The sequence below is a fragment of the Brachypodium distachyon genome, chromosome 3 (genome assembly GCF_000005505.3).
Source record: "Brachypodium distachyon strain Bd21 chromosome 3, Brachypodium_distachyon_v3.0, whole genome shotgun sequence".
NCBI lineage: Eukaryota > Viridiplantae > Streptophyta > Magnoliopsida > Poales > Poaceae > Brachypodium > Brachypodium distachyon.
Window position 1 is genome coordinate 57,557,005 of NC_016133.3, and position 67,551 is coordinate 57,624,555.

The 67,551-nt window shown below is 51.8% G+C and overlaps 5 protein-coding genes and 1 long non-coding RNA gene across 6 annotated transcripts; 3 read left to right on the forward strand and 3 right to left on the reverse strand.

Annotated features, from left to right (window-relative positions):
• Positions 1-31,050: 31,050 nt before the first annotated feature.
• LOC100839824 (universal stress protein PHOS32) lies at positions 31,051-33,056 on the forward strand. Its single transcript, XM_003570539.4, has 4 exons — positions 31,051-31,540; positions 31,671-31,774; positions 31,892-32,010; positions 32,628-33,056. The coding sequence occupies exons 1-4, from the start codon at positions 31,345-31,347 to the stop codon at positions 32,701-32,703; spliced, it is 495 nt and encodes a 164-aa protein (XP_003570587.1). The 5' UTR covers positions 31,051-31,344; the 3' UTR covers positions 32,704-33,056.
• Positions 33,057-33,086: 30 nt separating this feature from the next.
• LOC100840123 (peptidyl-prolyl cis-trans isomerase FKBP12) lies at positions 33,087-36,054 on the forward strand. The gene is made up of 6 exons (XM_003570540.4): positions 33,087-33,378; positions 33,865-34,038; positions 34,396-34,429; positions 34,647-34,708; positions 35,350-35,402; positions 35,790-36,054. Exons 1-6 carry the CDS (start codon positions 33,201-33,203, stop codon positions 35,889-35,891), a joined length of 603 nt encoding a protein of 200 aa, XP_003570588.2. The 5' UTR covers positions 33,087-33,200; the 3' UTR covers positions 35,892-36,054.
• A 5,788-nt stretch (positions 36,055-41,842) lies between these two features.
• Positions 41,843-51,607, reverse strand: LOC100836262. Its single transcript, XM_003573018.4, has 23 exons — positions 51,409-51,607; positions 51,150-51,226; positions 50,369-51,037; positions 49,599-49,780; positions 49,419-49,493; positions 49,206-49,340; positions 48,170-48,288; positions 47,693-47,989; positions 47,533-47,620; positions 47,251-47,356; positions 47,003-47,113; positions 46,396-46,559; positions 45,988-46,108; positions 45,646-45,870; positions 45,376-45,566; positions 45,019-45,186; positions 44,833-44,938; positions 43,970-44,107; positions 43,708-43,872; positions 43,426-43,629; positions 42,795-42,989; positions 42,616-42,687; positions 41,843-42,518 (listed from the first exon to the last, which is right to left on the reverse strand). The coding sequence occupies exons 2-23, from the start codon at positions 51,198-51,200 to the stop codon at positions 42,366-42,368; spliced, it is 3,735 nt and encodes a 1,244-aa protein (XP_003573066.1). The 5' UTR covers positions 51,201-51,226; positions 51,409-51,607; the 3' UTR covers positions 41,843-42,365.
• Positions 51,608-54,130: 2,523 nt separating this feature from the next.
• On the forward strand, positions 54,131-57,329 carry LOC100840428 (chaperone protein DnaJ). The gene is made up of 5 exons (XM_003570541.4): positions 54,131-54,471; positions 55,469-55,546; positions 55,819-55,894; positions 56,669-56,742; positions 56,839-57,329. The coding sequence occupies exons 1-5, from the start codon at positions 54,373-54,375 to the stop codon at positions 56,908-56,910; spliced, it is 399 nt and encodes a 132-aa protein (XP_003570589.1). The 5' UTR covers positions 54,131-54,372; the 3' UTR covers positions 56,911-57,329.
• Positions 57,330-57,516: 187 nt separating this feature from the next.
• On the reverse strand, positions 57,517-59,692 carry LOC100836567 (protein CURVATURE THYLAKOID 1A, chloroplastic). The gene is made up of 5 exons (XM_003573019.4): positions 59,472-59,692; positions 59,121-59,353; positions 58,091-58,195; positions 57,931-58,002; positions 57,517-57,761 (listed from the first exon to the last, which is right to left on the reverse strand). The coding sequence occupies exons 1-5, from the start codon at positions 59,575-59,577 to the stop codon at positions 57,705-57,707; spliced, it is 573 nt and encodes a 190-aa protein (XP_003573067.1). The 5' UTR covers positions 59,578-59,692; the 3' UTR covers positions 57,517-57,704.
• Positions 59,693-62,018: 2,326 nt separating this feature from the next.
• On the reverse strand, positions 62,019-64,570 carry LOC112271432. The gene is made up of 2 exons (XR_002964364.1): positions 63,063-64,570; positions 62,019-62,973 (listed from the first exon to the last, which is right to left on the reverse strand). It is a non-coding gene; the product is annotated as an uncharacterized LOC112271432 (long non-coding RNA).
• Between the last annotated feature and the right edge of the window lie 2,981 nt (positions 64,571-67,551).

Sequence of the window (67,551 nt, forward strand, 5' to 3'; positions counted from 1 at the left end):
GGGGAGCTCGGGCAGCTCCTCCTCGGTGTGCTGGCATACATGCAGGAATACTAGCCTTGTAGTTAGGGGTCTAAGGCCTAAAAACTAGCTCTGGGCAGCCACTCCTTGTCCTGACGAACCCTGCGCGCTGGGCGCCTGCCACGCGCCTACGTGGCGCCGCAGTCCTGCTTACTCGGCCCCACCCTCACATCGGAAACCTGCGGCCGGGAGCGCCCCCGAAGCCCCGCTAGCCCTGTCGGGCTGGTAGCTTGTCGGGCGACTGGTATATTGCCGCCCGGGGTGTGACCCTCTCGGGAAGCAGGCAAGGCGACCCGCGCGTCGTGCAGCGGTGGCACCCCGGGTGCCACCGGTGCGACAGTAGCCCCCGGGCGTGGGCCGGCAACGCCTGTTCCCGGGCGGGCTCCTCCCTGGTCGGTTGCCGGGCTACGCCCTTAACCGACGCGTGGGTCCTGAGCCGCCTCGGGCCCCCGTCTCCCCGCCGTCCCAAGGACTCCGCCGTTACGGGCGGAGTAGTAGGTGCGAGATTTCTGCCATAACCTCCCTCTTAATCATGGGAAGTTAAGGCCACTCTTCGCATTATTCCTTTGATTAGTAATTATCCCAGCGCACTCGTAGGGTACGGATGCGACCGTTACCAAGCAGCGGGGTGCTATTAAGCCCAATTGTTGCGCCGAGGGGCGAACACTTAGCCCCCCAGCCTTTCTCCTCTGTCTTCCAATTCCCTGCGCTTTCGAGCCTTGCTAGCTTCCACCCACGCTTCCCATGGCGCCCCCCACCACCAGGAAGGGAAAGGAAGGGAAGGCCCCAAAGAAACCGGCGGCAAGCAAGAGCGAGGCGGCCGCCAAAGCCGCCGCGGACAAAGAGCAGAAGAAGCGGGCGATGAGGGCCGCGCTCGCTTTCTACCGGCCCGGCTACAACGGCGAGGCGCTGGCCAAGATCCGGCACGCCGTTGCCTCCGGGTTCAACGAGCATGGGGAGACCCTAATCTTCCCCGCCGGTGCCGACCACCAGGACAATGACTTTCGGGTGTTCGGGCGCTTCATCCTCGCAGGATTAGTGCCGCCGTTCTCCCTGTTCCTCCATGCGCTCATGGAGTCATACCAATTGCGGGTGGCGCAGCTCCACCCCTCCTCCCTCTATCTCCTTGCCACCTTCCAATTCCTCTTTGAAGCGTTTGTCGGGGTAATGCCATCGGTGGCGCTGTTCCGGCATTACTTCTACCCCCGCATCGATAACGCGAATGCGATGTCGTCGGGGGTGGTGTTCCGCGCCCGCGACCGGATGAAGTCCGAGTTCATCGTCCGGTCGGAAAAGAAAATTGAGAAAGAATGGCGGGGCGACTGGTGCTGGGTTCGGGTGGAAGACCCCGAGGAATTCATCTACTCGCCCACCGAGCTGCCGCAACCCAACAGCGGCTGGCGCCCCATCGTGGAGAAGATCAAGGCCTTGCGGCTAGCGGGGCTCACCGACGTTGACGTGGTGCGTACCTTCATCAGCCGGTGCGTCGCGCCGCTCCAACTGCGCTCTCGCCCCGCGTGGATGTACACGGGGTCCGGGGACAGGACACGCCTCCATCACGAAGGCGTGGACCAGGAACCTCTCCAAGTGTGGGTGAAGGGGATCTCCGGCGAGGATATCCCCGCCACGGGTTTTCCGCCGGGGGTCATCTCCCTCCACGCCGGCGTTCCGGGGTTGACCGACATTATTGCCTCCTTCCCGCCCTGCAACGAGTGGGGGCTGATGGACGATTCCCCCACTCGGACCCCGCGCCTCCTCCGCCTGTACCTCGCGGGAAGTAGGTGCTTGAAGAGAGCGGGAGCGAGTCGGAGGTCAGCTGGCCCTCCCTTCGTTCCACGGATGACGAGGTGGGCCAGCCTGCCGCGACCCGGGAAGTCGTCCCCGTGGACGACGAGGGGGAGGATGAGGAGGACGTCGCGCCCCTGATCGTGCGCAGATCGAGGGCGCCCGCAGCGGCAGCGACCACCTCCGTAGCGGCCGCCGGCGCCGCAGTGGGGGCCTCTTCTGCAGCGGTCACCGTCGCCGCGGCGGCGGCTCCCTCGGTGGCTCCTATGGCGCCCCGGGTTGTGGCGACCCCACGGGCGCCCACGGCGCCGCCTTCACGGGGGCTCTTCCGGGGCTTCACGCTCCAACTCAACCCCTCGAAGACCGGCTCGCCGGCTGGCGCCAGAAAGAGGGGGAGGGCTGATTCACCCCCTGCCGTGCCGGGCAAGAGGGCGCGCATGCAGGTCGGCAGTAGCACCGATCCGGCTGACGCAGGGGCCAGCGGCACCGCTAATGCGTCTGCTGCCGACCCGACCCCGATGGAGGTGGCGCCGGCAACAGGTACCGCATCATGCCCTGCTCCTTTGCTTTCGTCCCCTTCGCTAGCGGACCCGCCACCATACGGTCCTCTCTGCCCGCAGGCGACGTCCAGCCCGCGGCAGGCGTCCCGGCAACGGCGGCCGGAACGGAGGGGGAGGAAGAGCCTCCTGCAAGCCCGGCAGCCCCGCTAGGTACTCGTCCAGAACCTCCCGCGCCCGCCTCTGGGCAACCTTGCTAACACTGTGGATTCTAACCCTTCAACCTGCTGCAGGCCCGACTGTGCCCGTGCGCGGGAGCGGGTGATGTGGTGATCGACCTGGACCCCGTCGCTGGGGTCGCTGGGACGGCGGAACAGGAGGTAGCTCCCGTGCCAAGCCCCACCACGCCGACCGCAGCAGCGGCGGCAACTGCTGCCATCCCCGAAGCGGTGCTCGGCCACGCGCCAGCAGCCACAGAGGCTGCCGAGGCGGGCTCTCCGGCCAGCCAGCAGGAGGCGGCTCCTGCCAGGGGCGCGGCAACCCATCATTCCCGCAGCCCTTCGGCGCAGGAGCGGGGGAGGCTGCGGTGGAGGAGCAGCAGAACACTCCGCCGCAGGTGGACGACCCCCCGCCCAGCCATACGGTGGCGGCGGGGGCTTCATCGTCGTCGGCCGCCAACTTCAGCACCGACCTCGGCACCCTTGCCGGGGTGGCTTGGAATCCCATCACTTGGGATCCGAGCATCTTCGACCGGGGGCACCGGTTCCTTGACGCCATCAAGGACCAGCAGCTGGCCTTCGTCACCTCCTTCTACCAGGTGAGGGAGCACCACGAGATCGCCAAGGGCCAGCTCAGCGAGGGGCGACTGGCCGTGAAGAAGGAGCGGCAGGAACTCTCGCGGCTGCGGGAGGAGACGCGCCTCGCCAGGGAGGAGGCGTGCCTTGCCCGGGAAGCCTTGGAGGAGGCCGCCACACCGGTCGTCCTCGAAGAGGAGCTCTACCGGCGACTGGAGGCTCAGCGCACCAAGCTCCAGGAAATCCTGGATTCGCTGGTGGCAGCTCAGGCGGAAGCCAAGAAGGAGCACGCGGAGGTGCTCGCCGTGGCTCAGGCTCGGATCGATGAGAAGAGCGACCTGATCAGCAACTACCTCGGTGAGATCCAGGGCCTGCGCATCGAGCTGGAGGTGCAGATCAAGGCCACCAAAAGTGCGGTGACCGCGGCAGCTCGGCATGAGATCCAGCTCAACGCCGCCAAGGACAAGGTGGCCCGGCTCGAGACCGAGCTGGCCGCTGTACGGGAGGAGCTCACCAAGTCCGGTGAGGACAATGCGGCCAAGGCCGCGGAGCTTGCGTCGCAGGCGGGCCTCCTCCGCAAGGCCAAGAAGGCCACGCTCAACGCCCGGCTCCACCACAGCACGCTGATCGGGCAGCGGCAGCTGGAGACCGAGAAGCTGCTCAAGATCGCCCAAGCGCTGCGCGACCTGCTGCCTCGGTTCGAGCTGCGGGCCGCAGAGGTGGACGGCATGGACGTCTCCACGCTGATCCCATTCTTCTCCAACCTGGTGGGGAAGTTTTCGGCGCTCGATGTGTGGATCGCCAAGTTCTGCTCCAAGGAGATCGCCAACTGCGCCCGGGAGGTTGCCGGGACGATCCTTCCGAGGGTGCACCTCCGACACCCGGAGTTCCCCTTCGTGACGCTGCTGGACGCTTGGTCGGACAGCGAGGACGCCCCCACCCACTGCCAAGCAGTGAGCGGGTTCGTCGACGAAGTTGTCGAACAGATGCAGCGGAAGCCGAACCCCGAGCCGTCCCCGGAGCCCCTGGCGGAAGATGCCGGCAACTAGCCGCCGCCGCCCCCTGCTCGCCCTTGCCATTTCCTTGTGTTATCTTCTTTTGTTTTCGTTCACTGCAAGTGTGGCGCTTGGCGCCGTTTTAACAATTACTGTCTTATTAGTCTATGTAATCGTTTGCTACTTTTGTTAATCCAGTTCTTTAGTTCTGCTTGATCCTTGTTCCTTGTTCCCGAGGTTGCCTCGAGGGGTGGATCCCTTCGCCCTTGTGTGTTGTGCTTTGTGTTGCCGGGGACTCGCGCGCCACACACTTAACCGGACCAGGGACCCGGGACGGACCCACAGTGCTTAACCGAGCCACTCCGCTTGCGGGATAACTACTCCCGGGCATGCCCTCTCGGGACGGACCCGGAAGCCGCACGGGGAGCGCACTCCCCCCGCAAGCGTCCTTCTAACACCCCGGCCACATGCAGGTTTCGGGACCACACTTAGCAAGGCAGCATTCAGTTACGTTTAGTTTTCAGAGAGTCTACCATTCATGTTCAAGCACTTAGCTTTTCGTTCGGTCCCGTGCTCGGTGTGCTTGCCGGAGGGGTGCGCCTGGAACGCTGCCCTTGAGAGAGCCTATTTGAGGGATGCGGCAGGAACGCTGTGGCAGGATCGCCGCCGGTGACAAGCGCTGATGACGATGCTACCGCCGCATCTCCGCAGCAACCCTCGCTTTCGGAAGAGCCCTTGCCTTCGGAGGAACCTATTCCGAGGGGTGCGGTAGGGACGCCGTGACATCCTCGCCACCACCGACAGACGCGGGTGGCGAAGACATCACGGCGTGCGCGCGGCAGCCCTCGCTGCTTGGGAAGATACCCTCGGGAGGGATGCGGCATGGACACTACGGCAGTGCACCCACCGGCGCCAAGCGCTGGAGGAATGCACCACCATAGTGTCTCCGCGGCAACCCTCGCTCCTTGCAGAGATACCCCCTGGAGGGATGCGGCAGGGGCACTATGGCAGTGCACCCGTCGGCGCTGAGTGCTGATGGCATGCACCCCCACAGTGTCTCCGCGGCAATCCTCGCCCCGGAGCCGCTCGCTGTAGGAGGTGTGGCAAGGACACGGCGGCAGTGCACCCGCCGGCACTGAGCGCTGGTGGGATGCACCGCCATCGTGCCTCTACAGCATCCCTCAGCATGAGCTCGGTGGAAGGATGCGACAAGGACGCGATGGCAGTGCACCCGCCGGCGGCGCGCGCTGGAGGAATGTACCACCATCGCGCCTCTGCGGCACCGCTCGCCTTCGCACCTCTTCCTTGGCTTCGCTCTGAGCTGTTCCATGGCCGGGACGCCCCCTTTATAGGCGCGGGGGAGGGGCTTGCCACCGCGCACGCCGAATCACTGCGGCTCACGCGGCTCCCCGCCCCTTGATGTGCGGTACGGTCTTCGCCACTCTGCATGCCAAGTTGCTGTGGCACACGTGGCGGCTTCCTCCTGAATCAGGGGCCTCGAAGTGCGGCGAGTCCCTTGTGATGCGGTCACTCCACACCACAAGGCGCCGCTACACGCAGCATTACAGTGCGCAAGATTTCACCTTTACCCTGCACATTAGATTCTTACCAAGCCCGATATGCTGCAATTTTTTTTCGAAATTCACGAAAACACAGAGCAGTATGGATAACTCTCCTGCCTCCCAGGCCCCGAGCACAGAAGGGTCGATGCCAAACTTGGATGTGAGCACTTTTATTTCCCAGACGCAGCGACTGCGTGATGCACGTTGCGGGAAGCCCGGCAACTGCATGCCCCGTGCCGAAGTGATCCGGCAACGGGTTAACGTTTTCAAGGCTCCGTCAGCCCCCTGCTCACAACCAAGTATGGAAAGAGACTTCTGTGCACCTAGATCAGGAGACAGAAGGGGGAAGAACATGCAAATGAACGAGGCAACTTGAAATTCGAGAAAAAGCACTTATCTTTATTCGCAGTAACTAGTGGTTTACACACGGGGGTTGCCCGGCTAATCTAGTTCGAGAGGTATGCATCGGCGGCATCACCTGAGGGTCGGGCTCCGCCGCTTCACGGGTAGAACTTGCGCAAGTGCTCAATATTCCAGCTATTTTGCACCGGCAAGCCTTCTTCGGTTTCGAGCTGGACAGCCCCTGGCTTGGTCACCTGCACTACCCGGAAGGGGTCCTCCCATTTCGGAGTCAACTTGTTCCCGGCCTGCGTCCCTTGTATTCGGCACGGGACAAGGTCTCCGTTCTCGAGCCCCCGGGGACGGACTCGCCTGTCGTGATAACGACGGAGTCCCTGCTGGTAGCGCGCGGTTCACACAGCAGCCCGGCATCGAAGCTCTTCGGTGAAGTTCAGATCATCAACCCTTTGCTCGTGTTGGCTGGAGTTGCCGTACGCGCGTACCCGGGAAGATCCGTGCTTGAGCTCAAGGGGCAGCACCGCTTCTGCCCCGTAGACAAGTGCGAAAGGAGTCTCACCCGTTGCCCGACTAGGTGTGCTCCTGATCGACCACAGCACGGGCTGGAGCTCCTCGATTCAGTGCTTCCCGTGGCCTTTGAGCTTGTCAAAGGTTCTTGTCTTGAGCTCCCGCAGCACCTCTGCGTTGGCCCTCTCCGCCTGCCCGTTGCTCCTCGAATGAGCAACAGACGCGAAGTGAATCTTGGTGCCCATGCCCTCGCAGTAGGCTTGGAACACCGTGCTCGTGAATTGTGTGTCGTTGTTGGTGATGATGCCGTTAGGCACACCAAACTAGCACACAATGCCCTTGAAAAACTTGATGGCCGCCTGGGCAGTCACCTTTCGAACTGGCTCCACTTCCACCCACTTAGAGAACTTGTCGATGGCCACGAGCAAATACTCGTAGCCGCCAACTACTCTCGGTAGCTTGCCGACGATATCCAGCCCCTAGGCCGCGTATGGCCACGAGGACAGGATGACCTGCAGGGCCTGCGCCGGCTGGTTGCTCTTCTTCGCATGAAATTGGCACGCCTCATACGTCTTCACCAGCTGCTCCGCGTTGGCCAGGGCCGTGGGCCAGTAGAAACCGTGCCGAAACGCCTTGCCGGCCAGCGCCCAGGAGGCCACATGGTGGGAGCATGTGCCTCGATGTATCTCCTCCAACAGTGCGCGCCCTTCGTCTTGGGGCACGCAGAGGAGCTTGGCTCCATTCGCACGCCTGCGGTAGAGGTTCCCGTCTACCACGGTGTACATTTTGGCTTGCCAGGCCACTCGTTCCGCGGCGATGTCGTCTTCTGGGAGGGCCTCTCCCTTCAGGTAACGGGCGATTTCCACCGCCCAGGGAGGGGTCTCCCTACCAACGTATGCCGCTACGTCAGCGCCATGGACCTCCGCTGTTGCGGGGTTTCCTTCGGTTGTCGAAGGGGCTTCCCCGACGACCAGCTTGTGGGCGACTGAAGGCGCCGCCTGCTTGTGGCAGAACACCCCCGCCGGAGGCTTCCGGCATTCTGCTGCCATCTTGGACAGCTCGTCAGCCGCGAAGTTGTCCTTCCACTTGACATGCTAGAATCGCAAACCCTTCAACTTGCGTTCTAGCTTGCGGACTTCCTCCACGTACGGTGCCATCTGCGGGCAGTTGTAGTCCTTGTTGACCTGGTTGATCACGAGCTGAGAGTCCCTGCGAACGACTAGGCGCTTGATGTCTAGGGCGATTGCTGCCCATAACCCGGCGAGCAAACCCTCGTACTCTGCCGTGTTGTTAGTGGAGTTCGGGAAATCGAGTTGGATAGCAAACCTCAATTGATCCCCCACGGTGACTCGATGAAGACCCCAGCGCCGGCTCCATAGAGGCTGAACGGGCCGTCGAAGTACAGGATCCAGTGGCCTTCGTCCAGCTTGCCTGGCAGGCTAGTCTCCGGCTCCTCCTCTTCTACACCCGTCGACGTCCACTCCGCGACAAAGTCCACCAGGGCCGCACTCTTGATGCTCTTGGAGTTGATGAACTGTAGATCAAACTCCGACAGCTCCATACTCCACTCGGCTACCCTCCTGGTGGCTTCACGGTTGGTGAGGGCTCGCTCAAGGCAAAATCCTGACACCACCGTGAAGCGGTGCACCTGGAAGTAGTGGCGCAGCTTGCGGGACGCGAGCAGAATCCCCAGCAGGAGCTTCTGCGCCTGTGGGTACCTCGTACGGGCGTCGCGCAACACCGTGCTGACGAAGTACACCGGGTGCTGCACGAGCCGCTTGCGCGGTGCTGACGCTTCTAGCTCGGGGGTGGTCCCTAGGTCTGAGGCGGTTGCTGGGGGCCGTTCAGCCCCCTGCCCCTCAGCCTCAGTCCCCGGAATGTCTTCCTCCCTCTCGGCAACCAGCAGCGAGCTGGCCACCTGGTCAGTCGCCGCTAGGTAGAGTAGCAGTGGCTCGCCTGGCTTGAGGGCGACGAGGACAGGCGGCGACTTCAGGTATGGCTTGAGATCCTGGAACGCCGCCTCAGCCTCGGGGATCCAATCAATCGGACCCTTCTTCTTCATCACCTTGAAGAAAGGCAGGGCGCGTTTGCCCAACCTTGAGATGGAGCGGCCCAGCGCGGCAACGCAGCCGTTGAGGCCCTGGACATCCTTCACCTTGCGGGGAGCCTCCATTTTTTTGATAGCTTCTATCTTCTGTGGTTGGCTTATATCTCCCTGTGTGAAACCAAGAAACCCAGAAGCTGGCCCGAGTCTACACCGAAGGTGCACTTCTCAGGGTTCAACTTGAGTTTGATCCTGCGGAGGTTATCAAACGTCTCCCGCAAGTCATCAATCAGCGAGTCCCCGCGCCTTGACTTGATGACGATATCATCCATGTAGGCCTCCACGTTGCGGCCTAGCTGGGGTCCCAAACACTCGCGCAGCGCGCGCTGGAATGTTGAGCCCGCGTTCTTCAACCCGAAAGGCATGCATGCATAACAATAGCAGCCAACCGGGGTGATGAACACCGTTTTCTCCTCGTCTTCGACTGCCATCTTAATTTGATGGTAGCCGGAAAAAGCATCCAAAAAGCTCAGCAAGTCACACCCAGCAGTTGAATCAACTATTTGATCGACACGGGGTACAGAGAAAGGATCCTTGGGACATGCACGGTTAAGATCAGTAAAATCTACACACATGCGAAGCTTATTTCCCGCCTTGGGTACTACTACAGGGTTAGCTAACCAAGTGGGTTACAGAACTTCCCTGACAGCCCCCGCAGCCTTGAGCTTGTCCACCTCCTGCTTGATGAAGTCTTTGCGCCCTGTGCTTGCGGGCGGATCTTCTACTTGATGGGGCGGGCGTCCGGGTGCACCGCGTGTCGATGCTCAATCACCTCCCTAGGGACTCCGGGAAGGTCCGACGGCTCCCAAGCGAACACGTCGGCATTCTCCCGGAGGAAAGTGATGAGGGCGCTTTCCTATTCGGTAGTAAGGTTCGCACCGACGGTGACGGTGCGCTCCTTGTTGCCGGCTTGGAGGGGCAGCTTCTTCACCTTGGCGGCCTCCTCCCTGGGCTTCTGGCCCTTGCCAGGGAACGAGCTCGAGCCGGCGCTTCCCCCGGCAAGCTCTTGCAGGGTAGCGCCGGCCTTCTTAGTTGCCGGGCCGTCGCTCGGCGAGCCTTTCTAGTTGCCAGGCCATCGCCCGGCGACCCTTCACCTCCGGCAACGTCGTCGTCACCGGCGTCGGCTGCGGCGGCGGCCCTAACGACCTCGGCAACGCACTCGGCCGCGTCCTTGAGGTCGCACCTGATGGAGAGGACTCCGTACACGGACGACATCTTCATCACGCTGTAGGCGCCATGACTCGCCGCCATGAACTTGATCAGCGCCGGCCGACCAAGGATCCCGTTGTAGGGCAACGGGGTGTGCGCGATGTCGAACACGATGTGCTCGGTCCTGAACGCTTCCCGGGACCCGAAGTTCACCGGCAGCGTAATGCACCCCAAGGGGCGCACGATCCCGGGGTTTACTCCCCGGAACGGGTCAGTGGGCTTCAGCTGCTCCACCGGCAACTGAAGTTTCTCCACCAACCTGGCGGACAGGAGGTTCAGCCCCGCTCCGTTGTCCACCAGCACCTTGGTCACCATCATGTTGTTGATGATCGGTGAAACCACGAAGGGTATGACCCCTGAACCCAGCTGCCGCACTGGGTGATCGTCGGAGCTGAAGGTGAACGGGACGTGCGACCACTTCAGCGGCTGCTGCGGCTCTGCATCCGGCAACAGCACACACACCTCCCGGGTGAGGCGCTTTACCGCAGCGTGCGACGAGAGAGCATAAGCTCCCCCATGGATGCAAGCGACGCCACGGGGCTCTTGGAAGCCCGGCTCGTCACCCCCAGTGCAGTCGGACTCGCGCTGCTCCTCTGCACGAGCCCTGTCCCGTCCCCGGGGAGGGCGCTCCTTGCCAGCGCAGGCCTGGCCGCGTCCCCCCTGGGCTTCCTCCCTGCCGGCGCCACCACCGGCAGGCTTCCGCCCCGCTCTTGGGTCGTCCGGGCAATCTCAGGAGAGATGCCCGATGTCGCCGTAGTTGAAGCAGGCGCCGGCCGCTCGGCGCTTCTCATGGCGCTGCTTGCTCCGCTGCTTGATACCCTGCAGGATGCGGCAGTCCTGCGCGTCGTGGGTAGAGTTGGCGTGTGTAACATCCCAAAAATTTCAAACTTTTACATATGCATTGCATCCATAAGCATCATGCCACAATTGCATGTTTGAATTTCAACTTGAACCTTAGGGTTTACACCCATTTGAACTTTGGATCTTCAAACCAATAGATTCTGTGTATAAATGGGGTTTAATGGATATATAAGCTATCCCATAATTTTTGGATAATTATTTGGAGTTGAAAAAGTATTTTATTTAAATAGATATATAGCCTAGAGGCATTTATAGGGCAAATGTATTTTTATATATTTTATTTTGAGGGGAAACTACTCCCAAAAGATGTATCATGGTAGAACATGATTTTACAAATTTTCTGGAATTTATTTGGACCAATTTGGAGTTCAAAATCAAAAGATATCAAAGGAATAAGGAAAAACAGAAAAAGAAAAGGGTAAAAGAAAAAAAAGAAGGAGCAAACGGACCGGCCCGGCCTAATTGGGCCGAACCGGCCCAACTCCCTCGCGCGCGCCGCAGCCCAGCCGGCCCAGCCGCTCACCCGCGCCGCGCCCGCACCCGCTGACAGGTGGGGCCCACCTATCAGAGGCTTCTTCCCCGGAAGGAAAGCCCCCGCGTCCGCCGCGCGCCTTCCTTCTTCGCCGCCGCGCGCTCACCGCCGGATTCCCCTCGCTCCGTCCCTTAATCCTCGAGCCCGAGCGTGTCCATAAATAGCCCATGCCCTCCTCTCTTCTTCCCCCTTGTTTCCCCAGCCAATCGTGCCGCCAGGCCGCCACGATTCTTCGCCGGAAAACCTTCGGCCACCGCCGTTTCCCGCGCCTCTCCGACGAGCCACGAGGTTAGAGCCTACCCATCTCGTCCTTTCTTCTTCCCCACGTCCATGCGCTCATTTTGACACGCTTCGTGCTTCGTTTGGTGCTCTGCAGCCTCCGGACGCCGCCCGCTCGTCCTCGCCGGAGTCCGGTGACCGCGCCGCCGTCTTCGCGCGTCCTAGGCAAGCCCTCCGCCCTCCCGAAGTCGCGCCGTGCCGCGCCGCGCCTCCCCGTGAACTCCCCGCGTCGCCAGCCTCGCCGGAGCACCCCGCGCCGCCATCCCCTCCGTCTCCGGTGACCGCCGCCGCCGCCCGGTAAAAACCCTATCCCCTCGTCCATCCGATCTTTGATCAACGGTGTAGATTAGATCGTTCTTATTCCTTAAACGAACCGGTACCGACGAATAAGAACACGCCACGTGGCACCCGAGTTATAAAATAAAAATGTAATTTTAATTCCCCGGATTTAATGAATGGCACTTTTGCAGAAAAGCCCCTGTAACTTCAAATGATCATAACTTTAAATCTATTTGGCCAAATTTAATGATCCACACCTTTTTGGAATCCTTAGGAAGTTTAGAATCTTTTGGCACTGTACAAATTCAAATTTTAATTTTTGAATCACATTCAAATCACAGAATAGGGTTTTATGCCTTTTAAATCATAACTATTTATTTAGGAGTCCTTTTTGCATGAAACCAGTGTCCAAAATTTTGTTTTATTGTCCTCTGTCCAATGGGATAGAAAAATAAATATTTTGAACTAAAATGTTTTGCAGATGCAAATAAAACCTCATTTTATGGTTTAAACCCTAACCTTTGTTACTAGTTTAAAACCCTAATTGCATGTGCTTAAATTATTTATGCTTAGAATCAGTAGATCACCCAAATAAAATAAACCAAGCTCATGTCACATGTTTTGCATTGCATCATGGCATACATATTCTTTTGTTTGTATGGTGTGTTTATGTATGTGTATGTTTGCTTGATTGTATAGTTTTCTCGGAGAGCGAACTGTGTGACTGTGAAGAGTGTCTGAATACCAACTACTATCAAGGCAAGTTCACTTTGACCATCATCCCATTATTTTATTATGCACTAGATTTTATTAATTGCATTGTTAGGATTATTATTGTATTTATGCTAGCTATGATCTGTCCTAGTAGTATAAGATACCTTTGCCATGTCCACACCACCAATCGCCATCGTAGTAGTAAAATGCTATGCTATGATAATATACATGGGTGGTGTTATTACAATGTGATACTATTGAATTACATATATAGTTTTCCTAGTGTATGGCAAAACAAGTAATTCAATGAACCGTCCTGGGTGGGCTACTTTGAGTATTCGGATGTCGTGACGTCAGGTCCATTTCTATGGGTCCCTCTGAGTCGAGTCTCCGTGGATTCGGAGATGGATCGTCCATGGACGTCTCTCCCGTGGATTCGGGGAGTGCCTGCGTCACAATGTGGGATGCCACCCGGGATAACCAGAGACTGGACTAGTTTCCTGTTTAGTAGCTTCTAGTACAACCACATGGTAATATGGGCTCTGCCTGGATGGAGTAAGAAATGTTTACCTAGATCCGAGGGATTGTACTGAGGTAGTTGTGTAGGTGGGAGTGCAGGTCTCTCAGGTGGTTTGGGTGAACATGTTTTGAAAATTCTTGAAGTCGATGCCGTTGCTACTCCACCCGGAGGACAGCAAGGGATTAACACGTCGAATTCTTGTGGGTAAAGTGTACCCCCTCTCGAGAGTCTCAAACTAAGTACTTAGCCGTGTCCCCGGTTACGGACAATTATGAGCAACTAGATATTGGAGTTGTAAGGAAGGTCTCACTCATTCCAATTTCCTAATAAAATGAATGGTTTGAACTGGGTAGGAGCATTGATGTTTCTACTACATGTGCCTAGGTTAATAGGAGCATGGGTGTTTCTACCCCGTGTCCAATAGAATTCAAAACTATTTGTCTAAAAATGATAGGATTCGAATAATGATACTTTTATGCAAAATAGCCAGACCCCACTTAGCCAAATAATGCATGTACATGGTAGGTCCCCTTATAACTTGTAACATCCCAAATTTTTCAAATTCGGATGTTCGCACCTTTACATTTCTTATGCATATCACCTTGATCATATCTTAAAATATTGGTGTTTGTTATGATGCATTATTGAAAGTGTTTGAAATGGTGTTTTGGAACGTGATAGGTTGTTAGAAATTGATTCGAGATTTTTCTAGAGTCTAAAAATGCATTCTAGGATTTTTTATTTGGATTTATTTAAAGCTTAGAAACATTAAAACTATTTTTACAAATTTATTTTTGAGTGAGAATAATTTTACTGGACTCTAAATGAAATATATTATTTTACAGAATTTTTGGGAATTTTTCTGAAGCCATTTGATATTTTAAATGATTTAAATGGAATTTCGGGTGAATTATAGATCCTAAAAAGTATTTTATAATCTTTTTCTTTTATTCTTTTTCTCTGCAAATACGCTTTCTCCGTAGGAAAACGTATTCTCGGGGGAATACGCTTTCAATTTGCGGAAAACGTATTCTCGGGAGAATACGCTTTCAGTCTCTCTCTCTCTCTCTGACAGGTGGGGCCCACCTGTCATCCCTCACCTCCGCCGTCTCCAACCGCCGCCGGCGCCGCGCACGCCCGCGCCCCCGCCGCCGCCCGCGCCCACCTGCCCGCGCCCGGCCGCGCCCCCGCTGCTCGCCGCGCACGCCTGCGCCCGCACGCGCCGGCCGCTCTCCCGCGCGCGCCCGCCCGCGCCCGCACCTGGCCACGCCCGCGCTCGCCAACCGCCGCGCGCACGACCTCGCGCACGCCCGCGCCCAAACCACCGACGCCCACGACCTCCAACCCCGACCGCCTCCCCACGCGCCCTGGACCCCCTTTAAAGCGCCCCGCACCTCTCGCGCACGCCCTCGCCCGCCCGCGCTCCCAGCCTGCCCACGCACCTCAAACTCCGGCCAAAACCGCCGCCGCCGCCGCCCAACTCCGGCGAGCAATCGCCGGAGATTCGCCGGACGATTCGCGAATCCGCTTGCACCGTTGGACTCCCCGCGACGCCGTGAATCGCCCCCAACCCTTCTTCTTCCTTCCCGCGCTTCGATTCTTCGATTCCGTTCAACTCCGGGAAGATTTGGGTATGAACTTGTTGAAGTTCACTGCAGCTGTTTGTTCTTCGGTTAGCTCTGTTTAGGCATCATTTCCTATCATAAAAATGATCATTATGTGCTCTAGATTTCACCATTTTATAGAGTGAATGTTCCTCTACAAATTCTCTGTAGACGTTAGCCGTAGATGGTTCATCTAGTGCTTTGCATCGTCGTCGCAAAATGGTATTCTAATCAGTTTCTCTGCCGCGGCAGAAAGTTGCGGCATCATTCTTAGGGGGTAGCCTTATTCGCAGTAGTTCTCGTTGTTGCCCGCAGCATCATTTTAGTTGTTTCTTTTTGTAGATTGAACTTTAGGAACACCCCTTCACAGCCATTTTCTAGTTGGACCATTTCAACTTCACCTTCACTAGCAGCACGACAGTAGAAGTTCATATCCTATTATGTTCTGTTTTAGAGTAGCCACATTCACCTGTTCATAGCTACTGCCTCATATCTCCATAGTTAGTGAAACCAGTGCCATTTGAAATAGTAGATCATATTCTTGAATTTCTTTGTTTATTTCTCTGTCATTGGAATAGCTTAGCACCAGTAGATTTTCAGTAGAAGTTAGTATTCTTTGTCTGTCAGAATCTGACTAGCCACCTTTGCAAGCCAGTAACTTCTAATCTGTTTATCCAATTAACCTGAAACCTGTTGCGTTAGTTAGTACAACCTTAGAACTATACTGTAGCGTAGGTTTCATGTCATGTTCTGTACTTTAGCACCTATTACTTGTCAATCCTAGTTGCTAACTGTTAACAGTAGCATATTTCTGAATTTTCAGACTTGGCCACACTAGCCTTAACCTTAGGCTTTAGGACTTGAATTGTTAATACTATGGTATTACTTAGATGACGGTATTACTTAGATGACGTTTAGGTTCTGTTTTGTATGCTTGTGATACATCCTTTATCCGAAGTTCATTTGGAGTTATATTTGGATTTTGAGAGATGTTTGGAACTATGCATTTATTGTCGTTTCGTTCTACGTGTTAGATTATTCGGATTGTGATTGCGAAGAGTGCCAGGGAGTTGACGACCGCAACAACTTCTCTGATCCAGGCAAGTTACACTTATTGACCATGTAGAACCTATATTGTTGCTTATGCTATTTTGTTTACAACATCATAGGGATGCATGTTAGAGTTATTTCTTTATGAAGTATTTATCAAATGCGTTTTCAACATGTTTAGTTATTCCTAGTAGATTGCTTATAGGATTTATCGCCATGCCACCAAATACCATAGGTTATGTATATACATTTTTCCAAAGCATGCTATACTATTATAACGGGACGGGACCCAAACTATATTGCAAAGTATTAAGTGCTCTTTATGAGCGTGTATGTTTTTGGAAAAATGTTTTCGAAATAAAACCAAAATGTTTTACCTGGATGGAGTGGTATGATGGAGGCCAGTTGGCTGTCGGCAAGTGTTGTAGCCCCGTAACGGGTACACGCTCAGGAGAAGGTGGGGACCGCTGTCCAGAAATCTAAGAGTTCAAACCTTCTCATGTACCCAAAGGCTTCATGTGCAACCACTTGCTATTATGGGCTCTGGCTTGGTCGACTAACTAGCAGGAAACCCTTACCTGGGTATCGCCATCCGGAGAGGAGCCAATGTGCTCATATGGGGCGGGCGGTGCCAGAATTAGGTATCAGAGGGTTTCTAGTGAAAGACTTCGTCACAATCTTTACCTGTTGCGCACGCTTGTCGTCAGGCAACACTTTGGACTGATTGTGTCAAGTGGGTAAAGTGTACAAACCTCTCGAGAGTGTCAATCTAATCGATTAGCCATGCCCCTGGTTACGGGCAACTTTGAGTCATTAAGTCAGGAGAGGTGGAGATCTTCAAGTTTTGTTTTCAAAAACCCCAAAACTGTTTTGACTCGATGGAAGGTTCCACAAAATGAGTCAGGAAAAAGGGATGCTATGTGAGAGTCAGTTGACTCAGAGTGCATAGCTAGGTCGTGGAGTGAACATCCACAGGATGACCGTACTATTGTTCAAACCCTGTTTTATCAAAACTTCAGGATAGAGATTTTCAAAGGAAAATACTATTGAGTATTTCGAAACCCCAAAAGCAGTATTTTGCAAAAACAACCCTAGTAGCCAAACTAGGAAATCCTACATCATTTCCATGCATTCCTCCTAACCACAGAGGTGTGACTTGCAAGTACATTCAATGTACTGACCTGCACCTATCATGTGCAGAGTGTGACGCTTAAGAAGAAGACGCAGGGTCGCGAGTCTACACTCAACTTGCCTGTGGCGTTGATGGGACTCCCTCTTTATCAGTGTGTTTTTATTTGAACTTCCGCTTGGCTTGTATTAAGTACTCTGGATTTGTTAATCGAACCGATGTAATAGACATGTGTATGATATTTCATCAATGGAACTGTGTGTGCTAGCATTTGATCCAGGGACTAGCACAGTTTACACAGAGGTCCGGATCCTTACGGGTCTGGGTCGCCACATAACTCTAGTGAGCTTGCCAATACATTCAAATGTATTGACCACATAGTGGCTGCAATTAACAATGCAGGTGCATCCGACGATGAGTGAGGTTCGTCATTTTGTCATGGGTCATGTGCTTACATTTCAACATGCTCTCACCTTGGAGTAGTGTGGCCCTTATGTTCTACCCTTTTCCACTGCAGTTTTGAAACATTGTTTTATGATGATGAAACAGTATTTGTTTTATGCTAGCCCAAGAGGTCATGCAAGGTTGTAAGTACTATTTAAATTCTAGATGATGCGATGTAATAAAGTACTTTTGACCTTTGGTTCTGTATACTTCATCATGAAACTATGCGTGCTAGTGAGTCGATCCAGGGACTAGCACAGTAAGCACAAAGATCGAACCCTAGTAAGGGGGAGGACCGCTTCAGCGTGGATGGGGTAGCGGGACGCATCGCGCTGCTTGCCACCAGACCCGCCACCGGGCGAGGCCTTCTTTGCGGGCCTCGCGGTAGCCCCCGACTTCGCAGCGAGGACTTGCTTCCCGCTGCGCTTGCGGGAACTCTTCTTCGGCAAACCATCTCCTGGGTTTGCGGCAGCTTTAGCTGCAAGTTCAGGTGCTAAGCGCCCTTCCTCGGCCATGGCACACTTGTGCGTCAGGGCGTACAGATCCTGCGTCGTCCGGATCCTATGCATGCTCAGCTTCTCGCGCATCTTGGGGTCGCGGACATTGATGCCGAAGGTGTTGATGATGGCGGCAGCCTCCGCCTCCGGGATGGAGTAGGAGAGGTTTGAGAAGCGGTTGACGAAGCTCCGCAACGTCTCCCCCGGCTTCTGCACCACGGTGTGCAGCTCCGCCATGGTTCCCGGACGCTTGTAGCCGCCCTGGAACGCGCTCACAAACAGCTCGCACAGGTCCGCCCAGGTGGCGATGGACCCAGCAGGCAGGTTGAGCAGCCAGGTTCTCGCTGATCCCTTCAGGACCATGGGGAACCAGTTGGCTCTGACCTTGTCGTCGGCGCCGATGCCATGCATCCCTAGCGTGTAGGTCAGGAGGAAATCTTTGGGATTTACGGTCTTGTCGTACGAACCGAGCGCGGGCGCTCGGAACTTGCGGGGCCATGTCACCCGCCGCAGCTCGCGCGTGAACGCAGTGCAGCCGTCCTCGGGGCCCATAGGAGCATCCTCCTGCTCCTGCGGGCGTTGGCGCTCTACCTCGCGCCGGCGCTGACGCAGATCCTCCTGCTGGCGGGCATTCAAGATGCCGCGCGCGTCACCTCACGTGACAGTGGATGACTAGTCCGAGGACCCCTCCGGGTCCCCGCCTCCCGGGCCTCCCTGCGGGGGAGGGTTTTCCCCTTGTCGCGAGGCGCGGGGCGCGTCTCCGCGCCCCGGGTTCTGCCCGCGGCCTGAGCCTGCCAGGCCGCCCTCGCCCTGTGGCTGCTGCGCGGCGAGCGCGAGGAGCGCATCCAGCTCCGCGCTCCATGCCTCATGTGCCGGCGTGCCCTGCTGCGGCTCGTACCGCACCATGACCCGCGCAGCGATGATGGCTTCCGCCAGGGTTTGGGCTGGGGGAAACCGATTCTCCGACCGGCTACCCTCCGCCCTATCCCCGGGCGCACCCAGGTGCGTGGGGTGCAACACCGTCGGCGTCGCTCACGACACGGTGTGCTCGTGGCACAGCCGACGCGTCTTCGGCCCGCGATTCGACTCGCTGGCCGGTGCGGGCAGCACCATGACTGTTGGCGCGACTGGCCCCGGCACTGGGAGCCGCCGGCCCGCTCAGCTGGTTGTCTGCCGACGGCCGAGGAGGTGGGGGTGGCACCATAATGTTGTACTGCTCCGTGTCCTCCTCCATAGCTCTGTTCTGCAGCATAACGTTGTACTGCTCAACAAAACGATTCATTGAGGAGTTCCGCTGGACATGCACCTTCATCATGTGGTTTGCGCTCTCTCCTCTTTGAGTACTCATCATCCTCACGCAGAACTTATCATTCGAGTATGGTTTTGCCCACATGTGTCGTGCTTCATATGTCCTGACCATGAAGGTGTTATCGCGGAGATCATACTCATCAATTAGACCATGAAGGTGTTATCGCGGCGATCGCCGGCAGGGCCGGTGCGAAGCGCTACAGCATGCAATGAGCTCGGACACACGTTTTACCCAGGTTCGGGCCATCCGGAGGTGTAAAATCCTACGTCCTGCTTGTCTGATCTCGTATTGACAGAAGAACAAGTGCTTACAAGTTGCCGAGGGAGGGTCCCAACTAGTCAACCACGCAACTATCCAACCCCCTTTTGACCGCTGGCGGGGGTCCTCCTCTTATAGCCAAGGGGATACCACAGGTGCCACCGTGCATGGATTACAAGTGGCGAGCGGGGAGCTCGGGCAGCTCTTCCTCGGTGCGCTAGCATACATGCAGGAATACTAGCCTTGTAGCTAGGGGTCTAAGGCCTAAAAACTAGCTCTGGACAGCCATTGTTTGCCTGACTTGACGGGAAACCTCCTCTTTGTCGGCTCATTAAATGCGCCATGCGCCTCACTCCTTGTCCCGACGAACCCTGCGCGCTGGGCGCCTGCCACGCTCCCACGTGGCGCCGCAGTCCTGCTTACTCGGCCCCGCCCTCACGGCGGAAACCTGCGCCCGGGAGCGCCCCTCCCGGCAAGTACCTTCCCGGGAGGTGCCCAGGCAGGAATTCTCCCCCGCTAGCTCTGCCGGGCTGGTAGCTTGCCGGGCGGCTTGTATACCGCCACCCAGGGTGTGACCCTCCCGGGAAGCAGGCGAGGCGACCCACGCGTCGTGCAGCGGTGGCACCCCGGGTGCCACCGGTGCAACACATGGCAGCACATTGATCTGCATGGTGAAATAATGCTTGCATGTGAGAATTCTGTTCCCGGACGACGAACAAAAAAATATAGAAACCTAACGATTGAATAGGGGATGTACCTGTTAGAATTGTGACGGGTGGTTTCCCTCCCATCATGGCCAAAAATTCCTTGAATACCCATTGAAAGCTCGCAGTGGTTTCCTCCCTCATGAGAACACCACCAAAAATGATCAACTGGAAATGGTTGTTGACTCCAACAAAAAGACTGAAAGGCATGTTATATATGTTTGTGCAGAAGGTTGTGTTGAAGGTGAAAACATCACCAAAGCACAGGTACTGCGACTTGCTCCTGCTATTGCTCCACATAAGAGTCTTGATTCTGTTCTCGGAATCAGTATCCACACTGATGGGCTTGTTTCTTAGATATTTGACCATGTCCCTGGTGGGCTTGTCAATGGTCCTGTGAGATTTCCACTGCATCTTCTCTCCACGGCCTTTGGATAGCTGGTGGTTGTGAGATTCCTCGAAAGACTTTATGTAGAAACCATGATCTTCTGTCCGCAGAAGTTTCATCCTGGCTTTGCAGCGACATCTCTGCGACTGACTCTTGCAACGAGGATCGTATCCCTGGAGATGAAGTTGGGAAACAACAAGTCAGAGATTTACAAAGGGGTGCCGTTAATTCAACGACGACGCTGGAATTCAACAACAAGTCAGTACCCCGATGCTGCATTCTGTCGTAGCACGGGGCTCTGACACCGGGGATGCGCGGGCACCCCCTTTTTGGTTCGGCAGTGGGCGACGGGGATTGCTCCGGCGATCACCGACTGGGCCAATGCGAAGCGCTACAGCATGCAATGAGCACGGGCACACGCTTTTTACCCAGTTTCGGGCCACCCGGAGGTGTAAAACCCTACATCCTGCTTCTTCTGCAGCGGTCACCGGCGTTGCGGGGGCCACGGCGGCGGCTACCTTGACGGCTCCTACGGCGCCCCAGGCTGCGTCGACCCCACGGGCGCCCACGGCGCTGCCCGCACGGGGGCTCTTCCGAGGCTTCAAGCTCCATCTCAACCCCCCGAAGGACGGCTCGCCGGCTGGCGCCGGCAAGAGGGGGAGGGCTGATTCGCCTCCTGCCACGCCGGGCAAGAGGACGCGCACGCAGGCCGGTAGCAGCACCGACCCGGCTGACACGGGGGCCAGCGACGCCTCTGGTGCGCCTGCTGCCGACCCGGCCCCGACGGAGGTGGCACAGGCAACAGGTACCGCGTAATGCCCTATTCCTTTGCTTCCATCCCCTTCGCTAGCTGATCTGCCACCATACGATCCTCTCTCCCCGCAGGCGACGTCCAACCCGCGGCAGGTGTCCCGGCAACGGCGGCCGGAACGGAGGAGGAGGAAGATCCTCCCGCAAGCCCGACGGCCCCGCAAGGTACTCGTTCAGAACCTCCCGCGTCCGCCTCCGGGCAACCTAGCTAACACTCCGGATCCTAACCCTTCTATCTGCTGCAGGCCCGACCGTGCCCGCGCTAGGAGCGGGCAATGTGGTGATTGATCTGGACCCCATCGCCGGGGTCGCTGGGATGGCGGAGGAACCGGAGGTAGCTCCCGCGCCGAGCCCCACCACGCCGACCGCAGCAACGGCGGCAACCACTGCCGCCCCTGAAGCGGCGCTCGGCAACGCGCCTGCAGCCACAGAGGCTGCCAGGGCGGGCTCTCTGGCCAGCCAGCAGGAGGCGGCTCCTGCCGGGGGCGCGGCAACCCCATCATCCCCGCAGCCCTTCGGCGCAAGCACGGGGGAGGCTGCGGCGGAGGATCAGCAGAACGCTCCGCCGCAGGCAGATGACCCCCTGTCCGGCCAGACGGTGGCGGCGAGCGCTTCGTCGTCGTCTGCCGCTACCTCCAGCACGAGCCTCGGCACCCTCGCCGGGGTGGCTTGGAATCCCATCACCTGGGACCCGAGCATCTTCGACAGGGGGCATCGGTTTCTTGACGCCATCAAGGACCAGCAGCTGGCCTTCGTCACCTCCTTCAACCAGGTGAGGGAGCACCACGTGATCACCAAGGGCCAGCTCGGCGAGGTGCGACTGGCCGTGGAGAAGGAGCGGCAGGAACTCTCCGGCTGCGGGAGGAGGCGCGCCTTGCCCGGGAAGCCCTGGAGGAGGCCGCCACACCGGTTGTCCCCGAAGAGGAGCTCTACCAACGACTAGAGGCTCAGCGCGCCGAGCTCTAGGGAACCCTGGATTCGCTGGTGGCGGCTCAGGCGGAAGCCAAGAAGGAGCACGCGGAGGTGCTCGCCGCGGCTCAGGCTCGGATCGATGAGAAGAGCGACCTAATCAGCAACTACCTCGGTGAGATCCAAGGCCTGCGCGTCAAGCTGGAGGTGCAGACCAAGGCTACCGCAGACGCGGTAACAGCGGCTACGCGGCAGGAGCTAGAGCTTAACTCTGCCAAGGATAGGAGGGCCCGACTCGAGACCAAGCTGGCCACCGTCCGAGAAGAGCTCGTCAAGGCGAGGATAACGCGGCCAAGGCCGCAAACCTCTCAGCGCAGGCGAGCTCCCTCTGCAAGGCCAAGCTCGCCCTGCACTTGGCCCAAACCAACCACGGCACGCTGATCGGGGAGCGGGAGTTGGAGACCAAGAAGCTGCTTGGAATAGCCCAATCGCTGTGCGACCTCCTGCCGCGGTTCGAGCTACGAGCCGCACGGGTGGACGGGACAACCGTTACCATGCTGATCCCGTTCTTCTCCGACCTGGTGGGGAAGCTTTCGGCGCTCGATGTGTGGATTGCCAAGTTCTGCACCAAGGAGATTGCCAACTGCGCCCGGGAAGTTGCCAGGACGATCCTTCCGAGGGTGCACTTCCGGCATCTTGAGTTCCCCTTCGAGACGTTGCTGGACGCTTGGTCAGACAGCGAGGACGCCCTCACCCACTGCCAGGGAGTGAGCGGGTTCGTCGAAGAAGTTGTCGAACGGATGCAGCAGAAGCCGGACCCCGAGCCGTTGCCGGAGCCCTCGACGGAGGGCGCCGGCAACTAGTTGCCGCAGCCTCTAGCGCAAACCGCCCCAACCAGTCGCCGGGCCCCCCTGCCGGCCCTCGTCGTTCCTTAGTGTTGTTTTCTTTTACTTCTGTTCCCTGCAAGTGTGGCGCCCGACGCCGGCTAAACAATTAACGCCTTATTGGTCCATGCAACTGTTTACTATGTTCGTTAATTTAGTTTTCTGGTTCTGCTTAATTCTTATCTCTTGTTCCCGGGGTTGCCTCGCGGGGTGGATCCCTTTGCCTTTGTGCGTTATGCCTTGTGTTTCCAGGGACTCGCGCGCCACGTACTCAATCGGACCAAGGACCCGAGACGGACCCGCAGTGCCGACCTGGGGCCAAGCAGCGACGACGAGCCGCTCCGCTTGCGGGGTAGCTACTCCCAAGCATGCGCTTAGGGACGGACCCGATAGCCGCACGAGGAGCGCACTCCCCCCGCAAGCGTCCTTTCAACACCCTGGCTACACGCAGGGTCTGGGCCACGCGCTAACGAGGCAACGTTCAGTTTCAGAGAGTTTATCGTTCAAGTTCACGCACTTAGCTTTTCGTCTGTTCCCGTGCTTGGAATGCTTGCCGGAGGGATGCGACAGGGACGCTATGGTAGTGCACCCATCGGCGCTGGGCATTGATGGCATCCACCACCATAGCATCGCCGCGGCAGCCCTCGCCTTTGGATCCGCCTGTTTGAGGGATGCGGCAAGGATGATGTGGTTGGGCAGCCGCCGGCGCCACGCGCGGGGGCTGCGCCACCACAGCGCCCCCGCGGCGACCCTCGAATTTGGGGACGCTCTTTGGAGGGGTACGGCAGGAACGTTGTGGCGGGGTCCCCGCCGGCACCGGGCACCGGTGGTGGCGCCACTACAGCGTCTCCGCGGCAACCCTCGCCTCGGAGTAGCCCAGTGGAGAGATGCGACAAGGGCGCGGTGGCAGTGCACCCATCAGCACAGAGCACTGATGGCATGCACCACCACCGCGCCTTCGCGGCACCTCTCACCCTTGGTTCATCTTCCTTCGCTCCGCTCTGAACTGCTCCATGGCCAGCACGCCCTTCTATAGGCGCGGGGGAGGGGCTTGCCACCACGCGCGCCGGGTCACCGCAGCACACGTGGCGACGCACCCCCTTGAAGTGAGGCCCGGTCTTTGCCACAATGCATGCCAAGTTACCCTAGCACACGTGGCGGCCCCCTCCTGAAGAAGAGGCCTCGGAGTGTGGCGCGACCCTCGTAGTGCGGTCACTCCACACCACATGGCGCCACTAAACGCCACCGCCCGTGGACAGTCCACAAGCATTACAGTGCGCTGGATTCCACCTTTACCCTGCACATCAGATTCTTACCAAGCCCAAGATGCTGCAAAAAAAAAATCGAAATTCACAAAAACATATAGCAACACGGATAGCTCTCCTACCTCCCAGCCCCCGGGCACAGAAGGGTCGATGCCAAACTTGGTTGTGAGCACTCTTGTATTCCAAAACACAGCGTCTGCGTGATGCACGTTGCGGCGAGCCCGGCAACTGCACGCCCCGTGCCAGAGTGATCCGGCAACGGGTTTTCGTTTTTGAGGCTCCGGCAGCCCCCTGCTCACAATCAAGTATGGAAAGAGACTTCTGTGCACCTATAGCAGGAGACAGAAGGAGGAGAAACACACAAATAATCTAGGCAACTTGAAATTCAAAAAAAAACAGCACTTTCTTCATTCGCAACAACTAGTGGTTTACAATCGGGGGTTGTCCGGCTACACTAGTTCGAGAGGTATGCATCGGCGGCATCACCTGAGGGTTGGGCTCCGCCGCTTCACGGGTAGAACTTGCGCAAGTGCTCAATATTCCAGCTATTTTGCACCGGCAAGCCTTCTTCGGTTTCCAGCCGGACAGCCCCCGGCATGGTCACCTGCACTACCCGAAAGGGCCCTCCCATTTCGGAGACAACTTGTTCCCAGCCTTCGTTCCTTGTATCCGGCGCAGGACAAGGTCACCGGTCTCGAGCTTCCAGGAACGGATCCGCCTGTCGTAATAACGGCGGAGTCCCTGCTGGTAGCGCGCAACTCGCACAGCAGCCCCGCATCGAAGTTCTTCGATGAAGTTCAAATCGTCAACCCTTTGCTCGTGTTGGCTGGAGTCGCTGTACGCGCGTACCCGGGGAGATCCGTGCTTGAGCTCGAGGGGCAGCACTGCTTCTGCCCCGTAGACAAGGGCGAAAGGAGTTTCTCCCGTTGCCCGGCTACGTGTGGTCCTGATTGACCACAGCACGGGCTGGAGTTCTTCGACCCAGTGCTTCCCGTGGCCTTTGAGCTTGTCAAAGGTTCTCGTCTTGAGCCCCCGCAGCACTTCCGCGTTGGCTCGCTCCGCCTGCCCATTACTCCTTGGGTTAGCAACAGACACGAAGTGTATCTTGGTGCCCATACCCTCGCAGTAGGCCTGGAACACCGCGCTCGTGAATTGCGTGTCGTTGTCGGTGATGATGCCGTTAGGCACACCAAACCGGCACACAATGCTCTTAAAAAACTTCATGGCCGCCTGGGCGGTCACCTTCCGCACTGGTTCAACTTCCACCCACTTGGAGAACTTGTCGATGGCCACGAACAGGTACTTGTAGCCGCCAACCGCTCTCGGCAGCTTGCGACGGTATCCAGCCCCCAGACCGCGAATGGCCAGGAGGACGGAATGACTTGCACGGCCTGCGCCGGCTGGTTGCTCTTCTTCGCATGAAACTGGCACGCCTCACACGTCTTGACCAGCTGCTCTGCATCGGCTAGGGCCGTGAGCCAATAGAAGCCGTGCCGAAACGCTTTGCCAGCCAGGGCCCGGGAGGCCACATGATGGGAGCACGTGCCCCGGTGTATCTCTTCCAGTAGCGCGCGCCCCTCGTCCTAGGGCACGCAAAGCAGCTTGACTCCATTTGAACGCCTTCGGTAGAGGTTGCCGTCCACCACAGCGTACATCTTGGCTTGCCGGGCCACGCGCGAGCAACGTCATCTTCCGGGAGGGCTTCTCCCCTCAGGTAGCGAGCGATATCCACCGCCCAAGGCGGGGTCTCCCTGCCTACGCATGCCGCTGTGTCGGCGGCATGGATCTCCGCCACTGCGGGGTTTCCTTCGGTTGCTGGGGGGGCTTCCCTGGCAGCCGGCTTGGGGGCGACTGAGGGCGCAGCCTGCCTATGCCAGAACACCCCCGCCGGAATCCTCTGGCGCTCTGCTGCCAATTTGGACAGCTCGTCAGCCGCGAAGTTGTTCTTCCGCTTGACGTGCTCAAATCGCAGGCCCTTGAACTTGCGTTCTAGCCTACGTACCTCACCCACGTACGCTTCCATCTGTGGGCAGTTGTAGTCCTTGTTGACCTGGTTGATCACGAGTTGGGAGTCCCCGGGAACGACCAAGCGCATGATATCCAGAGCGATTGCCGCCCACAACCCGGCGAGCAACCCCTTGTACTTTGCCGTGTTGTTAGTGGAGTTGGGGAAATCGAGTTGGATGGCAAACCTCAACTGATCTCCCATCGGTGACTCGATGAAAACCCCGGCGCCTGCTCCCAGGAGGCTGAATGCACCGTCGAAGTACAAGATCCAATGGTCCTCGTCCAGCTTGCCCGGCAAGCTAGTCTCCGACTCATCCTCCTCTATGCCCGTCGAAGTCCATTCTGCAACGAAGTCTGCCAGGGCCGTACTCTTGATGCTCTTGGTGTTGGCGAAATGTAGGTCAAACTCCGACAGTTCCATCCTCCACTCGGCCACCCTTCCGGTGGCTTCACGATTGGTGAGGGCTCGCTCAAGGCAGAATTCCGACACCACCGTGAAGCGGTGCGCCTGGAAGTAGTGGCGCAGCTTGCGTGACGCAAGCAGAACTCCCAGTAGGAGCTTTTGTACCTGCGGGTAACTCACAAACTGCTTGGGCAGGTCCGCCCAGGTGGCGATGGACCCAGCAGGCAGGTTGAGCAGCCAGGTTCTCGCTGATCCCTTCAGGACCATTGGGAACCAGTTGGCTCTGACCTTGTTGTCGGCGCCGATGCCATGCATCCCTAGCGTGTAGGTCAGGAGGAAATCCTTGGGATTCACGGTCCCGTCGTACGTACCGAGCGCGGGCGATCGGAACTTGCGGGGCCATGTCACCCGCCGCAGCTCGCGCGTGAACGCAGTGCAGCCGTCCTCGGGGCCCATAGGAGCAACCTCCTGCTCCTGCGGGCGTTGGCGCTCTACCTCGCGCCGGCGCCGGCGCTCCAGGCACTGACGCAGATCCTCCTGCTGGCGGGCATTCAAGATGCCGCGCGCGTCTCCGCGCCTCGGGTTGTGCCCGCGGCCTGAGCCTGCCGGGCCGCCCTCGCCCTGTGGCTATTGCACAGCGAGCGCGAGGAGCGCATCCAGCTCCGCGCTCCATGCCTCGTGTGCCGGCGTGCCCTGCTGTTGGGGGGCGAGTGCGAGGAGCGCAACCAGCTCCGCGCTCCATGCCTCGTGCGCCGGCGTGCCCTGCTGCAGCTCGTACCGCACCATGACCCGCGCGGCGATGATGGCTTCTGCCGGGGTTTGGGCTGGGGGCAACCGATTCTCCAACCGGCTCCCCTCCACCCTATCCCCGGGCGCACCCGGGTGCGTGGGGTGCGACCCCGTCAGCGTTGCTCGTGACGCGGTGTGCTGGTGGCGCGGCTGACGCTGCGCGTCTTCGGCCCGCAATTCCACTCGCTGGCCGGCGCAGGCGGCAATGTGGCCGCTCGCGCGACTGGCTCTGGCACTGGGAGCCGCCGGCCCCCTCAGCCGGATGTCTCCCGACGGCCGAGGAGGTGGCGGTGGCAGCTGCGATTGATGCGTTCGTGAGAGTTTAGGGTTTCCTGCGACCCGGGTTGCGCACCGTGTGATCGCGTGTGTGCCACTGGGGCTTCATGCGGATCGATCCGGGGGTCACCAGCCCGCTTGGGCGGCATGGTGGCTGACTCTGTCGTCGAAGAAGACGAGGCCTATGTTGGTGTAGATGTCACCGCCGGCGGGCACCGGCGAGCTCTCCTCACGCGCCACCTACCTGGCGCGCCAGATGTCGTAGCACGGGGCTCTGACACCGGGGATGTGCGGGCACCGCCTTTTTGGTTCGGCAGTGGGCGACGGGGATCGCTCCGGCGATCGCCGGCGGGGCCAATGCGAAGCGCTACAGCATGTAATGAGCACGAGCACACGCTTTTTACCCAGGTTCGGGCCACCCGGAGGTGTAAAACCCTACGTCCTGCTTGTCTGAGCTCGTATTAACCGATGAACAAGTGTTTACAAGTCGCCGGGGGGAGTCCCCAGGGGCCCTTTCTTTTTAGCTGAGTGCTACTTACTACTTTGAGCTACTCCTAGCGCAGAACTATGAGTTGGTTGAACCCTTTGACCGTGGGCAGGGATCCTCCTTTTATGACTAAGGGGATACCACAGGTGCCACGGTGCATGGTTTACAAGTGGCGAGCAAGGAGCTCGGGCAGCTCCTCCTCGGTGTGCTGGCATACATGCAGAAATACTAGCTTTGTAGCTAGGGGTCTAAGGCCTAAAAACTACTCTTGGACAGCCACTGTTTGCCTGACTTGACGGGGAACCCCCTCCCTGTTGGTTCATTAAATGCGCCGTGCGCCTCACTTCTTGTCCTGACGAACCCTGCGCGCTGGGCGCCCGCCGCGCGCCCACGTGGCGCCGCAGTCCTACTTACTCGGCCCCGCCCTCGCAGCGGAAACCTGTGCCCGGGAGCGCCCCTCCCGGCGAGTACCTTCTCGGGAGGTTCCCAGGCGGGAATTCTCTCCCGAAGCCCCGCTAGCCCTGCCGGGCTGGTGGCTTGCCGGGCGGCTTGTATACTGCTGCCCGGGGTGTGACCCTCCCGGGAAGCAGGCGAGGCGACCCGCGCGTCGTGCAGCGGTGGTACCCCGGGTGCCACTGGTGCGACACATTCAAACTCCACCATGGTGACATATGTAGAATTTGGCCTTGTGCGGCTACTGCAACGCCTTATGCCAAAACCAACCTCCCAAGAGTATAGGTTGTATAACTCAAATGCCTCAACGTCCGAGTCAAAAGACATCCCTTCCATCGGTTGGAATATGTGTTTTGTGACTCTTGTCGTTGCCGCCCTCAATGCCGTCTCAACAGCCCCCATTGACCTAGTTGGTCTGAAGTTTGGGAGCACAGCACCGCGCGGGTGCCGTTTCCTGCCAAAACAAGAGGAGAGCCAGGTGGGAGTCTACCCTGAATATTTATTTTCTATAAGGCACGACTACATGTGGTCCACTTTGTATGCCAGCCTCTATGGCTGGCACCAGATGTTAGGACCAAACAGAATTACCAATTTATGATATAATCCCAGCAGAGGGGCAGTGGCCGATAGAACCAATAAATTACGGACTCTGGTTTCAGCTGCTTGCCTAATTAAGTTGTGCAACTAATCTGGGCCACACGACCTGAATGGATACATCGAGGACATACCTTCTTTCATACGATCCGGGTGCTGGTGTGTTGTTGCCGCGCACACCATCATAGTTACCGTTGTTGTAATCCCGATGGCATCTGTCGCCCGCACTGTCATCCTCTCCATCGGGGTCCTCGGAAGTCTTGTCTGCCCCAATGAAACTTTCCCGGTTGGCATCGGCGGCGGCAGAACCAGCATTACAGACAGGTCTGCCCGTGCAAGCAGTTGTGTCCGCATATTCGTTGTCATATTGGTCATCCGGTGCAGAATAATTGTGCATGTTTTCATCTTCACTGCCGTCCGCGCCAGACTCCGAATCAGATGAGTAGCCATCTGTCTCCGCTTCTTCACACCCTTCTAGACTGCACATAGTAGATGAAAATGAAGGAGTTTCACAGTAGAGATCAAGAAAAATGCGACCTGCTTGCTCAGGACAAACCTGGATGTTTCCCCCTCAACCCCATCTGAAACAGACTGCACATGCGGCTGGGGAGGATCGTTGTCGTACTCCAGGCTGTCCAACACGATATATCATTTTCAATAACAGGCACAACAACCTAATTTAACATCAGCGGAGTGGGGAAAAAACATCTCAAACTCACTCTTCGGCCGCGAAAAGAAGGGGTTGTCATAACAGCTGTGGCATGTCTCTGTTCTTCAGGATATACACATCTACGGAGCAGCGCGCGTCGTTTGGCTGAGTACCAAATCAAAAAAAAATGAACGATGCAGGCGGCAGATCTGGATACCTGACAGATGTCGCCGGCGGAGCTCCACCGACGCTAGCCAGGAGCTTGGTAAAAGAACACAAGGACGACATCGTGCCCTCACGGCGGCAACCGTGCCTCCCGTCCTCGCCGGACCAGCGCTCCAGATCCAGAGGGGAGCAGGTGGGGAGGAGATCTGTGCGTTCGGGGCAGGAAGGCGGGTGGGGAGGAGAAGTGTGGGTTCGTCTGGCACTTAAGGAGGGCGGACGGAAGAGGATGCCTCCTCGTCGGCCGCGGTCGTCGCCGGACGTGCCGTCCTGATGCAGAGCGGACCGGGTGTGAAGGAGAAGCCTGCGTTGGGGTAAGAACGACGGGAGGGTAGGAGAAGGGTGGTTCGCCTGGCACTTAGGCAGAACGGACGGAAGGAGGATGCGAAAGAAACACTTGGGCACCCTTACTACCGCCCAAATGTGCACACAACACTTCGGACGGCCAGGCAGGAATCATGGAGTGCTTTGCCTACAATCGACAGTGGACCGGGTTTGACTCGCCCGAATCTCCAGGCAACGGACGGCGGGGATGATGGGGTGACACCACAGTGTGCTGGGGATCGCCGGACGCTCTTGTGTGCTGCTCAGGTTTTGTTGTGTCAACTCCGTGACAGGAGATCGAAGTCACCGCTGGCCGGCCAGCCTGGCGATCGACAACGCCGCTATCAGCCCCGTGCCCCCTGATAACACAGAAAGCGATGGCTAACAATGCGAGTGTTATCCACGACCGTGTGAAAGAGCCCTGTCTCTGTCTTTCTGAAGAACTGGGACGAACCCATCACGGTCAAAATGGATCCAGGAGGCGCCGGAGGGGGAATCGGTCCTGGTTCCACGGCCAACTTTGGCTGTAAAAACGCACGATTTGGATAGTTAAACTTGTCATAAGTGTTCCGTATCAGAATTCAGTAAGTTCAGAGCCGTGGACGGCTGGAGTCTAAGCTGGCCACGGCCCACGGGCACGGCAGATGCGGTGTGCCGCGGGCGCAAGAGACTCCCGCCCGCCAGTAGCCAAAAGGTCAAGAAGACTCACTCCACCGTGTCCGTGCCCGCCGCTGCCTTGTAGAGCTACGCTAAGCTAAGCTCGGGGCGCCAACGGTTGATCGATCCAGTAAATTAACCACGCGACAGCGAAGGAGCAAAGGCAGCACGCAACGCAACCTGACGCTAGCTTCGCTGGGGGCATCAGCATCATCAGCCATGGCGACGGGGGGCGGCAACCTGGGCAGCGTGGTGGTGGCGGTGGACGGCAGCGAGGAGAGCATGAAGGCGCTGCGCTGGGCGCTCGACAGCGTCCGCCTCCGCCCCGACGGCGCGCTCGTCGTGCTCCACGTCCAGCCGCGCCCGGGCATCGCCGCCGGGCTCAACCCCGGCCCCATCCCCTTCGGCGGCCCCAGTAAGCAAGCAATTGAGCAGCCTAGCTCTCGCAATTCCATCTTTCGCCTAGATATGGAACTCTTTGTAGTTCGATCGGATCGATCTCGCCCCAATCTGTCTGACTTGGCTTGTTTGATGGGTCTGATCAGGGGAGGTGGAGGTGCCGGCGTTCACGCAGGCGATCGAGGCGCACCAGCGGCGGATCACGGAGGCCATCCTGGAGCACGCGCTCAAGATTTGCGCCGAGAAGAACGTAAGGAGGGGAGAGACATGGCGTATCCTCTGTTTAACTTCGATTAATTAATTTGCTGGTCGATCTCTTCTTCTTCCGGCTGTGTGATTGGATCGAATTCTGTGGTTTCTTTTCAAGGTGGAGGTGAAGACGGAGGTGGTGGTGGGGGATCCCAAGGAGAAGATCTGCGAGGTGGCGGCCGAGCTCAAGGCCGATCTGCTCGTCATGGGATCCAGGGCCATTGGGCCTGTCAAGAGGTAATTCTGCTCTCTTGCCTCACCAAATATGAACTGCAATGAAATTCTGGTCTCTGAAACTATCTTTCTCGTCAGTAGAACCGCTGTTGTGCAATTTGTTCGTTCCAAGTTGGACTACAGATATCACTTGCGTTCAACGCTCTATGATTTTTGGCAAAAATCGGAGTTAGCAGAAGATCGGCCTCTCACATGGCATTTTTTTTTTTTGCTGAACATCGAACCTGAAAACTGTACGAAAAATTGTAGTAGTGCTAGTTTTCTGCATTTCTGAAACCTGTAACGCAAATTTTTTTCATGGAAAAGAAAATTTATGACTGAAAGTCTCCTGGTTTGTGCAATCATGGAACTGGGCACTGCTGCTGGCAGTGTCACTGTCGTGTTTCTTCCAGTTAGCAGTTAGTACAGCCAGGTTGCGTTTCACAGCGGAGATCAGTTTGTTGGCTACATATAACTGCATCTTTTACAGTTTTGTGGAGTGCAGCCATGTAGCAACACTGTGATTACCATGTACTAGATCAGTTGATCTAGTATTTCTACTGATGCATCTAGATCATGATGTTTTATGGGGAGTTCCTTGCTTGCCTATTTGATTGGCACCTTCTTGCTCCGATTCGCAGGATGTTCTTGGGCAGCGTGAGCAACTACTGCATCAACAGCGTGGGCTGCCCCGTCGTCGTAATCAAGGGCACCTGAAGACCATCTTCGAACCAACATTCTCTGCTTTGCTGCAGTCCACATCAAGTTTTTGATGCAATCTGTAATCCTGCGCGACACAATGTTTTCGTGTCACCTGGCGTTGTTTGGTGGTGTGTGGTTCCGATGGACGACAACTGCTCTGCTGTGCGTGCATACAACGTATATCCCGTGCAAAGGAAAATGTGTGTATTATTGGTTTTGTGGACTTTGTGGGGGAATAAGCGCCGGTGTAGCACATGGTTTTGTGTACTCCTGTGGTTCTGGCCTTCTGGGAAAACGTGGTACCATGTGGCATGTGAATGTGAACATTTGCGAAATGTAAAACCCTCCATCCTGTGTTCTTTATCTGATATCGGCAAACAACTTAACACAGCTAGCCTGGTCCATGTCCAAGGTCTATCTCCTTCGCCTCTACCAGTCTCCCACCCACCCTGTTCTCCTCTGTTGCTTCCACTCGTTTCCCCAATATCCTCTCTCGTTCGTTGCAGCTTACGATGGGGGCAGAGTTGCTGCTGGGCGGGAGCAGCCTTGCTGCTGCGTCCTCAGTTGCATGTGGACGCTGCGTGCCAGTGCCAGTAGTAGCTGGCCAGGGCGACCGGCGGCGACCCGGATCGATGCAGCTAGCGGCGGCGCTCCGGCGGCGCCCTGGTTGCGCATGGCAATGGCCGCATAGTACGTGACCGGCTGAAATTTGCATTATTTCCCCCCCTGAACATTACTGGTACGTTCCACTGAGTGTAGCGGATAACACTCATCTCTAGCATCCGGAAGGAAAGTAAAATTGCAGATCAAATTGGACTGAAGAACTAAAGAAGCGTACAGTACCTTTTTTTTCGTTGACATTATATTAAGGATAAATTCGTCCCTAATCCACCAAAGTTACTCGTAATTGGCAGTCATGAGGTACTGGATTGCGTTTTAGGCAAATTTTTACTTTCAGTTTGGAAGAAATTGACCTGCCATTCAGGGAGAATTATGGTTCTTTTATGTCAAGGCTTCCACTGAAAGTCTGAAATTTTATTTTCGATCCGCCGCTGCTGACTGGCGGACCCGTTCCCTCCCCACACGTCAGTCACCAAGCGTGGCTAATGTCTTTTTGGGGGGGAGGTGTGTGCAATGTTGCATAGCAAAGGAGATAAAATATCCCCTGAAATATAGGCAGCATCACCAAGGATCAGAACTCATCACAACACCAACGCTGCGCCGCCGCCGAATTGTGGACAGGAGAACCGGACGACGGAAAGATGGGGTTCGAGAAGGAGATCCTCAAAGTCGGCACAGGCCCCAAGCCCGTCAAGGGCCAGAAGGTCACCGTCCACTGCACCGGCTACGGTCCGCCCCTTCCCTTCACCCCTCTGTTATGTCTCCTTTCCCCATTTTTTCTTGGATCCGTTGATGTGAAATTCGGAATAGCGTTCGATGCTTCCAGATCCGTCTAGAAGAGGAATCTTGAAGTCCATTAGGCATCGATTTTCATCTTAGCGAGGTTTTTAATTGCTAGTAGATGTGAAGCTTGGTTCTTGTGTAGTTATAAGTACTTAATAGTCTAGATTCAACTAGAGTCGCAAGTCTACTTTTATCCAGTTCTAGTTACCTTTACTGATGAATATTAGACCTTCTGTCGATCTGATCTGTACTACTGTATTTGTTAAGCGCTAACTTGCGTTGCTTGCTATGTTGCTGCGGCAGGGAAGGATGGTGATCTGTCCAAGAAGTTCTGGAGGTAAATCAGGAATATGTTTCTTGTTTTTCGTGTTTCAGAACTTAGCATCAGTGCAGTAACCGTTGATAAAGCATCATTTATTTCCCCATGATTTGTGTATAATTCTGCTGCTGTATCTTGTAGTACATCATGAGTTCATAACTTGTGGATGCAACTTTTTTGCGATGGTATTCGCACATTAGAAATTTATATGATGGCATTATGTTTGTTTTTTCAGTACCAAGGACCCTGGGCAGCAGCCATTTAGTTTCAACATTGGCCTGGGTTCAGTGATCAAAGGTAATCTCAAGTCGAGCAGCTCTTCTGTTAATACACATGACACAATCATTTCACCTGCTTGTCACTGGCTCATGCGATATTAGTTGCTGTTAAAATCTGATAGAAGTGAATGCTATTGTCACCACCTCTAAGGATGTGTTGTTTACCTGGTCAGAAGATTTCATAAGGGCATAATTATGGAGCTTTCTTGATTGTGTTCCAACTAAATACAACATATTCTTCCTTCAAATTGGTTTGGATGGGTTAAAATGTAAACTCAATGCTCTTGATGATGCTTTGTATCGTGCACTTGAAACCTAGAGTTGTAGAGTACCTAATGAAATTGATGGTATAGCTGCAAGAGTACCTATCGTACACACTATTTTCCTTTGCTGTTTATGTTAGTCACCTATGATCATAATTGCCCGTTGTGTTTTCTCTTAATGAAGTACTCTTAGAAGCCCTTGTTTCATGCTATTAACATCATAATATATCGCTAAGGTATATTTGCACTATTCTTTCCTGAAGTCAAGTAGTACTACATTTCATTGTGTTGTCCAGTCTAATGTCACATGTCAGCCACCACTATATTATCTGCAAAACCATGATACAATTGCATGTGCAAGTATCCCAACTAACAGTAACTACTCTCTTGCTTGCAGGATGGGATGAGGGAGTTATGACCATGCAGTTGGGCGAAATTGCTCGTATTCGGGTATGTTCTTCAGGCATGTCCAATTAATTTGTTTGTGCATGACAATTTCTTTACTGGTTCATCTGGCACTTCGTTACAACTTATTCCTCCGTTCCATAATTCTTGTCGAAATATTAAATGTATCTAGACGTTTTTTAGAAATAGATACATCCATTTTTGGGCAAATTTGAGACAAGAATTATGGAACGGAGGGAGTATAATTTTTCCTGTACTGGATTGCTTGATTGCATACATTATACTCCCTTTTCTCTACTATGTATTAGTTGGACTTTTCAATGCCACATCATTTCCATTGTCCGAGAGACTTTGCATAGAAATGTTATTGTGTAATATTCTTATTACCTAACCAGGTTCCCTGATCTGATATTGCTGGTGTTGTTATTGCAGTGCACCCCAGATTACGCTTATGGATCCGGTGGCTTCCCAGCCTGGGGAATTCAACCAAACTCGGTGCTGGTGTTCGAGATTGAGGTTCTTAGCGCAAAGTGATGCACTGTGTAATTCTTGACGGAGCCATGGAACAGTGCCGTGTCGCCGTGCCTCTTCAGTACCGAATAATTGTAACATGACATCCTGTTGACATTGGGGTGATGTTCTGAGTGGATTTGAGTAAAAACATTTTCAAAACCTTATTATGGTCTGTCGTCCAGAATTTGTGTTGTTTGTTGAATCTGCGATCTGCATCAGTGCTGTTGTATGTGGCGCTTTGGTGCCATCCTGTTCCGGCTTTTAGCAGGAAATTAAATAACCTTATTATGGCGCGCACGTAGAACGCTACCAATTTGTAACCCGGCGGCTCAAGCAACCTCGCGAGCGAGATCGATCTTCGATCCATGGCGTCTGATTCCGCGACCGCGCCGTCCGACGCCGTAGCGAGAAGCAGCAGCAGCAAGAAGGCCGACGGCGGACCATCCTCGAAAGCCGCGACGAGCGCTCCCGCAGAAGGAAAGGCTACGACGGCGGCGGCGGCACGGAACAAGAAGCATCTTCTCTCCGCCTCCGGTACTGTCAGGGACGGCAGGGGGATCAAGAAGGCAGCGGCGGCGGAGCAGGGCATGGCGGCGAAGCTGGCGGCCACGAAGCGCAAGCTGCGGGAAGGGTACCGGCGGTTCGCGGACGCGAAGCGGCGGCGCAGGTTGCAGGTGATCGGGGAGGAGGTGGCGCGAACCTGCTGTGCAAAGTTTGATCTGTGCGAGACTGCGTGTGATTTGTTCTCCTTAGCTTCTGTGTAATGTGGTTACTGACGATCCACACTAGCTAGTTCAGATTCAAGTCAGGCGTGTATTGCAGTACGATATAGTATTAGCATCAATTTCGTCGTTGTACGTACAGCAGGACTGAAACAGGTGTGCCAGTCAGTACCTTTTTGTTAAGAAGATAGAAGAATTATATGAACCAGTGTTACTGCAGGTCAACATGTTCAATAGCATGCGGTGTACTCTTTCGTTTCTCTTTCTCTTTACAAAGATCTCCACATTGTCACTTATACTCACTTTGGGCATTTCGCCACATGGGACGCCTCCCCTGATTCGTCCGGTGGCTATAAGTGGGCGTGTTTATAACTCGAGCTATCCAATTTAATTTTTCAACCATGTGGCTGATGATCCTGCATTGGTCCCTTGGCGGTTGTTTTTCTCTGTCCAGCAAAAGATGTCTCCAGTTTTTCAAAATTTAAATATATCTAGAGATGACTTGGTGTATAGATGCATTCACATTTAGTTAAAATTAAGACATCTTTTATTGGACGGAGGAATATTAGGTTTTGTGATCTGTTTTTTAAGTTTGTCACTAGTCGTTGTTCCTTTTTCATTAAGCAGGCAACGGCAACAGTTTCAATAATTGTGCTCCTTCGAGTAAAAAATAATAAATTTGTCTAGGTCTATCTTCCCCCAAGGGCGTTGAGGTTAGGTTGAGTCGGTGAGGTGGGGACAATTTTTGCCTTTTTTTTCCTCAGACTTTCACCATTTTTCTTTTTTGCGAAAAGGCTCACCGATCTATTACTAATCATCAGATGCAGATGCAGTACAAAGAGTAAAAGTAATAAAATTACAAGTAGGTTTTCGGACCACCTAACAACAGCAACAAGCACTAAAACGAACCGAAGGCAGGACACCGTCCTTGCCCCTCCATCAATGGAGCCGGGCAGAGCTTGCCAAAAGATTGCTTGTGGTAATGGATGATGTCGTAATAGTCGTGCTAAGGTCACAAAAAACCAACGCACCAGAGTCGCAACCATTGCCAAAGATGAGAACCGTATATCAGAAGACCTAGAGCTAAAACCATACGAACAAACGCAAAAGCCGACCGAAACCGCCAACGATCTGAAATCATATGGATGCCAAAGCCAAAGAGAACCAACGAAGATTGCTATCTCTTTCTGGTATCCCCAATATTTCTTTATCTATACCAAGATTAACTGCAAGGTCAGATGATGCTTAAATTATTATTATTTTTCGTTCTTGAGAACATGCTTACAATTGTCGCTGTTAGGAAAATATAGGATTTTTTTTATAAAAAAGAGGAAAATATAGGATTGGACTATTGGAGGGAATACTTTTTTGGACTTGTTCAAACTTCGTGCCTGAGCTCGGATGGCCCGCTATGTAAGTCCATATTTCACTCTCGAATGTATCTCTTGGGACAGATAACCTCCTGAAATCTAAAACCATCTAATTTACACCTCAAATCTAAAATACCAAATAGATCACCCCATTAGGTGGTTTTAGTGCTGACGTGGTGAATTTAGAACGGTTTTGACCAAGCTTTTGACCGACAACGTGGAACTGGCAGAGGGAACAAAACTTACAGAGATGCGGTCGTTGAGCTTCTTGCGGCGGCGGCGCTCGGCGACGAGGTTTAGCTGTCTTCTGGCCAGTTAATTACTTAATTTCCTGCCTATAAATAACGGCCATTCGTGACAAGAGGATTCCACAGCACATCACCACTACTACAAAAACGTTTATCAATAACGGTAAAAAATGGTTATCAGTAACGGGCAGACCGCCCGTCACTAATGTGGGGTACTGGGGTACATCAGCGACGGGACGGGCGGTCAGCCCGTTGCTGATGTTATGCACATAGTGGCATGTTCTTGTAGGGACCGACACTAATATCATTTTTCACATTTAAAAAAAAGGCTGGGCATTGGCCCAGCCCGCACGTTTCCCGTCGCCACGCCCATGCCTCAGGAGCAGGCATCCCTGCACGTTCCCCGTCGCCGGCATCTGCAGGCAGCCCAAAACTCGGAGATCTCCCCGGCCAACAACGAATCGATGAATAGAGATGATCGAACACACAACATGGACACAAATCAGATCAAGAACCCTAGCTCGCTGCCCAAACACACAAATCGAACACACAAACGAATCCGCGATCAAGAACACACAAATCGAACACATAGATCGGATCCGCGACGGGGAGGTGGAGACGCCGCCGCTGCTCGTTGAAGATAGGCCGGATCCGGGGGCCTCCGGCCCGGATCCGCGACGGGGAGGTGGAGATGCCGCCGCCGCTCGTTGAAGATAGGCCGGATCCGGGGGCCTCCGGCCCGGATCCGCGACGGGGAGGTGGAGATGCCGCCGCCGCTCGCTGAAGATAGGCCGGATCCGGTGGCCTCCGACCCGGATCGGCGACGGGGAGGTGGAGATGCCGCCGCCGCTTGCTGCAGACGTCGCCGCCGCTCTGGGGAGGGAGGAGGAGAACCGGGTGCGCTGGGAGAGAGAGGAGCACGGCACGGCAACTGCTCGGGCTGGGAGAGAGGAGGGAGAAGAAAGGAGAGGGAGAGATGGATGCGTGTGGATTGGGGAGAGGAAGGAGGAGAAATCGGGCAAAAGTGAGGGAGGGAGGTGGCGGCAGCAGGGAGAAAGAGAGGCAGGAGGGGGGTTAGGGCTAGGCTGTATTATATACGCAATGGGGTTGGCTCATGAGTGGCGGGTTCAAGATTTTTAGAACTTTGTTATTTTTCGCATTGAATCATTAGTGACGGGCCTTCCGGACCCGTTACTGATGATTGGTCATCAGTGACGGGCGTGGACGCGAACGTCACTGATGCCTCGTCACATATGCACCGTTTTGTAGTAGTGCACCACGAAGAAGGACAATGGTGAGCAGAACCGCCGCTGGTGCGGCACCAATAATCCTAACAACGACCATGGCAACCATGCTAATATTGCTACGATCTCCCCAGCAGTAGCAGCAGTCCTCTCACCCAACTTCCACTGCGACTCATGCCCGCAGCTGGAGTCTATCGTGCTCGCCGCACTCGACAAAGGAACCGCGGCCCCTATGAATCTCTTCGTCAACGTTGCAGCCCTGCAGCTCTGTTGGTCATCGCCGGTCGTGAACTGCTCGCTGCTCCCGGCCGCGAACTGCAACTCTCTTGCGACAGGGACGAGGAGCCGTGTCTTCTCTTCATCGCCGGCAGGCTCCTGCGCCCGCACCAAGTCGCTCGAGTAGCTCCGCTAAATCGGCTGGTTTGGCAACAACATCTGTGCTTGCATCCGCTTGACCAAATCGATCAATCAATCGCCTGAATCTTTCGGGTAAGCATCAAAACCACTCTAAATTTGACACGTCAGCACCAAAACCACTTAACGGGGTGATTTATCTGGTATTTCAGATTTAAGGGTTTAAATTAAACGGTTTTGAATTTCGGAGGCTTATGCGTGCATTTTTTCTAAGTCTTTTCGCAATGTAAGGCGCGCCGGCTCTGGCGCGGAGCGATTTGCTCTGGCTGCTCCCGCGGAGAAAAGTCAGGCGGCTGCATGCAGCGGACTCTGGTTGCATGCATGCACGGGGCATTGATTTTTTTTTTCTTGCACAATTGCATGCAGGAGATCTAGTCCATGCATGGGCATAAAATCAGACTCCGTTACTAATTGCTACCGGCTTGCTTGGCGTTAATATTCGTGCAGAATAATACACGTCCTATATTAAAAAAACAGAGGGACTACATTTTTTAAGGATGAAATATGAACTTCTAGACCTGGGGCTGCTGGGGCAGACCAAAGGGCTTTACGACCAGAAAATCGGGCGGGGTTACCCATCAAACGGCCCACCCCAGAACGAGCCACGGTGCGGCCCCGACGCGCAACGCACAGCAGGCCCATCAAACTTGTGGTCTCAAAAAAAAAAAACAGGCCCATCAAACGGCGTACCTAGAAACCGACTTGGAGCCGGAGTCGGACTCGGCGTGCAGCTCCCGTGCCCTACGTCCGCCGTCAATAAAATCCCCCCCACGCAATTACGCAACGCACGCAGAACACTAAATCTGTAACCCGGCGCCGCAAGCAAGCAAGAAGCAACCTCGCGCGCGAGATCGATCCACCGATGGCGTCCGATTCCGCGACCGCGCCGCCCGACGCCGTAGTTCGCAGCAGCAGCGGCAGCAAGAAGAAGGCCGACGACTGGTCATCCTCGATGCGATTGCGACGAGTACTACTCCTGCAGAAGAAAAGGCTGCGACGATGGCGGCAGCGATCAAGGACCATCTTCTCTCCGCCGCCGCGAAGGGAGATCGAGAAGGCAGCGGCGGAGCAGAGCATGGAGGCGAAGCTGGCGGCCACGAAGCGCAAGCTGCGCGAAGGGTACCAGCGATGCGCGGAGGCGAAGCGGCGGCGCAGGCTGCTGGTGATCGAGGCGACGGTTGCGATGACCTGCTGCGCGGAGTTTGATCTGTGCGATTTCGACTGCGAGTGATTTGTTCTGCTTCGCATTTGTGTAATGTGGTGACTGACGATCGACGACACTAGTTCAGGTTCAAGTCTGTTACAGCGGTGTCCTCTTTTGTTTCTCTTTACAAAGATCTCCACATTGTCACTTTGGAACCACGAGCTATCCGATGTAATTTTGCAACCACGTCGTTGTTCCTTGGTAGTCGGTGTTTTGTATACTTTTGTGATCTGGTTTTTAAGTCTGTCTCTAGTCGTTGTTCCTTTTCATTAAGCGTCGCGACCAAACGCAAGCTGTGCGAGGGGGTACCAGGAAAGCGCGGACGCGAAATGGCAGCGCAAGATGCAGGTGATCCAGGCGCCGGAGAACGCCAGGCAGCGGCGGCCGCACTCCGTCTTCCGGATGCGCTGCGAGGTCCGGTGCTTGCTTGCATTGGCCGCCGGCACGGAGAGGCGCGCCCCCTCATGTCTTCTCTCCGGCGAACTGCAGGGTTAGCCGTTTAGGTCGTCGCTCCGAGAACCAAGATTTTTATGTCTCGGTGGTTTAGTTCGGTGTGCTTGTCCGATGGTCCAGCTGTTCAAAGTGATTGTTCTCATATGAGTAGACCGATCGAGAATGTGTTATAGACAGATTAATCTGGGACCCTTTTTTCACAGTATATCCAAGTCTTGATATATTTTTCGATAGATTTCACTGATTTCCAAAGACTCTGCATACTTCCTTTTCCTTTCAATTCACAATTCTTGAAATTGTGAAGCATTCCAGTGCACTTTCACCAGGAAATCCGGCTTTCACTAGCTCGGCCAGACATGTATTACCATCAGTTCAACACTATACAGCAAGGACATCATTGACAATCAAAGGTCGTGTCCACAGCTTTTTTGGTAAGATAGAAGAAATTATATAAACCAATGTTACTGGTCAACATGTTCAAAAAGGGAATACTAGTAACTGTGAAAGCTTAGCTAGCTAGGTGCTACTCAACACAGCTAACCTAAACTACTTTCTATGAGCTACAGCCCAATCTCCGAATTAAACCACCCAACATGAATTGGATATATATTTGAACTTGGTTAGGCAGCAAAGCACTGTTTGGCAGATTAACACGATACACTAGCTTCCCTCCAAGATCATGTATTCCACGGTGCACCCTGTAGTAGCTTGTGTTGTATTCTTTTGTTCCTCTTTACAAAAGTTTCCACGTTGTCACTCTGGCCATTTCGCCACATGACACCTCCCCTGATTCTTGCGTCGAAAAGCTGCAGATGATTCGTATATATACACATAAAAGGCTCAATAATAGAAGCTAGAATTCTTCGGTCGGGGTGCGTCTTTGCAGAGAATCGACCGAACTTCCATGATGGACCTAGGTGGCTCCAGATCCTTTTGCTGGAGTGTATTGCCAAGAAGCTGCTGCATCTGGGATGCGAATGTATCATCCAGAACCTACATAACAAAGAGATATGAGGAGCAGCACTGAAGTAAAGACACTCAAGAAATAGCTTGTGAGTAGTTAAATGGGACTACATGAAAAAGAACTTACAGATACTGCTACTCTTGCACCTTTGTACCAGGCCTTATTTTCCTTGCGATTCTCCAAGAAACTCAAAACATCCTAAAACAAGGTTAAGATTAGTGACAAGGGAAAAAAAGAAAGGTTAGTCTAAAATTAGTGACACATGACAACGGAAAAAAGAAAGGTGCTATTGATATTTCATATACCTGTCCCATTCTGTCCCAAAAACCTCGGCATATGGCTACAAACACATGAACTTCGGAAACTTTGTGCACATGATTTATAGCCTCGGTTAGCTGATCCTTCAAAGCCTGCATCCTGCTGCGAATATCAGACTCCATAACCAATTCTTTTGAATCCTGAATGATCTTCTTAAGCTTTGTGGTATTTTGCATTCGGGTCTGAACATAAAAATAAAAGGATTATTAGAACCTAAACGACAAGCACATTATATAAAACTTGAGCCTTTAGAACTTAATAAATGTACCACTTTTGCTGCAGACCTAAACACTACGTAAAAGACTATCAGGACTTGCAATTTTCAAGCATAATTCAGCAAAAGCATTTCACTATGAAATCACCATCTCTACATGCAACCCACCATAATATAGCAATTAACATCAACTTCAATTTACAATATACAACAATGTAGTGATGTAGATCAAATGGAAACTTACAGCATGGAATGAAAAAACTATGCAGAAGAGTCAAAAAAACTTATGGCAGGGCTGTGTAGCAAAAACAGTTTGGTTTTATAACATGGCAAAACAATCAATGCCAACTGAAACAACAAATTCAGTAGCTTTAAGCATCATTAAAGCGTAGCAAAACACTCACGTTTTCAGACAGCTTCTCCACAACAGCTTGCATGTAGTTTCGGTATTTGGCCCTCAGTGTTACAGTAACCTCACTAAGTCTTTCTCCAATGGCAGCTGTATTTCCTCCATTGGGCATACAGGAACTCCATGACCTCAGATGACTCTCAATCCTTGGCCGCAAAACATCCAGTAATCGTTTCATTGTATTCAAGAGGATTCCCAGCTGAAAGCAAATAGGGGGGAGGGTGTCAGATATTAAGATTTGAAATTCTAAGAGCTGTGAATTCATACCAAAACTTACATCTTCAGGTATAATATAAGGGCATGTTGAATTGCGCTTTGTTAGCTTCTGAACATATTTGAGGCCGAATTTCTTTGGGGCAATACAGTCCTTAAGTGGGGCCAAAATCTCCACATACTGCTTTTCAAGAGAATCAATTACCGCTTTCTCAACATCTGCAATAGCCTTTTTGTTTTAAAGCATTCAAAATAACCAAGGTAAGTCACTTTCCATTCCGTTTCAAACAAATAAGCTGAAGATCTGCAAGAGAATCTACACGTACATTCTCAAGAACATATATGTATTCTGGCCATCGGCAAATGATAACCTCATACTCGGTCAATGTATCCTTCAGCAAAGCATACATCTCGTCCACAAAAGGCGTTGTCATATGCTGAGTCCTAACTCCTGACCATTTAACCTGATAATTGACAAAGGAATTGCTTGATGAAATCCCTATGGTTAAAAGTGGAAAGCTCGGTAGAGCCATATGATAAGTATGGCAAGCTAACAACTTTTCAGAATAAAGAGTTCCAAAAGGATCACACTGACTCAACCACCAAGCCATTCAGGTTAAAGTGGGCATCATGATCAATAATACTGAAACTAACTGTATGCAAGCATTGCTTTTCAGGGCCTGGTACTTTCAACTGCAAATTGTCACATTTCTGCAAGTGCAAGCATGGAAACTAATACTCCCTCCAATCCAAATTATTGTCGCAGCTTTGTCTAGATACGCATGTAGCTAGATGCATTTCAGTGTGTAGGTAGATGTGTATCTAGACAAAGCTGCGTCAATTAATTTGGATCGGAGGGAGTTGAAGATTCAACATTACTCCGGAAAACAAATACTCCCTCCGTCCTTATTCTTATACAAATCCACGTCACTTATTTCAGGACGGAGGGAGTACTAGTTGCATCTACCAAAACTTTCAATATCACGAGTGCACACTATTAGAATGAATAAATCCCATCCTTCATCTGATTAATCGAGCTGTTTTAGTGAATGTGATAAAGTTCCAGAAATGTTACTTACAACTCAACTAAGGGAAATAAAAGTAAAGGAAATACTTAGATATTAACCACTTTCAATCACTTTACTTTTCAATATCAGTGAGTCAAAGCAAGTAAAAGAAAATGATTTACCTTATCAAGCCTGCAATTTTCGAGCAGTGTCCTACGTTTGTCTTCAATCCATAATACAATGTACAAATGGAACAACTCTTTTGCATCAACACCAGCTTTAATAGAGCTGTGTAGAAATTGATATGTCAGTCTTTAATATACAAGACATGAGTGCAAGAAGAGAACCCAATCAACAAGGATGCTTACCAAATGTTCCAACTAGAAAGATCCTTCTGAAAATCTGCAGTAGCAATCACCAAATCTGAAACAGGAGATGAAGGACCAGTAGGGGGACAGGCAACAAGGAACGAACGTAGCCTATTTGAGAGCTCCACACTATATATGGAGGCAGCCAGATTGGGGAGGTCGACAAAACTGTGGAAATAGAGAAATAAACAAAGATTAAAATAATTCACTAAATACTACATACAAACCGAAAGTAACAGAATCAATTTATAATGAAATGTTTCTATAGGTCATGCATACTGAACAGTGAATCGAAGATGAACAGCAGGCTATACAATTGTACTGTACTAAAGCTAAGGCCCAGAAAGAAGAGCGTACCTCGGAAGTATGTTCTGATTATGAATTTCAATGTCTGTAAAAATTTCATTTCGTATATTATGGCATAATGATTTCATCTTCTCGTAAGCTGTCCTGAAGGTCATCAAGTCCATTTTAATGCCTTCAGAATTTCCAGCCACGAATTCATCTGTTTCAAGCATGTGCCTCCTAGATCGCTTCCTGGCAGCAGCCTGCATATAAATTTAAAGCTGATAAGCAACATCTAGGGGAAAATAATTATATACTTATATTGAACAGTTGAAGAATGACCTGAAAGTAACCACATAATCTCAGCTGTGCCTCCGGAGATAGCACATCATGGAGAAGACTGTACAGCTTTATAGCTGGCTCCAAAGCTGACGCAGTCAATCCGGTTGGAGGCCTAAAACCTTCCACTAAACCAGATAGCAGAGACTCATCAAGCGACTTGTAATTCTCAAATACCATTGCTAAAGTCTGCTCAATTTGCTCCTCGACTTCCCCTAGAATCCGATTCTAATCAAGCAAACACAATCAAGCAAATCGTGTTGAGATGTCGAAGTCACTCCAACTTTAAGGAATTTGCTGCCTATATTGTGAGAGGAAAAAAACAGGCGGAAAATGAGTGATTACCTCTTGGTGGCTCAGTGTAGCAGTACCATGGCTCTTCATTAGTACTGGCAACAAAAGCTCATGAACCAGATTGAGCCAATCAGCAGTAGGGGTTGCAACATCCACAATATACGAGAGGTACCTACAGGAAGAATGATAAATAGCAGCTTGTTGATGGAGTACGAAGACAAAAGGGTGGGTGCACGGGGGGTAGTTTGAACAAAGAGACAACATTCAATCCAAAACCAGATCTTTTTCTTTTTACCAACAAATTTATGTTGTTACAACAAATATAATCATTTAAGTTTATCACCAACATGGTTTTAGCAAACCGAGATCAGTTCTTCAGGTAAGTTAAATCACAACTGGAACATAACAATCATGCAAAGGCAAGTAAAATCTAAAAAGAGTCAGGCCTGCAGTAGGTACCTCAACTTAGTATAGGCATCTGAAACCCCATAGTATGATGCAAATTCTGTCAACAACCATTTCCAAGAACCTTGCAAGACAAGATTCCTTTGCTGAATGTGTTGTGCTTTCATTGCAACTTCCAAAGCAATATCGTATGCCACAGTCTCTGCAACAGAGCCATACTAACAAACAAAAGTATAACTACAAAGTAGAAAATTACTCAACATGTAAAAAAGTTTATCGTAGATAGTAATATTGTAAAAACTTTATCATTGAGATAAGTAGGCTTCTTTAAATCATTGAGATAAGTATGGTAGAGAGTATATATTAACCAATTCTTTCAATGATTTACATTGAGATAAGTTGGTTTCCCTGGTCGCCTGTATTCAAATCAATAGTGTGTAGATTTACTCTTGTTTCATTAATATTCCTTCGTATGGGAATATTCCAGAGAACTTTTTTCCTTTGCCACCTCAGATAATCTTAATAAACTAAACTCAAAACTAGGGCTGTAACATACAAAAAAATAATTTAACTAGTACCATCACATTTTTACATTTCCAAGAACAAAGTCCCCTGAAAAACAATTCGTATAGCTATTTGGATAAAATTGCTATATCAGTACCTTTGTGTTGTTTTCATCTGCAGCAGTTGTGTACTGGACATACAGATGTATGCGTCCCACAAGTTCATGCTCTGGCTCCCGATATATTGACCACCAGCGAAGTTTGTCACCCTACATAAGAGAAAGTTCAGAAATTTACAAAGGAGAATCAATTGCAAGAATCAAGAAACAACAAACTATGGAGATCTACAAGATCCATTATTCAAGGAACTTTCAAGCAACTAGCAAAATCACTAGGAAAATCTTACAGGTTCCTCAGCCATTGAAGCAATTTGAGCAACGACGCGTCCACAGGGTTTTCCATTAGAATCAGACACATCAATGATCAAATCATCTCCCAGGCTATCCGGAAAGCTGAAATTCCAACAGAAATATATTCAGTTTCGCTATAAACTAATTTGACCATATCCTGCTTTTTTCTCACAAGAACATTTCTCAAGAAATCCCAATTGCATCAGCTACTGCAGATTTTTTAACTGTTGCACATGTATTATCAAAGTATGTTATTTTAGAGTTTTTCTTGTACGTACAAGACGTGTGTTTCGCCAGATCCTGGTTGCATTGGTACCACGTCATCTTCAGGTGAGCTTTTAAGCCTCAGTTTGCAGGAATATGTCTCTGAGACCAGGAGAACATGTTGAGATTGAAGTCAAGAAACTGTCTGTTATGAAAGGAATAAAGCATATTTACCTTGTTGTACTTCATAAGATGAACTGCTGCGCAGGGTAGTGACACCAACTTTTAGCAGACCAGATACCTGCTTGATATATTGAGCACTTGCTTGCATGTACGCCAAGCTATGCTTCGAGAAGGAACTGTTAGAAGGTACCGCTGGTAAAACTTGAACTCTTCTAACTGACTCCCATCCAGACGAGAATGTTGATTGTACATTCGACAAACGGTGTCGAACAGAATCTAGTTTCACCACTGGCAATGATGAAAAACTGCAGCCGGAAGGCATATCTACAGACATTCGAACTTTGCGAACTGCAATTAAAAATAAATTATGTTAGCTTTGACATCCTGGCAGTTTTGAGATCAGTTTACACTACTGAGCATGTAAAGACAACTCTTAACAGCCAGAAGGTTCTGCATGTCTATTAGAAGTTCGTTAAAAAGTAAGTGGAAATTAGCCAAATATATGGCACGCATCTGGGAAGTCTATACCTTGAACCTTCATTTTGCCTACAGTTTTCTTGGGTTTTGATGCAGCTCCTTCAGTGACTAGTTCCGATGTCCGTTTTGCCATGAGCTCCTCTTCAGACCGTAGCAGCACATCTTGCAAGCTAAATGAAACATGCAGCAACATCAAGTTACCAAACTGTACAATTATTGACACATTTAGTTTATAAATTTGTTTCTATTGCAAGTTTCAACATATACAACATTTTTGTAATGACCAACATGAACAAGATAGGCTGTACAAAGAGTGCAAACAACTGATATGCTAGCTCACAATACAAATCCCAAAAGGTTTTCTTCAGTACTCCATAGAAAAAGACTGCAAATTTTGAAGCAATGAGGGTCGAGATTAAAACTGGTATTTGTTACTTAAAAGGCATTGATGGTGCTAATATTCAGTCATACAACACCAAGAGATCTGCAATTCTTGGAAAAAATCACAGCATCTTAGTGCAGCACATGTATTTAGATTGAATGCTAATATCCACAATTAAAGAAGCTGTTTTGACTGATTCAATTCAAAAAAAATTATAATTTGCAGTAATAGAGAGAAGTAGAGCTTTGAGCTTTCAAATGGAACGAACTGAATCAAGTTCAGCAATGTATTTTGCTTTCAGAATGGATCAAATCCATAGTCATCACAGAAATGGGTGAAGGTAGCTGACATAGGCCGGCTAGGAAGCCTGACAAGATATCCAGAGGCACACTGAGAGAAGTTGCCCACAGGAAATTCACATGGCGACCAGCATAATTAGAGCCATTAATGCCAGATGAATTAGGTAAAAGTTAGGAACAAGCTGGGTTCAAACTACTTTTACCACCATGTGTCCATATCCACTTGAAATCTAGTCGTAATAAGTACAATATGCTTAACTGCAGTAGCTATTGTACAGAAGATATGTAAACATGTCTACCATAACTCACAGAAACTAAAACAAGTAAACTGCAGCACAAATATTTGATGACATCTTGATAGTTTCATGATTCTTACAAGCATGAAAATATTTCCAGCATAACTCACCTAAATGAATCTCGCAACAGCGTGCACTCATTTTCTAGAAAAACTGGAGCTTCCATGCAGCCTCTCGCCCACGCATGAAGGCACAGGCGAACACATGCATCATATGCAAGCACGGAATACCAGGGGCCTTGCAAGCTTTATTTTCAACAAATATGTTATTAGAGAAATATGGAACAGCAAAACAAATTATTACTTAATGTGTACTCTACATACCTGGCATGAAATGTGGGGACCCGGATAGGAACTGAACTTGATGGCCTGCTGGAGTGCCTTCCATTTAAAGTGCTCCTGCATGGTAGAACAACTAATCAGAAAGAAACACAAAGAGAACATACACAATCACTTTCTCGACAGTGGCTTAATCAAACAGTTAGTCAGTATTATAGAAGCTACCGTTCAGTTTTTTCAGGCAAGTTACTTCCCACAATACCATCGTCCTGTTCCTCTTTTACAACAGTTGAACTTTCTGGAACTTTTGCACTTGCAGAAGGTCTTGTATCACAGCGAGGAGCTGGGGAAGTTTCCTGACCATAATCATGTATTGGTGGTGCACTGGGGACATCAGATAAGCCATCCTGCACATGAAATAAATCAGCGCAGTTACATGGTAGAAAATGTGGCATCCAGCAATCAGTAAAATCTACCCATTCGATAATGTAAGAACTAATCAATAGCATAAGTCATAATTTCGTATATATTTTAGAAAGCAAGGTAACAGGTGACACTTATAGCTTATGGCGTCAAACAACCCAGAAAAAAACAAATCTGCACCAACTTTCAGACTTAGATTACATGATTAACTATAACATGTAAGAGATAAGATTATAAATTAGAATTTCATGCTTTTCCCAAGAAAAGGGATAAACCTGATCATTATAAATGTGAACGAATTGCAGAAGTGTGTTATCCTTAAGCAGAGCAGCCAGTACCTCAACTAATATTACCATGAGAAGGGTTGTTCAATGACCAGAATGTTTGTTTACACTATCACTATGTTACACACAAAATGAATGTTGCTGATTTCACCAAAAAGGTTAGTACTTTGATATCAGCCGCAGAGCTAAACAAAAGTGGAAATGATGCTAACACTAATTTGATATCAGAGATAAAAGCAGTGAGTAAATAAAATAGAAATAATTTACAAGTAAGCACAGAAAACGAACCATTTTAGGAGAAGGTTTGGCATTGCCTCGAGCAGTGACTTGAGCAGAATAGTGATCTGGCTGGTAAGCGCTCGAGTTGGAGGGCTTGCCTGCCATACGAGGCTTAGGAACCGCATTGTTCACTTCTCTTCGGACTGGGCCAGTATGGGAATACTCTGATGCATACCCGCCCTTGCTCCGGCCCACGACCTGGCTTGAAAACTCGGAGCTGCCTGCAGAATCTGAATACTCCTCCTCCTCGACGTACCCAGCAGGACGTGCCTGTGGCCGCCGAACCTGTTGTGGCTTCGCCCTTGGCAAAGCCGTATCTCTCGAGGAGCTCAGATCCGAATAGCCGTCACTGGAATAGTAATTCTGCTGCCCGGGCACATTGGCGTAACGGTAAAGGGGAACGGCCGTGCGGCGGGGGATGTCGTTGCGGCGGGGCGAGGAGTCCACGGAGTACCTGCCGCTGCAGACCTCGACGTCCTCAGCGTCCGAAGACTCGTCCATGTCGGACGCGGAGGAGAGGCTCCCGTCGTCGGTGCGCAGCGCGGTCGGCGGCACCGCCGCGCGTGGCAGGTGGCCGCTCCTGAACTTCTCAGGCGGCGGCATGCCGAGGCCGGCCGCACCGCGCACGGCGCGCAGCGCGTCGACGCGGTCGTGGCTGTGGAGCGCCGTGCCGTGGCCCTGCCACATTTGAAACCAAACATCAACACCACGCATCAGAGACGGAAAAAACCCGCTCCGCGACAGGTTTGAATCAGCTAGGGTTCCGGAAGCACGGCGAGCCCCTACTCACCTCCCGCACCCACTTGAGCGCGTCTCGATCTAGCCCCTCGGTGAACATCATCTACTCGGCATGCAACAAATCCAACTCTGGAAGCAGACAAATTCAGGAGGAAAAAACCCAGCAAATTAGCGCCAGCCACAGCAAAATGCAGGCAGGCGACGCATCACGCGCCCGAAAATCCCGCAAAAAAATCCTCAAAATGCAGATTCGAGCAACGAAGGATTTGGGAGGCGAATCGACAGGGGAAAAGGGAGAAGAAACTGCTTACCTCGGTAGCCCCAAACCCAAATCAGCGGGCGGATTTGGCGCTTGGGAAGCGACGCGGCTTGAATTCGTTCAAAAAAAAAACCGACACGAACAATCCTCGGGGGCAGCAGCGGGCGGAGAGAGCGACAGCGATGGGAGCGTGAAAGCAGAACGAGTGGGGGGAGAAGAAGGGGCAGAGGAGGAGGAGGAGGAGACTGGGGCGGAGGAAAGGGACAAGAGGAGTTTATTAGCCTATGTTTACTGTTCGGAAGGAAAAAGGACCATAAACCCGTTCTTTGTTTCGAATTAAAACGTGACGGAGACGGCAGGCTTTGCAGCTAAGCACCTCTCCCGCAGTATTTTTGGTACTGGAAATTAGAGAGAATAATTAATACGGAAGTGGATCAGCGCGAGAGAAAAAAAAAGAGGAAACAATCCAGAAATAGCGAGATTATCAGCGCGCAAAAGGAAGTATATCTTCGTCACATGATTAATATCTCCCCCCTTATCCCATTTTTAGGGCACAGCGGCTGCCATAAAAATGCGTAAGCGAGAAAGAAAGAAATGCAATTGCCAATTGGAGGGAGCAGTGTAATTTGTTTTCGATTGAGGGTTCTATCAGCGAAAAGAAGATAAACAAGCTAGCTAACCCCGCTCTCTCGCTTTCCGTTTCTCGTAAGCCTCCGCGCCGCTGCGTACGTTAACGTAAAGCCAGGCAGGCCCCCAATTTCCCAACGGGAGGATGCGAGAGCGGTTTGACGGCGTCAAGGGGGGGCTTCCCTTTTCTGTAACGGTCGAGCGACGTGGGGAATTGCTAGCAGCAGTAGTTGACGACTTGGTGCTGTGGACTGGAGTGGACCCGTGTGAACGCGGCGCAGCGCAGCGCACGGCTGCCGTGCTGTGCGGCGCGGACAGGCGAGCCGATGCCGTCCGTTTGTGAGCGGAGGCGATCTGAGACGTTGGTTTGGGTGTTTGGTGTTTGAGGGGGGCGCGTGGGATTCGGGAGAGCGGTGGGGGCACATGCGTGGCTTTGCCCTTTTTTCGAACGGCGTGGTCGGGAGAGTGCATGGGAATTTCCTGGGACGTGGTTGGGAAGGACGGGTTTGCCCCTTGGTGTTGCGGAGGAATTGCGGGGAAGGGTGAGGGATTGCCACTGATGGAGTGACGCTACGAGCTTTCGGCGTGACTGACAGGATGGGCCGTACTGGTGGGCCCGGGATGGTGAGGCAGGAGGGAGCATATGGCCAAAGCGATCATCCATGCATGCTCCCCCGCTCCAGCCATGACACATCATGGTAGGTTTGCCTTTTTCAAAAAAAAATTCTAACGGTGGATGAAGAACTAAGCTCTAAACTCTCTTTTCCCCATTATCTGCACTTCACACTCTGAAATATATAGTCCTCTAGGAGTTGGATTTTCTGATTAAATGGTTAGCACGTTGTTGTCAGTTGACACGAGCCATTTCTACCGTGGCGATCGAGAGGGACAAAAAAAACTTAAGCCAAAGAAGCCTTTTTCATGTGTTCCGACGTGTGGAAGCCATTCGAGCAAGCCTGCACATTTTCCCTTGGGTGACGCGGAAAAGGGAGCAGTTTGGTCGGGTTAGACAGGAGAAAATGCTGCACGGTTTCTGGTGGGTGGCCTGCCGGGTGATCGATGATCGCCGCGACGGTCTCAGCCCTTCACATGGAACGTGCTGCGAGCGCGAGCTGGAGCCACGGAAAGGTTGCTTCCGGCTAATCTCACTGCTGCTCTCCGGAGCTCCGGGCCAAAGATGGAAAACACTTAATAGCTCGTAGTAACTGACATTTATATTCTGCGTTTCTTCCGTTAATAATTCTGCCGCGCTGCGATTTGACCTTCTAATCCAGTCTTCTTCTCGTTTACAGCCCGGTGGTGTGAATGAGCAGCACGTGCCGCCGAGAGGAGCAGATCTGGTTTTCTTCGGTAGGAAGGAATGTCAGTCAGGTCGGGGCGAAAGGAAATCCAGGTAGCTAAGCACCACAGTACAAGTGCCGTTTTTGTTAATAGCAAGTGGGGTACGTTGTAGCTTGCAGGGGAGACGGAGCAAAAGGTCCCTATGTAACATGGTAGATGCCGCGAGGGACCCTGGAAGAAGAACCCGACGACGGATGCGGCAATTTCTTGGCGCTGCGGGATTTCCTGAAAAAAGACAGAAACGGACGTAAGACAGCAGGAGTAGGAGCTGGAGCTGCAGCTGGTGCGCGTTTCTCTGCGTGGATTAGCAGCATTATTTTCATAGACAAACCATGTGTTCGGGGCGACTAAACGAAAGCGGCTTGATATGTTTATTCCATGTTTTTATTGGCGACCTATGTACGGGCGTGTGGCACACAATGCGAGTGCGACGTGCCTAGAGGCAGGAAAGCTTTAATTCGTACCGGGGCTCGGGTAGTCGTGTTTTTTTTTTTGAGGTTGTAACGGGCCGAAAAGATGATCCAAACGTTGTTGTGGGCCGTGGTCGCAAAAGATTATAACTGCGAGTGGCATGCTGGTAATGGATCGGGATGCGAGAGTCCAAACGGGGGCGTTAGGAAACATGTTTTGTTGCATTTGATGTGTACTGGGCCAGCCCATGCATTAAGAGAGGAACCACACGTGTCCAGTGCTGGGCCGTAACTAGCCTTGCCCAGTTAAGAAAAAGAAATACTCCAGTTTACACCATACTGTTGGATAGGCCCAAAATACAAATTAGCTTCAGCCGAGGCCACGTCACGTCGGGCGTGTCAAATCCTGCTCCAGTCTTCCGAAGGAAAACCGCAGGCGGGGCGAGAGGAGAAACCGAAAGAAGAAAAAAAAATCTAGAACCTTCCTGGCTGCGCCAAGCCCGAATCTAACAACCACTATACCAGCGCCCAGCGGCCATCATCCCAGGGCAGGCAGGAACCCGGGAATCGGCTCCGCCAGGAAACCGGCCGGACCCCGCGAGCAGCAGCAGGACCCCGCGAGGCGGCGAGCGGAGCGAATGTGGTGGGAATGGTGGGACGGCGAGGAGGCGGCGGCGGGGCCGCGGGAGGAGGTCCCCGTCGATTTCGACTTCATCTCCCTCCTCTGCAAGCCCAAGGTGAAGCGGAACGCCCCTGCCTATCTGCCCCCCCCCCCCCCCTCCCCCTTCGATTCGCCACGAATATTGTCCTTTTGTTGGGGCTTTCTTCTTCGTAGGGCAAGCGAACCCCCGCCGCTTGGGTCGCTGTAGATGGTTATTGTTACGGGCAATCAAGTCCCCCCTTTCACCTTGTTATTATGCCGCTTTATGGGTAAATTGTTATCTCGCGCTTACGGGGAAATTTACGCATGCAGGATGCCTGTCATTCAATGCAAACCCAACTACTAGCATGAATTCTTTTTACCCATGTTGTTACACCAAATATAATTATTTAAGTTTGTCCAACATGATTTTTTAGAAGTATCCAACATGGTTTTAGCAATCAGAGATCAGTTTTTCATGTAAGTTAAATCACACTGGAACTTAACAATCATGCAAAAGGCAAGCATAATCTAGAACGAGTCGGGCCTACTGTCGGTACCTCAACTTAGTATAGGCATCTGAAACCCGAATCCCATAGTATGATGCAAATTCTGTCGACAGCCATTTCAACCTTACATGACAAGATTCCTTTGCTGAATGTGTTGTGCCATCATTGCAACTTCCAAAACAATATTGTACGCCACAGTCTCTGCAACAGAGCCGTGATAACAAACAAGGTTATAACTATAAAGTAGAAAACTAGTCAACATGTAAAAACTTTATGGTAGATAGTACTCCCTCCGTCCCATATTAAGTGACTCAAATTTGTCTAGATATGGATGTATCTATATACTAAAACACGTCTAGATAGATGTAATAGAAAGTCACTTAATACGGGACGGAGGGACTAGTACTGTAAAACTTTGTCATTGAGATAAGTAGGCTTCCAGAGAGTATATATTCAACCAATTCTTTAAATAATTTACATTGAGATAAGTAGGAATCCCTGGTCGCTTGTGGTCCAATCAATAGTGTGTAGATTTACTCTTGTTTCACCAATATTCCTTAGTATTGTGTAAATTTACGCATGCAGGATTACTACAAGATACTGGAAGTTGATTATGATGCTTCGGAGGAGACAATCAGGTCGAGCTATATCCGTCTTGCACTGGTCAGTGTTTGCTCCAACACCACTAATCCACCTGTCCCCCACTCTTCAAGTGTGTAGTCTGAATACTGTGATGCAAATCTTTTACCTGGAGCTGCCGCTTTTGTTAAACTATCTCAGATGAGGAAACTTGGGCCTAGGAACACTAGTACACTACTTAATTTTCTGCTGAGGCCTGGACCTGTGTTTTTCTTGTAGAATTACACTTATGTGTTTTGTCTTGAGGTCTTGGTAGTAGTGAGTACTGACTAACGATTTCCAACCCTTTCCTGTAGAAATGGCACCCTGACAAGAAGAAGGGTGAAGAAAATTCAACTTCAATATTTCAGGACATTAACGAGGCATACCAAGGTGAGATTGGTTTCTTGATCAATAATTCGGTATCCATTTTTTGTTCTGAGTTAACTCCGACCAAGCATAATTCTATAGCATACTATAGTTACAGTACTGTGTATGTTACTCGAGTTGCGTGCATGCCTTATATTATGGAACAGAGGGAGTATAATTTTTGTATTAGTGTATGTTTAGCATTTCAATATGGCGTGCAAGCAACATCTTATCCACCACAATTTTTTAACGATGTAGCAAATCAGGTTTTGGATTAATGCACTCAAATTTATCTTCCTACATTTGACTGCATGGGCAATTCATGCTGTCCCTGCCTAGATGCTGCTTAGGGGCGTATCATCCTGTGTTAAATGAGTTAAGTAACTCATGTTGTCTTGATACCCCCGGTTAGCAGATCTTTTGGATGACTTGTCTACATCCATTTAGGAGGAGTCGCTCATTGGCTTGTGCGAACAAGTTTGGGATGTTTGTAAACAGGTCATGAAACTATGCACTTGGATCATACCAAGTAACTATGCAGAACATGATTCGTACTTGGTCTTCACACTTGAGCTACATTTTTTGCGCACCTTGAACATTTAGGTTGCATTTGTCAGTACTCTACCAGAAGCTGACCGTCATCCGTCAGTATTATTTCGCACTGACTGTCAGAATCTTCATTCACACTGCATATGATTTTAGTTTTCTATTTGGAAACTGAGACAATTTCTCAAGTAGGCTAATAAGTTGACACATCAAGTGTTTTCATCCATGACATCATAACTCTTGTTTTGACAGTTCTCAGTAACCCAGTAAAACGGCAGGAGTATGACAAGAAAGGCATTTTATACGTTCAGGATCAGAATGCAGCGGTGAGTACCCTGTATCAGACACCTACCCAGGAAAACAAATCTTGCACAGGACTGTAGGATTTTCTTTTGATGCATTTTATTTGTTGACAATTTCAGGATTACCTGAACCGGCACAAGGGTTTGATACTTACATGCAACGGTCTTGGCGTGAGGTACTCGGTGTGGTGAGCTTCCTCCAAGGTACCAACCAGAGTCTGCACCCGTCAGCGGTCTTGGACGACGTGTGTAGTTGTAAAATCCCATCTAGTTCACAAAATGTAGCACGGTACTCTCATTTGGGGGCCTAAATGGCAGCTTAGAGTTCATCCTACAACAGATATGATTTATATTTGCTGATCAGCTGTTGTAGACTGCAAGAGGCAGAGATGTCCTATGTTGCATATAGCCCCTAAAACACTGTTCCTAACCTATGGAATGTCAGCATATGTGTTCCTGAATACCTTCCATTTTACTCATGACACTGAGTGCGGTTGGGCAGCAGAATATACTTGCTGTCTAACGCCATGTTCCTCACTTGCAAAACTTCAGTATTTCTTCTTGGGGGCGAATAAATATGGTTATAACTTCAATATTATATTAATTGGTCATGAAGCAACGTTTACAATTATATTTTGAGGTGTTGTAATCAGCGTTCATGGTATTGTCAAATTTACACAGCGAAAGATCAATGCTGTTGTAATCACTTAATTAAGTCTGTCTGGTCAGATCGTGGTTGACGTTTCATACCATGTTTTCGAGGTGCCAAGTTCAAATTTTGATTGTGTTTACTCTGAATAAAAATAAAGACGCTTGAGCAAGCACACTAGTGGCAAAACTTAAGATGTCTGATTACAGCTGACGAGAGGAATCTTAGCGTACAACACAACTTTTTCTTTCTTTCAGTAATAGTTGGAAGAAAAGAAGGCCTAACAACAAGCTGACTGTATAGCATAAACAAATGCTAACACGTCATTTGTCCCTGCTCAAATTATCCTCTCTTTCAGATCTTCGAATTTTGCAAACAGCTCATCTCTGCTTTCCTGCATATGTTGAAAGCCGATAATTGGGTCATTAAGCAGTCTCTAAATAAAGGTCACTTTCTATAGAAAGCTGGGCTATTAAACCTTTTCTCTAAAAAATAAAGGTCACTAAACACACCGCAGGCATGACTGGTGCGGGCATTGTAGGGGAGGGAGTTGGGAGACGTACCTTGAAGAGGAGATACCGTGTGGTGAACCAGATTGAGTAGCCAGTTCCTACGAGTTCCAGCACTTTGGGGAGCTGAGATGAGTAGGTCGAGTGGTTTAGTAAACAAGGAGCACTAAGTTTTTAAGTACATGCAGATTTATCCAACAATGCCATTACATACCAGGGGAACAGAATCAATCGCAGCAACAACTTTAGATAAAATCAATAGGGCGATGAGAGCGCCAGATCCGAAAAGGACATAAGTGGGTGTCACTTCGATGTCCAACTGAAATGAGAAGCCCAAAATAAATGTGATCATCCAAGACAGAAAAATCCATTAAAGAACAAACAAGAGGTGCATAAGCATAACATCCTCATGAAACTATGAAAGTGTACATGATATAGCCTTCAATGCAGCAACATATTAAGTTGTACATTTCTATGGCATGGCATATGACTGATTTAATACAGTGCAACCTCATAAAAACAAACAATTGCTCAATCGAAGCTCCAACTTTCAGCAAATTGTTCTCTAGTCTTATGTTGGTGATATACACTAGTCTTATGTCGGCGATAGAGCTCAGCTTACTGATTCTCAGATTAAGTACGCATGGTGATAGAGTTCAGCTTGCTATGTTAAGATCTATCATTAGCTTGAACAGCCATGCTGAGCCAAAGATCAGCAAACTCACATTTTCCCCTGGTTACTCTTTCGTTATGTTAACTGCCTTAGAGAAACATGTTGCTACTATTGATTTCTCATTGATATTTAGGAGACTACACAGTTATCATTACTACCACAATATGCTCGGTTACATGGAAACCGGCGAACATACTGCTCCCTCTGATCCTAAATTATTGTCGTTGTTTTAGTGCAAATTTAAACTAAAACAACGACAACAATTTAGGATCGGAGGGAGTAACATATTTCCTGCTCAAAAGTGTCATTTGTTTCCTGCGTCTACCAATGGCTGGCACGCTAACATCATTTTAGTTTGATGTAATCCCACATAATGCCAACTTGCGATTAAACTTAAGGGGGACATTTAGTTGCAGTCTGTGATACGTATATGTTGGTAAATTCTACACTACCCCCATCTTTCCAGACGGAAGATTGAGGAATTGCATCCAATTTGGACGAGCTGTATTACTCCCTCAAACTTGAACTCTCTCTGCAAAGCAATACAGCAAACGTTAAGGCACGGCTATACCTTGCTCAGTATGTCGTCCACGCTCCCGTCCTCCTCGGGCGTCCCCGACGACGCCGGCGCATCTGCTACCGTCGCCTCCACAGCGCCGCTGCTTCCCCCGGAGACCGCTCCAGCCTCCTCGCCCTTCTCCTCCCCGGCGGGCTTGTCAGTGACGGCGACGACGGTAGACGCGGACGCGGACGAGGGCTCCTCGGACGGTACCGGATCAGGCGCGGCCGAGCGGCAGCGCACGCCTGGCGAAATACAACCAAAGAGACACAGCCGTGGTGAGAAGCGAGAACAAATCGGCAGCGAGCAGGGGGGGGGTGGAGAAGAAGAGAGAAGGCGATGGGAGTTCCCGGTAGTACCAACCTCGTGCTGGGCCGCGGACGACGGCGACGGAGGGGGGCGGTCGGCGGCCGCGGGCGATGGACAAGGGAGCGGAGCAAGCGGCGGCGGTGGAGACGCGGACCTCCATTAATGCTTTTCACACCCTCGTCCTCTGTCCTCTGTTGCCTTTCTGTGGAGGTCGACCTGGCTGTGGTTTGAGGTTTTTGTGAGCTCTGAGGGCTGAGGGGAGGATGAGGCGTGGTGGGCTGGGCGCCTCGGTGATGTCATTCATTTCATGTGTACCACGGCACATTTGATCTTGCCGTTGCATCGTTCAACAGCGGAACAGGCGTCGCTTTCTCTTTTCTTTCCTGGAGCCCCCGCTTCTGAGGGTCCTGCTATTACTGTTTTTTGGGTTGGATCTTTCTCTTTTCCGCCGGGCTTTTCCTTTTGGGAAAGAAATAAATGATGCGCAAAATAACAACAGGCATACAGTGGACTGATCTGGAAAACTCAATAATTTCTTCTGATGAATACAAGCGGATGAATAGTTGTTGCAGTACAGCGGAATGTGTTGGTGTCTGTTGCTCCATTTTGCTGTGTTTAGCCTGGCATCATTTTGTGTTTTCTTTACAGGATCGTTTTGTGGTTGCTATGCTTTGTGCGTTTGACAAACAACTCTAGAGTAGTTCTTTTTCTTTTGAGAGAGAGAGAGAGAGAGAATATTTTGTCGTTCTTGTAGGGGAACTCACTCTGCTAGCAATCAGCCCATATGCCCGTCCCCCGTCTCATAGCGCGCCCAATATGCCAGGGCGTGTAAACTCCGGCCTTCAGCAATCGTTCGTCGGCCCATACTGTTCAACGCCCACGCTTAGTCCTCGTTCCATAGTGGCGTTCCTGTAAAATTGGGGTGTCTTTTTTTTTTGACAACTTAAAATTGGGGTGTCTTGTTTGTGTGTGTGGAGAAACAGAGTTGGCGTGACCTAACTGCTAGTGCATGCACGACTTGTTTGAACCACTTTGGCCCGCACTTCGCTTCTGCTAGATCCGATGATAAAATCTTCCGGAGTTCCCCAAAAAACGAGCGATCCTTGAACGAACGCTCGAAAGCATTCTGAATGCCTACGCTCAACAATCAACATGCGCACACAGAAGAACTTCGCTGGAGTTTACAAAACACGCAGTCACGCAGAGACCCACTCCGTACAAACAACCGGCCTCGGACTCGATCTCCCCCTGACTTCCCGTGAGAATCCTGATCATGAATTGGCATTGTTTCTACTACGTGGAGCGGGGAAGGAAATGCTCGGTGTTCCTTCTGCCTGCATGTGCGCATGAGTGCCACGGGCATCGTCAAAGGGTGGTGGAACTGGAAGCACGAGGCAGATGCTAATACGGAAAGGTGGAGCTCCTGGAGGACCGTGGCGGAGCCAGTGGCCACAGGCCGCGCCGAAGCATGGCCGAACTAGAGAAAGTCCACGGGCAGGAGACACCAAGGAGGCAGGCAAGGAGAGGAAGAAGACAGCCACGAGCGCACGCACGCACCAACGGCGCGATCGAGACAGGGGAAAAAGAAGGGCGGATGATGAGTCGAGAAGGAAAAATGAGCGCGGCGTATAGATGCTTCGGCTCGACGGCACAACACATGCATGGCTGCCGCGAGCGTACGTGGGCCGTTCATATTCTTTTTCTCCTTTGCCACTCATGGCACGCACCTCTTTGCCGCCCCCGGCCTAGCTATATAGCTGTGTCGCGTACAAAGATACTAGTACTTCTACGAACACACGGATGACTTTTGGTTACTACTACACACGGATGGCTTGGTTACATCAGACGGTACGTGCGTATGTGGGTACGTATCTACGGATCGGGGCCGATCGAGGCCGCCGGGATTAATATAGGATAGGGGGCGGAGCTAGCTAGCACGCCTTGCATATGAAAGCAGAGGCGGCGATGCCATGCCCGCGTCCGCGCCGCGCATTTATAAAAAGCCTTTTCTCTTCGGATCGGCACCCCGCTCGCGCCCGGCCGGGTGTTGCACATGCACGCACGCATGCATGCTGCGTATTTCACGCGCCCTGCTCTCCACGACTCCACTCTCCGGCTACTACGTACTCCTACTCCACGCGCGAGTCCAAGATCGTGCCGCTCTCTCCAACGGCGTGCCACGTTATGGTGCCGATCGATCGAGGCGCCATCTTATTAACGACCCGATCCGCTGCCCCCGGCCGGCCACGAGCTGCGCAAGAGACCGGGGATAAAGTTTACACTGGATGCGATGCAGAGCGCGAGCCACGAACCATGGTGCGTAGGCGTACCAAGTACCCACTCGTCAAATTTAAAGATGGATCGATCGATATGGATCACCGCTTTGGCTTTTACACTCGATGCGTTGCGGTACGCGGAGATCGATGCCGGCGTGGGGCTTAGCGACCGAGGGGGGAGCCCGCACGCCAAAGGCAAGCACGGGGCGACACGAGCCGGTCGACCCGTGTCATCGTGGTCCGCCGATCCTCCTCTCCAGCTTAACCGTTCAGTTGCAGCCCGGAACGGACAGCAGGCACCATAAAATCCTACGGAGTACTGCCATTCACCGTCAATCCTTGCTTTATGCACGTATTTGAGTACGATCAAACTCGTGGAGTACACGTGTAGTCCTCTTCGAATCGTCTGACTGCTTGTCACTGGTGCAATATACGGTTCTTAATTTACTACTCCTGCGAGTTCTACGACCAGTTATCTGGTCAAAATTGGAGGAGATCGAGCTCTGCAAATCTCGAGGACACGTTCCCGGCTTGTACCGCCTGCTGTCCTCGCGCAGCTTTAATTTACTACTCCAAGCAGTTCAGATCCGTGACGAGAGCGGAAAAAGGCATGTTTACGTTGCTGTAGGTACTACTCGAGGCAGTAAACGCGGCCAAGCAGACAGAGAGCAGGGTTGGGTCAGAATTCAGAAGGATCTCCACCGCATGCATCTGCTTCCCCGGCCCGGCCATGTACCTTCACGCCTTGGCCTTTACGCCCCGTGGGCGCTGGCGTGCGATCGATGGGTGGATTCTTCGTCATGTGTTTGTGTGGCAGGGGCAGCTAGCTAGCTGCTAACGCAACTTGCTGAAATCCAAGCACGAATCGCCCTAACAAGCACAAACATGGTGGTTGAATATTACTACCACATCAATGGTTTTGATTGCTGGGCTTTTTATACTGCTCTTTTTTGGGCATGCATCAGCATCTCGACCGACACGGCATATTTGTGGAAGTTTAACGTCATCGGATCGAGCTGGAGAGGGATCGATTCGAGTTCATCGGATCGAGCTGAATTGTATTTTTAGATCTGCATATTCTTTCCCTTCCCTCGGAGACGCTCGATCTGCTGCTGCTGGAGCATGTATATGCATCCTGAATCGTTCATTCGTTGTACGCTGCAGCGGACCATACGTTGATGCGGCGGTGAGTCCTTAAGGGTAACCGGTCGATCGATCCGCCATGGACCATCATCTTCTGAACACTTAGATTTGAACCCCGATATGATACTCCGTAACTCCTGCATTTATGGTAGTAATCGTTATAGCCTGATAGGTGCTCTGGTACAGAGCAGGTGACCTTGATGTTGTGCGATGAATTTGACAGTACCAGTATATTCAGTGAGATGGATCTTGCAGTGATCCCTTAATTACTCTGTACCAACAGATAGTCATACGGAGCATTTGCAGAACCACTAGCTACTAGTAGTACTCCGTATGTATTGTACGTAGATCACGCAGTGCAGGCGCTGCTTAAATTCCTCTGCATGCGTTGCACTTGATGTATAGCAGTACTACAGCTTAGCCGTCGTCGAATAAAGCTGTGCATTGAATCAGCAGAAGGAAACAAGGGCAGACAGCAGGGGTACTGTAGTACAGTCTACCGATCGTAAGATCAAGATCGGAGCACGATTGGTTGTGGATGTTTGGTTGATGAACAATTACAGAATTACTCCATATCGCGCTCGAGACCGAGACCCGCCTCCGCCCACGGCGCCGTCCGGCCGGCCTTTCTCCTCGCCGCCTGTCATTGAGCACCGTCTTCTTCCTCCGGCAATTGTTACCCCAAACTCGATATTGTCAGAATAGTTTGGGCACAAAGATGCTTGGGGGCAAGTGATCTCGTTCTGGCAGAATCGTGAAACACAAACATGCCATGATTGGAGAGCGTGGGCGCGCCATGAGTTGAATTGAATTTGGCGAGGGCTGGCAGGAGAGAGACAGGCAAGCAAGCAAGCAAGAGTCCAAGAAAGAGAGGCACAAAGACAGCGAGAATAGATCAACCAGGTGGCGGGGAAGAAGGCATGAGGATTGAGGAGTGACCAGCGTTGCCGGCTGCCCCCCATTTAATGGCGGCCGGACACTCGATCGAATCCAGGGCTAAAAGGCATCGATACCGTAGCTTAGCTTACACCGCTGTCTGAGTCTCTTCCTCCCTCTCTACTGGAGTACAGCACTTACCTCTGTGCCGCGCGAGCAGAGCACCCGCATGCCTTCCACTTTGCATACTCGAGGGGCGAGATCGAACTGTAGCTGCTGCTGATCGAGGCCGGTCCTGCGCGAGCCATGCGATGCAATGCAATGCAGTGCAGCTAGACTTGCTCCTGCATGGCACGCCTACTGTTGTGCCGTCTCGAACACAACGCGCAGAGACAATACCTACCTCTCTCTCTCTCTCTTCATTACTCCACTATGATCGTAGGCAGAGCTAGCCGGCCGGAGTCGTCCAGCTTCTGCTGCAGAATGGCCGGTCGATCAGTCCGCCGAGCCAGATCGAGCCCAAATTCGATAATCGAACCAACGGCTATTGTCTCTTGATGCGATCCGACGGTCGAGGATGCTTCGACCTTTTCCCCTCTGAGATGCAGGAACCGATCGATCGGAGGGCAGTTTCCCCGTCTGCTTTTCCTCGGCGTACGGCCGGGGTGCCTGGCATCATTCTGCTCTCCGGCGATCGATCGATCTGCCTGCACCGTGCCGTACTACTGTTCGCACGTCTCTCCTGATACTACTCTGCTGCTAGTTTTTTCTCTTATTACTGTGCGCAATGGGCAGCAGTCAATGTACAGTCGGAGCATACTCGATCTGCGGCTCCCTTGTATGCTTTTTATTGTGATTATTGAAGGGGGGAGGATGGACACGGTGTGCGCGGTAGGTCAAAGCAAACGGATCGAAGGATTCGCGGTGGCGACGAAAATAAACTAAAGGACATGTGTGTGGCAGGGAGGGAGATGAGTCATGAGATACTGCCAAATGAAAAAGAGAGCGATAAGATGACACGGATCGCATTTTTCGTCTTCTTCTTTTCCACGCACCGCATTTCAGAAAAAAAAACTTGCGCCGAACAAGGCGATTTTCCATCAAATCGTGCGTGCATTTATCCATCCATCTCTAGGAAGCGGTGCACTGAACCGGAGAGAAAAGAGAAACCCATCCGTCCACTTCCCGATCCTTCTTCCAGGAGCATGTTCGCAGCAAAGCGCACCACTCGCCGCTCAAAATTCTCTTCTTGTTTTCTTCAACGGTATTGGGCGCGATCACTTGCATAAAACACATGTGGAGCAGATTCAGATGCACGCCGCCTGGGGTTATATCTCATTTGTTTATCTGCAGAAACGGGCAAAATTTGATGCCGCGGGGCAGAGGCTGCAGCCTGCACGTACGTACACGCGCCAATCCCATCGCCCGTCCCCTTTGCGAAGGAAGGAAGGAAGGAAGCCGGCAGAGTTGTTTCCTTTGGATCCAGGAAATTGTCACCGTAAACCCGCGAGTGCTGCCACCGAGCACGACACCATCGCCAACTCGGCCATGAGAGCGTTTGGAGTGATATAAAAGCGAGAGATATAAAGTAGAGAAACTTCAGTGGATTTGGCGATCCAAAGAAAAGCAGAACAAAGCCGGGAGAGGGAAGAAAAGGAAAGAAAAGGGAACAAGGACCAAAGGGGAGAAGGGACAACGATGTGGGAAATTAACCTTTTGCCCTCGGCTTTGTTTTTTTTTCACGGTTCGTCTTCGTTGCACAAAACTTTACTCGGTCCTACCTACCCACCAGCTGCTTTCACTACTAGTAGTATCTGATTCCCACAAGTATTCCACCTTTATATTTAGTTTTTCTTTCATGAGAAGGAACGAGTGAATATGACAAGATCAAGCATAGAGATTACGGCAAAGAAGCATCTAGGCGCTGGCCGTCCGCTCAATGTTGCACATGTCGTTTAAACAAGAGATGTTGTTCAACATTATGTAACATGCAGAAGAAAACAAAAACCCTATATATACAGCATCATCAACCAAAAAGTTCGCTCAAACGGTGAGCTCTGATCAAGTTAACGCACGGCACGGATCATATGAACCGTAGTGCATTGTACGCTGCTAATGCCAAAAAAAAAAGGATGGGGCTATATATTGGGCGACTGATTTTTAAGCAAAAAAATTAAATGTCAGTAGATGTATCAGAACTGTTGGATTAAATGTCCGGGCACCATTGCACTCTTCATTTTCTATTGTTCGTCCTGAATCTTAAAACACAAATCATATTCAATTGCTGAGGAATCGATTTATCTCTAACTAAAAATTAGACAATTTAGATATAACAAAACATTTTTTGGTGGGTGTGGCTATTTCTTAGTCGTTTGATTTTTCAAGAAAAACCTTAAATCACAGTCGACGCGCTAGAACCGTTAGATTAAAATCTAGATGCCATCCCCACTTTCCTATCTTCCATGTGTTGCCGTTGGATTAATATTTAACGATCAACACGTCAACTCATCTCTATAAAAACCAGCCAACTTTTCTATGGCAAAACCGATTTTAATTTGGGTTACTTATATTGTTTCTCTATAATCCACATTTGATTCAAGCAATTCACAAGGGTCTGCAGTCTAATGGTAATCCTTTGATTTATAACTACAACATATTCTTGACAGTAAGTCGGCATGAATTTTTATTTTGTGTTAATATAGCATACCGCGTGCCCCAGCAATACGATTGTCGTGTGAAATTGCTCGGATTTGACTACCAGGACCCAGGACAACATGAGATGATGGACTATTACCGAAGCCGTGCCATGGAGCCCTTTGCCGTAGCCCGCAGGCGCCAAGCGGGTGCACACCTACGGAATGACGGGATTTATTTTCTGGTTCGTCTTCAGTGCAGAAGACTTCACTCCTTTCTTATTCTTCCTTTTCAGAAAAAAGAACAGGTGAATGCATGTGGCAACTGGTAAGATTGGGCCAAGAGAAATAATGCCTGGTCAGATCTAGACGTCGCCTGCCCTCAGCTGCAACAAAAGTTTCCAGTGTATGCAACATGCAACAAAACAACTGAATACAACAAAAGGAAGACGGCATCGCGTGAAGAACACGACCAAGTATTGCGAATTGGGTTGACTGTTGTCGCACAAGCACAATAAGCGGTCACAACCATACAGAAATCTGCAATGGAACCAAAAAATGCTTATCGTTATTGCTAACGCGGTATCATCTAACTGGAGTGTCTATTTCTTGCAAACAACTCGGAAGAACACGCATAGAAAGTTGAATCGTTTTAGGGCTGTAGGCTTTGAGCTCTTCTCGCAGCTCGAAATATTAGCAAAGTCCCAGAGTAATCACTCGGTTAAACAGAGCCATGTCCCGAAAACGAAAAAAGAGAGAGCCTTCTTTGCACGGGTCCCATCCCCCGAAAGAGAAAGGCATACCGGACAACCCCGTAGTCTCTCGATCTCAAGAGAAAACACAGGTAGCCGGTAGCATTACCGTGCTAGCGGTGATTGGACGGATCTGTCTGGTCCGGTCCGGTCCGGTCCGGCCCTCCATTCCGGTCCGGTTCGGCCAAACGGAACGATCCTTTCACGGCGTCTGTTCAGTCTTCCACCCGTGCCGCTGTGATGTTACGCACTCGGGTTTGACTGACAGAAAGAACCGTAGTGGAGAGGAAATCGCAGAAAACACTCATTATTGTGTGAGTCTTTCTCGCGCAAAACACCTAATATTCATATTTTTTGCGCAAAACATCTACTATTCGTCTAATCCGTTGCACATAAGTCCTAATTCCAGTTTCAGTGCGATAAACACGTTTCTGACCGGTGGGCCCACCTGTCA

Coding starts and splice junctions, on each gene's coding strand:
- LOC100839824 (XM_003570539.4), top strand. CDS start 31,345: ATGGCGACGGGGGGCGGCAACCTGGGCAGCGTGGTGGTGGCGGTGGAC. Junction 31,541..31,670: donor CATCCCCTTCGGCGGCCCCA/GTAAGCAAGCAA, acceptor GGGTCTGATCAG/GGGAGGTGGAGGTGCCGGCG. Junction 31,775..31,891: donor AGATTTGCGCCGAGAAGAAC/GTAAGGAGGGGA, acceptor TTTCTTTTCAAG/GTGGAGGTGAAGACGGAGGT.
- LOC100840123 (XM_003570540.4), top strand. CDS start 33,201: ATGGGGGCAGAGTTGCTGCTGGGCGGGAGCAGCCTTGCTGCTGCGTCC. Junction 33,379..33,864: donor CGCATGGCAATGGCCGCATA/GTACGTGACCGG, acceptor CCTGAAATATAG/GCAGCATCACCAAGGATCAG. Junction 34,039..34,395: donor CGTCCACTGCACCGGCTACG/GTCCGCCCCTTC, acceptor TTGCTGCGGCAG/GGAAGGATGGTGATCTGTCC.
- LOC100836262 (XM_003573018.4), bottom strand. CDS start 51,200: ATGATGTTCACCGAGGGGCTAGATCGAGACGCGCTCAAGTGGGTGCGG. Junction 47,990..48,169: donor AGGCAAAATGAAGGTTCAAG/GTATAGACTTCC, acceptor TTTTAATTGCAG/TTCGCAAAGTTCGAATGTCT. Junction 45,871..45,987: donor CTACACTGAGCCACCAAGAG/GTAATCACTCAT, acceptor TTGCTTGATTAG/AATCGGATTCTAGGGGAAGT.
- LOC100840428 (XM_003570541.4), top strand. CDS start 54,373: ATGTGGTGGGAATGGTGGGACGGCGAGGAGGCGGCGGCGGGGCCGCGG. Junction 55,547..55,818: donor GCTATATCCGTCTTGCACTG/GTCAGTGTTTGC, acceptor CCTTTCCTGTAG/AAATGGCACCCTGACAAGAA. Junction 55,895..56,668: donor CATTAACGAGGCATACCAAG/GTGAGATTGGTT, acceptor TTGTTTTGACAG/TTCTCAGTAACCCAGTAAAA.
- LOC100836567 (XM_003573019.4), bottom strand. CDS start 59,577: ATGGAGGTCCGCGTCTCCACCGCCGCCGCTTGCTCCGCTCCCTTGTCC. Junction 59,354..59,471: donor CGTCCGCGGCCCAGCACGAG/GTTGGTACTACC, acceptor GTATTTCGCCAG/GCGTGCGCTGCCGCTCGGCC. Junction 57,762..57,930: donor CACGGTATCTCCTCTTCAAG/GTACGTCTCCCA, acceptor CAACATATGCAG/GAAAGCAGAGATGAGCTGTT.